This window comes from Pollicipes pollicipes, unplaced genomic scaffold (genome assembly GCF_011947565.3).
Source record: "Pollicipes pollicipes isolate AB1234 unplaced genomic scaffold, Ppol_2.1 Scaffold_4295;HRSCAF=5057_pilon_pilon_pilon, whole genome shotgun sequence".
Taxonomy (NCBI): domain Eukaryota; kingdom Metazoa; phylum Arthropoda; class Thecostraca; order Pollicipedomorpha; family Pollicipedidae; genus Pollicipes; species Pollicipes pollicipes.
This window is the reverse complement of record NW_023596461.1, coordinates 36198421-36270509: the sequence shown is the minus strand read 5'-3', so window position 1 is coordinate 36270509 and position 72089 is coordinate 36198421. Positions and strand designations below refer to the sequence as shown.

General features: G+C 48.3%; 1 protein-coding gene across 1 annotated transcript; it reads left to right on the top strand.

The window, feature by feature from the left end:
- The first annotated feature begins 47987 nt into the window (after positions 1-47987).
- On the top strand, positions 47988-64411 carry LOC119096978 (B lymphocyte-induced maturation protein 1 homolog). Its single transcript, XM_037219982.1, has 3 exons — positions 47988-48095; positions 54861-54919; positions 60423-64411. The coding sequence occupies exon 3, from the start codon at positions 60491-60493 to the stop codon at positions 61556-61558; it is 1068 nt and encodes a 355-aa protein (XP_037075877.1). The 5' UTR covers positions 47988-48095; positions 54861-54919; positions 60423-60490; the 3' UTR covers positions 61559-64411.
- The last annotated feature ends 7678 nt before the right edge of the window (positions 64412-72089 follow it).

The window sequence follows — 72089 nt, the reverse complement described above, 5'->3', positions numbered from 1 at the left end:
CGAAACCGACAATTAAGAACCTGATTGGAGGGCATAAGGACCTGAAGGGCTAGCTGTAGCTTACACAAAAGATCATGACCCGTGGGACTGCGACCTGAAATACTAAACAGGAGGTCTTTTATGTCGTTTGAGGACCCCTGAGACATTACAACACCAAACAGTTGGCCACGTGGCGGTCTGAACCCTGGGATCCTATTTCCCAAGCAAGGACAATGCCGGGGCCCATGATTTGCATTGGTCTGGGTGCCTGAAACAATGCCTGGGCCCCAATGTCGGTCATGGGTTCAGGGTGCCTAGCCATGCTTAGCCTAGCCTAGCCATGTGTCGGCAAGCGTCCCGTAGCACGTCACGGACTTTGTTTGAGGACAACGAAAAAGAGGTCAATGGCCCCTCGGGATCAAAGATCAAGGGCCCGATTGGAAGGCCGAAGAGGCCACGGGGCCAGAAGGACTCCCCGCAAGTTGCAATGAGAACGCACCCCGTCCATTGGGTCGTGACCTTCAAGGCCATTCAGGGGGCCACTGCATCGATTGGGGATCCGTGGGACAGCGCGGGCCTCTGACACTAGCTTTTGAGCGCTCAGCCTCAGTCTGTGTCAGTTCAGTTTTGGAGTGAATAGTGTGGTCGGATGAGTTCACATTGAAGGGAAATGGCTTGGGTACGCCTCTGGTGCGTGTGCTGGGTATTCAACAACCAACAAATATGGCGGTGGGAAAGGCCGCACACTGTTAGGTTCCCTAACAGCTAGGCATCCCGCGCTGTGGGTTTTCACTCTTGGAGCTTTTGTTATCCTCAGGCCTGGATTTATCACCGGAACGCGAGCATGACCATCTGACTTTCGGCGGATGAAGTCGCATGCCCAGCACCGAACTAACCAATCGAACTGGCCTCGGGGATCGCTCGCCCACTGCGCTAGGTGTGCCAGCTCCTGCGGAATACTCAGGACCTGCAGCACGTCCAGACCGGGGGTGTCTTCAGCCGGCAGCAACTCATTCACTCAACTTAGCAACTCAGCCAGCATTGACTGGCCAAAGATCGATCGATCGAGGGATTTGATGTCGCCATTATTGTCCCACTACGCTCCACTCTGCCGGAAGACTTATGCATTCGCCCAGCATGTCATGAACATACCCTGCCTTCAAACAGCACGTTTTCAAGGTGGATACGTGGTTTCTAAGTCCCAGCTCGATGCTAGCATCATCCATGCGACACCCCAGGTGCTGAAGCCTGCGGTGGAGACCATGGATCCGCTGGAGTGCATGTGATCCTGCTTCTGCATTGGCGAGATAACATTGCACGGTCGACAGCCTCATAACCTAACCATACTCTACTATACTATACCAACTCTTATAACTATAACTAGCCTGCCGTCAAACGAAAAACATCATTGTTAATTGATCCATTGCATTTTTTTTTAATAACCAAAGGGCCATGAACTTGGACTGTGATGCGCTCTTAGGCTGCATTTCTTTAATGACCGAGCAGGTCTGATCCAGTATTTGCTAGGCAAAAGTGGTTTGCTCCACCAGGAAAAGGCGGAGCAGGCCAGTAGGGCCCCTTGCATTGCAAAACCAGCGACCGTCGGGACCTAGCTCTGGTGAATGACTAGGCCCCAGTGTGTATCGACTTGACTGTCCCCGTTGGATGAACCCACGCGAATGAACCTGGCCAGGTCCGGGTCGGGAGCCCCGGCCGAGCAGCTTATGGCACCTTGAAAGCTTCTTGAGCCGCTATACCCGATTGCTCCTTAAAGATATGTCAGCTAGGAAGGTGGGAGGAGATATGCTCACACACGCTACGGTACACCGTCATAGGCTATATTGATGCGACCATTTTGTCCAATCGGGTGGTCTGCCAAACCGACGCCCAACCCAAATGTCAACTGGGGCTCAGAAATTCCATGGATTCGCTTGGGGTAGGTACACCGCAGAATGGCGGTTAAGATGCCGAAGATAAACTGGTAACCTGAGGGTGCAGTTTTGAGTTCATCTAGTGCTTCCGAAGTCAAAGATAAGTCGTTACGCCAAACACTTCTTTGGTGTAAAACGCGGCGGATCATCCTCGAATAGCTTTCCTCCTGGGTTATATATCGCCGCTTTGTTTCTTGAAATGCCTTCAAAATCAGGCATGACTGTCAAGGTTTTCATTCATTCATATCTACTTTGACCTCACAAATTATTTCATTCACCAACCATGTTGTAATACATGCAATCTCTCATGTCCGTTATCACGCAAGGGGCTGTCTTGTTGATTTTTTCCTGTACCGCTTCGTTGACCGTTAAGCTTTCTCGTCAGTTCTTTAGTAACACACTCTGGATAGTTCGATACCCAGCCGGTTTTCCAGTTAAAGTGTTGGCACACGACTAACCATGCATTTCTATTTAACGAAGACTGATTTAAAGAAATGGTAGCGTGCCGTGTCGTCCTAAACGAAGGAGACGTAGCACTCACAACACTCAGGGATATGATCAACACCTTTACAGTGACACTGACACTGGGAAAGTTAAAAACTGCCTGTCCATCGACAGACGCATTTCATGTTTAGAATAAGCGCGGAGTCTCAGCACCGTAGGCAGCACTGGTCCTTGCCAGTCCCGGCGAAAAAGAGTTGAGAGAGAGAGAGAGAGAGAGAGAGAGAGAGAGAGAGAGAGAGAGAGAGAGAGAGAGAGGAGAGAGAGAGATATTATATATATATATATATTATATAATATATATATATCTCTCTCTCTCTCTCTCTCTCTCTCTCTTTCTCTCTCTCTCTCTCTCTCTCTCTCTCTCTCTCTCTCTCTCTCTCTCCTCTCTCTCTCTCTCTCTCTCTCTCTCTCTCTCTCTCTCTCTCTCTCTCTCTCTCCCTCTCTCTCTCTCTCTCTCTCTCTCTCTCTCTCTCTCTCTCTCTCTCTCTCTCTCTCTCTCTCTCTCTCTCTCTCTATCTCTCTATATATCTATATACCTTTTGACGACAGGCAGATGGCGCTCGCAGAGCTTGCACGGGATATGACTGGTGGCTGACTTTTCTATACATCTGGCTCTTTATTTCATGTCGGCGCCTTGAACACTTAAAATCAGAGCATAAAACACGAGCATGCAAACACCAAGAAACTTTTCATTGGACAACACTCACTGCCGTTTTGGTTTGGTAACAGCAGATAATTTTTTAGCCGCGCAGAAAACATCATTAGCATCGCACACTGAAAATCACAATCAACACAGTAAGTCACAACACTGCCTACCGAGCATCCAATACCCGCGCCACTCATCAGTGTCTTGTGCCTTGTATAAGTGATTTATTCGTGATGCTGTTCCAAAGAGATAATTCAGCAGTTTCATTAATTTATTTGCTTAGAAATCGTTTGTGGCCATGAGTGAGTAATGCATCCAGAATGTTGAGTTTCTTGTAATGTGTGTAGATGATTGAATTCCTGCTTAAGTGTAAGCGTTTGGCGCGTGAGAACAATATTGTAGTCGGGCTGTACGTGATTCCTTGGTGCTCCCTCCGTGAGGCGCTCCGTGAGACGTCGGAACGAAAATGCTGTAGCTACACCATTGTAGGATACGGGACCTTGCAGCAACACTTGGCAGTGGTCAGCATACGGGTGGAGATGACCACGCAGCGGAAATCGGTGCTCTCCAACGCTTTATGAAATCAATGGTTATGCGTGTAAAATATGACCCTTGCCGTATGTTTTACGAGTGCAATTTTTAGATCGGTAGTCGGGACGGAATACGGGAAGGCGCAATGGGAAGGCGCAATGGCGTAATCTCTCTTGCTCGTAATGTTGCAAGAGCTGAATCTGTCCAGAGAATCAACTGGTCAGCCAACTGAATTGCATTGGTAAGACGTTCTGGTCAGTAGCTGAGGGGCATTCCGTCTCATCCTGGGGCCCCAGTGACTTTTAATCTGGTGATAACCCCCAGGACCGTATGGAGACTCTTAGAAGGATGCATCACAACCGATCCCCTCCTCAAGCTGGCTGGCCCTCTGACTGGAACATCCAGCAATAGATCGGCGCAGAGGCCCTCGCTGATCCGACAGACTCTTTACTGGCACAGGAAGTCCAATAGTTGGTATCGAGACACTAATTCGCCTTATCGGCTACTGGTTCAAACGGCGCAGAGGATCCCTCGTCCGGCACTGGTGTCCATAACTGACGCAGGCCTCTCCACTGACTCATTGTACATGTGAACCTTTTTCATTTCTCATGAATCCTTTCTTTTTCAGGAGAGGCCAGTCCAGTACAGTAGGCCATATGGGGTCCCATCATCGTCCCTATTCAGCAAATGTGCCCCTGGCCGACCTGAGACTCATTGCCGACACATAGTCTCCCGCAAGAGACTGTGGTTACTGACCAACAATGTAGATCATTCAATATTCCAGATGCCCCAACGAATGTAGGATGCCTGTTGATTGACATTGGGAGATCTTGGCCTTGTCTCTGCTTCGTAAATAGGCCCTAGGCCTTAGAATGGCACGGAACGGACTGTTCGATATTGCTGTTCTCAGTCAGCTGCCTCAAATGGAGACAGCCGCCGAGGCCTCCGATCAGTGCTAGAGCTACGCTAACATTTTAGGGTCTGGCCTTCGGGCTGTGACCCCTCCATACGACCTCTAGGCTGCGGGCTTTTGATCTTCGGCCCCAAGGAACTAAAAAAGGGTCCTCAGGTCCCATGGGACCCTCGGAGCCTATGAGGTAGGGCGGGGGGCAGTCGTGCTTGATTCGGTCCTCCGTAAAAATAAAGGCTTTTGGACCATTTTAAATGCCCCTGGAATTTTAAATCGCTTTAAATTAAGTGTTTGGGCTGATAATGGCATTTAAAGGGAATGTTCGACATTTGATGATATTGGGGTATGTACCAGGCGTGATGGAAAAAGCTTACTTGACTAAAAGCAAGGCTATCTAACGAGGTAGAACCGTCCGGTCCGAAAAAGTGGCGACGTAGAGCCTGCTTGAGAAAAGAGGTAATTTGGAAGCAAAGCCTGCGTGACGTCAAGTATACCATATTTGATGACGTCAGTGGCACGGAGGCCTCCCAGTTAGCCAGCTGACTGTTACACAACCCATTAGTTTGAATAGTGAGCATGTTTTAATGGCGTGCGGCTGGCAGTTCCCCGTTGGACTGAGAAGAAATTATCCGTCATTTCGCTATTCGCACACATTTCTGGAATGAGCAGTGAATCCTGGAACAGTTAAGCCTCATCAGAATGTACGCTTTTTGCATTTATGATGATATAACACGGGGTTATATGCCATGCGGCGTTTGTGGCGTATTGCATTCCATGACCAGGCTTGTCGTTAGATAGCCTTAGCCTTGTCTGTGCCGTTTGTGCCTGGTGGCAGGTTGAACAGCTCATCTTGCATAATTTACTTTGCCTGTAGGTATGACTGTATGAACATTTGCAATACTGATTTGTAATAGCTCTCGCTCTTATCACGGTGATATGAGTGCAGTAAGGTAAGTACAGTAAAACCCTATGATACTGGCTTTATGATGCTACTGTCAAGTGTTTCTTCACATCAGGGCTTGTACACATACGCATAATAAAATGTTCACAGACTGAGCATTTTAAATGCTACCAATTGTTCAAGACAAACTGCTCAGGAGATCTCTCGTACGACGCGTAGTTATGGCAACTGGCGACAACCCACTGATATAAAGCGCCAAGCAACTGCGACACGCGATGCGCTACAAACGCCGCATGACGTTTAACCCCTAGTTATGTACACCCCACGGAAGAACTATACAATTCTGATGAGGTCAAACTATTCCGAGATTCAATCTCCCTTCCAGAATTGTGTTGGCATGAAAAAACTGTGGACCGCCCATCCAGAGTCCAACCACGAAGCGCCAGCCCCGCGCCCCCAAAACATACCATTCTAACTAGTGGGTTGTGTAGCAGTCAGCTGGCTAACTGAGAGGCTTCCGTGCCACTGACGTCATCAAATATGGTATACTTGACGTCACGCAGGCTTTGCTGCCAAACTACCTGTATTCTCACGCAAGCTCGATGTTGCCAATTTTTGATAGTGTTAAACGATACGGATGACGCCCCCCTGACTAAAAGTAAGCTTTCAAGGTTCAAAAGCGACGCGAAGTGGCAAAATTTCCGAGTTTATAAAAATGCGCCCCATTACGTCATTGTTTGATAGCGTCGTGGAGTGGTTTTGTGATGGAACGCGTGTAAATCGACTCAGGAGTGCATCTACACAGAACAGCTCCTCTGCTTAAATCCACTACGAAGTGGATTTACACAGGATGCCACCCCTGTGTAAATCGACTCAGATCTGAGTTGATTACACATAAGCGCACTGTTGTGTAAATCCACTTGTGGGTAGATTTACACAAGTGTGGCTTCAGGAGTAAATCGACTCGGATCTGAATGGATTTACACAGGAGCGCCGTTCTGTGTATATACACTCCGGAGTGGATTTAAGCAGAGAAGGTGTTCTGTGTAGATGCACTCATGACGTGATATACACAGAAGCGCCATTCTGTGTAATTCCACTCGCGAGTGGATTTAAGCAGAGGTGTTCTGTGTAGATCCACTCATGACGTGATATACACAGAAGCGCCATTCTGTGTAATTCCACTCGTGAGTGGATTTAAGCAGAGAAGGTGTTCTGTGTAGATTCACCCATGGCGTGATATACGCAGAAGCGCCATTCTGCGTGACTCCACTCGCGAGTGGATTTAAGCAGAGGTGTTATGTGTAGATTCACTCATGACGTGATATACGCAGAAGCGCCATTCTGCGTAACTCCACTCGCGAGTGGATTTAAGCAGAGAAGGTGTTCTGTGTAGATGCACTCATGATGGATACACACACCTGTGAATTACATCGCGATGTGATCTGCGCAGGCGACAGAGCGTATTCAACGCAGCGAACTGGCGAACTGATCTATGACTTACCGAATAAGGGAAAGGTGTGATTTCAGCAATCAAACACGCGCACAAAAGCTGAAAATATGCATTTGCCCATGCATAGCTCATTTTTGCATCAATGAAGCTACACATCTGCGTACTTTATTGAGAACATACCGTCCAGAGAAGCGAATATATACATGTATATATATATATATATATATATATATATATATATATATATATATATGTGTACATATACAATATAGTATGCATGCGTTTACGCGTGTACATGTGTATGTACCAGGAAAAGTAGATGCTGAACTTGTCATATTGCTTACAAGGCACGCCATGCAGCATCGCATGCTTGCCACACGGTGCTTTGCAGTGTGCGGCTTGTATCCAGTCTTGGTAACGGGTGAGGGGTGCGGAGGACTCCTAAAGGGGCTCCTTGATGGTGAAACGCCCCCCCCCCCCCCTCTCATACACACAAATTCGTCAACTTTGGCCGATGCATTTCCACCGGCATGATTTTGTGCGTGTTTTATGCATTTCTAACTTTTTGCACTGAGGCAAGAAGCCATGAAAGGTACTGGAAAGCAATTTGCTGTCTGTATTTTGTTGCAGGCAATAATTAACAGAAGGGAGGTGATGTTAGATGACATACAAAATAACGCATCGGTGTTATTCCTTTTAAATTGTTAAGCTGGTTCTATCCAAAGGGATAGACCTTAGAGCTTTGCCAAGCTTTTGTTCTGAGCTCTGCAGAGATATTCATGACCCCGTGCACGTTGAGTGTAGATGGAAATGGGGTCAGCAATGTTTTCACCTTGGCTAACCCATGTTCGCGTAGGGATGTTAAACGTTCTGTCAGAATTTATTAGTGATGCAACTTATGTAACAGTGTTTAGGATACGCACTTTAAGTCTTAGAAGCCTAATCCAATGCTGTGATTACATCTCCTCATGCAGTAATGCGTCTTCGCCCAAAGTTTCTATGTGGCAAGTGTATCCTCGATTTCAGAGGTCTAGTTAGGTCACTTCCGGTGAACCTAGGGTCTTGTAATTAACATCTGTAATAGTACCGAGCATTCAAGGGGCAATGGCAAGAAATGCCTGACCCTAGCCATTATATTTTCGAATGGGACTACTTGAAGTCATCTTTGGAAAAACAGACTTAATTTATGTAGCGCTCCCCTGGGCGGGAAAATCACAATGATTGAACGTTGAATAGCGCGGTAGGTAAACTGGAGAAATGTATGGAAGACTTCGTTAAGTCACTCAAAAAACAAAAACAAATTGGAACCGAAATCGGCAAACCCAAACTTGGGCCGTACGTACGTTCATGCCTATGCAACCTACATTCTGAATGCAATTCGGTACCTTAACTGAACTTAGTACTGTGAAGTAACCCAACTGAAGCTACTCAACTGATTCACACGCGGTACCAATATGGGTGTGTTTGACATCCAGATCAGTCTTTCGTCTGTAAATTCGAAGTCACTCAACTTGGTGCTAGCTTAAAACCAAGAACTTCACTTCTGCGTAACGTTTTGGGAAACGCTTTTTAGGTTTAGGTTACTTGCAGACGTCTGTGCCGAAAGAACCTCACGGTTAAAGACAGTCATTGGCGGTACCTAATGAGGGTACCGCCAATAATAAAATGCGATAAATATTCTCTTCGCTCTTCTCTCTTCTACCTTTGGCTCTTCACAAATATGTCTTCCGTGAAATCGCTAGCATTTTCGTAGGCACATCAGCTTTGCCTGCTTTGTAAAAGACACACGATAAAGTTGTGTGCATGCAGCTGTCGTCCAACCTCGGTACCCATGATCATCGGTCACTCAACCGAAAACGCCCTGGACGATGCCGCTGAGTGAGATGTACTCGGATTGGGGTTAAGCACGTTGTGGCCGTCACCTTCGTAAACTTCAGCCGTGCCTTTAATGTATTAACCATGGCGTAGATCCGATAAAGCTGCAGTGATATTGTATTGATCCGAATTGGTTTGGGAGTTACCTTGCTGGTCGAAGGTGGATGGTGAGAAGCGGGATCTTTCTCTTCTGTGGATTTACGGTGTAACTCAGCGATCCTTGGTTGACCCTATCCTCTTCAGCATTTTTACGAATGAATCTCTATCTTACCTCCTTCACGAATATCTAGTATCCTGTGCCGACCACACCCAACTGCTGGACTCTACACATCCAGACCAACCATCCGTTTTGAAATCACGACAGGAGGAAACCATTCAAGTAGTTAATTCCTTCTCCACATCTAACTCTCTTAAAATGAAGCCGACCATAAGAGCTATTCTTCCCGGCACTCCACAATCCTGAAACGAAACCTTATATTTTCACCTGGGCAGTGCGTGACACCAATTGAGCCCTTCGTCGCCCATGAAGGTGCTGGGGGTCTTATTGCAGGTACCTTTTCTTGGGAGATGCTCACATCCTCCGTTAAAATGCGCAGCCCCATCCTTTTCCGCTTGCATAAAATCCGCCACAACCAACCGTATTGGCTGTTTGTGACGGAATCACAATGAACAAATTCCACCACAAACCACAATCAACAGATTCGTCACCCGAGGTTCGTAAATCTATCATCCAGTCCCATGTTCTCATCTTCTGTACTGCCTCTCGGTCTGGGGTGTGACTGCGGCGCATCACCTAAATAGAGTGCAAGGGGTGATTAACCGTGGGGCCAGGATCGTCACCGATGCTCGTCAGCAAGATACAATGGCGGCGACCGTTCAAGCGCTTGGCTGGCGCGGTGACCTAGTCATTCCCCGTGGCAGCATCGCTGTGTTCAGGGCCCTTAATGACTCGTGGGTTCTTTTGGAGATTCGGTCCCTGTTCACCACACGCACAGCTTTACGCCAGCGTGTCACCCGCGCGGCAGCGATGGGCGCCCTGGGTCTGCCAGCCCTCACCCATCGACAGCACGCAGGTCTTTTCGTATTTACGCGGCCTCATCCCGTTGCCGCCGACCACCACCATCTCTTGCGCCTACAACGCGTTTTGCGTCAGTCTGAGCGATGTAGACTGCCCTGTTGTGTAATCATTGCTTGTTTACCGCTTCGCGATATATTCTGACGGCTTAAATTGTGACACATAATTTACTGTTGGCCAAGTTGTTAAAACGAAGGGACGATTGATATCGTGCGAATCTGGTCGCGCCGTTTTTTTATTTATAAAATATTGCACCGATACTACTGTTGCAATCGCACCGAGTCAAACAACCCAGCTGTCTGAATAATTTGTGATTGAAATGAGCGTGAACATGACCCAGCCACGCATTCGCAATGAGAGGTGTCATTAGAGCTGCCAGTGGTCTTGCGCATACCGAAGAAACTCACAAGACATTTGATGGATTTCCTCAGGCGTATTTGTGGATACGTGACATTTTCACAACGAGCTATAATCACTTCAGCAGAGTTGGTCAGCTTTAAATGTATTGAAGTATTGAGGTCAATGACCTCTCTGGGATAACCACAGCCTTGGAAGGTAAACGAAATGCAGTTCTGAGCACGCAGCCGTACGAGCTTATCACAGATGCATGCAATGAGAAGTAGCAACCATGTCACAACAGCGCAGGTATTTTACCGCATTGGAGCGGCCAGACATGCCGCGTTATGTCAGGAAAACTTTCTCACGTGCCAACAAATCCCGTACACTAACAAAGGCACACCCTGAGTGCTGAGATGCATGGAAACCCACCACTACGCACAATCATCAACGTTCTTCTAGACTAGATTCAAAGCGTGCGAGCACAACCAGTGTCAAAAAACATCAATAACAACCATGGCTGAGAATTGTTGAACGCACTAAGCAATTATATAACAGCGGCCCGACACATTGAATAAGTAGCCAAAGCAATACTCTCATGTTGGTATTTTTAAAAACACATTCTCCTTAGCGGTCACTGGTTAAACTAGCACAAAACAAAATTGTACATACATTTGTATGCGTCTTCCTCGCATGGGGCAAGCATATAATTACCCAGTCAGTTCTCGCATATGTGGAACTGTCGACGAAGAACGCATCAGACATTTGACGAGGCTACTTAGTTCACTTCAGCTACTTAGTTCAGGTACACGACAGATCTAAGCTCACTCAACGTGCATCTCGACTAGTGAGAAGATAGTGCAAGGACATCAAGGGACGCAGCAGGTTGGACGTAAGCAACCATTGCTTGGTGAGCGGTGCTATTTAACAAAGCTTATCCAGTTTGGAAACAATCAACACAGATAGTCGGAAACGCTTTCAGCCTTTCAGAGTCTCTGGATGGGCTTGAAATACTCATATATGTACATGAAGATGTATCTTGGCAAACTAGCTATTCACATCATGACATGCAAAGGAATATAGATATCGAGCCTGTTCTCTACGATAGAAGAAGCCTACGAGCTCTACAGGTATCCGGGAAGTCAAGGCGTTTCCGATGAACGAAGTTATGTCAAATTCATGGAACACCGTGACCACGCGGTGCATGATGATGGCGGGTTTAAAGCCGAGCACGTGGACGGTGTAATCCAGCGCTCCCACCATCCACCGTTGCTGTTCAGTACTCTGAAGAAAAAAAGGAACACGTTAAGAAAAACTTGCATCAAGACATGGTACGCACTGAGCAGAAACATTATGACCTAGTTTTACGCCGTACCATGTGTTATTGATCGATACAAGTTAGTCATGACCGGAAACGCACCGCGTATGAGCCGGTCATATTTCCCGACTCATTACTGTTCGAGACGTGGTTTTACTAACAATTGTCAATGAAAGGTCGCATCAATTCACAACAAGCAAACTTGCCTTATTTCTTTGCTGATCCCACGACTGTGGTGACGCTGCCTTTAGGACGCAGGCAGGCGACGATTTTCTGGCTGCAGCAGAAAGCTTGCCTTCGACACCGGGTGGGAATGCTCCAGTGAGATGTCCCTAATCTCTAAACGCAATGACTTTTCCAGAAACACTAGGATGCTTACGGGACAGCCGACTTTTTTGGTTCTCGTGTTTCGGACACGACGATCACCAGCTTTGCTTTCGTACTGGCGCCCACCATGAGTGCATGAAAATTTAACGAGACGGTACTTTTTCTGCTGCAAAAGCGCCTCCTTGTCAGCACGGTCAGCGACCAACTTTGAAATGAAGTGCCCAGGATTTGTCTGAAGAAATTTACCAAGAGTGGCAGAGCTCGACTTGAAAAACTTCACATTCGTCTCGGCCTCCAATTCACGGATATGGGCATCTAGCTCATCAAAGGAATGAAAACAGTCACCTTTCCTCAACACAGGCATCTTCTATCTTTTGTTGAGATGCTATATGTCTGAAACATAGCGAAGTATGTTAGCTAAGTGCACTGCCCAGTAATGTCCACAGACATTATGCACAAAGCACAACCAGCTAGTTTGCCAGCTGGCATACCAAGAACCACAAGGAGGCAGGAATATTAGGTCAGACCAGCAGGGATTCCAGGTCAGATCATGAGGAGTCACAGGTCAGATCATGAGGAGTCACAGGTCAGATCATCAGGATTCACAGGTCAGATCATCAGGAGTCACAGGTCAGATCATCAGGGGTGCCAGGTCAGATCATCAGGGGTACCAGATCTGATCATCAGGGGTAAGAGGTCAGATCATCAGGGGTACCAGGTCAAATCATCATGGTACCAGGTCAAACCATCAGGGTACCAGGTCAGATCATCAGGGGTAGATCTGGTACCCACCTCCTGGTGGCCTGACCTGGTAATTTTAACTCCAGTAGTCTGATCTGGTGACCCCACACACTGATGGTCTGATCATCAGTAGCACCAGGTCAGACCATCAGGCACAAGGCACCATGCCAAACAAGCAGGGGGCATGGGTACCAGGTCAGACCAGCTGGCAGCAGCAGTGCCAGGTCAGACCATCAATAGTGGGGGTACCCTATCAGGTGGCAGGAATACCAGGCCCGACCACTAAGCACAGGGGTACCAGATAAGACCATCAGGGGCAGAGGTATCAAGTCCTTCTACCATGTGGCACAAGTACCATGTCAGATCACCATGAGACAGCAGTATTATGCTACCAGGAGCACTGGTACCAATTCACACCATCAAGTTGTGGTACCGGGTAAGGCCACCAGGAGGAAGTAGTACCAGGTCAGACCATGGGAGGCAGGAGTGCCAGGTCTGGCCACCACAGGCCAGAGTACCAGGAGGTAGGAGTACCTCGCCAGACTCTTAAGGGCAGTAATATCAGGTCGGGAAGCCCTGACCTTGAACTGCTGCTATCTGATGCATCAAAGGGGCCTCTTGAATAGAGAGTGCCTCTTAATCCAGTACAGGGCTTCCTGGCTTGTAACACAGCCTGCCAAGCCAGCAAAGGGCTCACCATAACACAACATTGGGCCTTCTGATCTAGAACATCAGGGGCAAAGGCGCCAGATTGCAGGAGTACTACATTAGACTATCAGGGGCAGAGACAAGAGCCAAACCATTAGTGCTATATGAAAAAGTTATCAAGGCTGTATACCACATAAAATGTTTAAAGCCTAGTTTGGCTCAACAACTGATGTATAATGCAGGGATCACTCAGCACACATTCAGCTTTTTTACCACTGCGGAGGATGATCAAGCCATTAAGTAATAATATTAGACAAACAAGGGCAATGAGGAGAGTCAATCCAATTTGCAACCTTGATAGGTTATGAAAACAAACTGAAAAAGCCAGCATGTTTGCTAGCATATGGAAGCTGCATAGAAACTGGTCGCAGTCCGGGAAGACCTCTGTGATGGCCAACTTCTCAGTGTGATCCTTGTCAGTCAGCCACACCCACAGCTTTCTTACATATGTGTGTATATATATATATATATATATATATATATATAGTGTTTAGATCATATGTATGTATATATATATATATATATATATATATATATATATATATATATATATACATATACATACATATGATCTAAACACTGCTTTTAAATAAGTTTACATACATGCAAAGAGCATGTGAACAGTTGTGAACAACAACAATCATGTTTATTGTTTGCATTCTAACCTTAGTGGGTCCTAAAATGCATGTTGATGAAGCTAAGATCTCCAGTAACACCCTTCCTTGCCTCACCAGATCCAAATTTGCTTTACAAACACAGCTGCTGTTTTCCCAAAGTTTTTAAAATTGATAAATACCTGTTTTTGGCCACTCATTTTGTTACAATTGCGTACCACGCTCACAAGATATCTCCTTGTCAATGCTAGACTTTGAAAAAACTTAATCATTCCCAGCTGTTACTTTACATCTTTCAATACATTTTGTTAGAAGCATATATGTACTGGTCAAATCTTTTCTTAAATTAATACCACCCAATGTAAAATACTTTCCAGCATTTCAACAAAATCCACAATTTTGATGAAAACACCTACCCAGTCTTGCTTTCAGCCAGGATGGGCCAAATCCTTTTCAAACCAGAAGACAGACATTCAAAGAATCAGCCGAAGATCACCATTATCTTGTACATAAGCACTGTAACATTCAATCAGCTGACAAAACCTGCTCCAATTGTGACAAAATGTATAGGTACAAAGTATGTGCTACTTTTAATGAATTACCTAAATATGAAGTAGAAACAAGTGAGGGAAAATCAGTCCAGCCTAGTGATGCTGACAGAGGGAATGGCACCATGGATTTTTGGTTTGGGGGGAGGATATCCAAGGGACCTCCTAAGCAAAATGGGGCTGCCTCACAGGGGGCCTCATGGGCAATGTTGTCTTGAAAGTTGAAGGGAAAGGAAAATTGCAGGCATATGTTCTTTTACCAAACTGTTATAAGCGTCATATCCAGGTAAATAGATGTTGACAATAAAACAAACAGGACCTTATAATTTTGCAACAAAGGGCATTGGTACCATACAACATGGCCTCCTGGCAGTGAAAGGGCTTTGTCACCAAGAACAGAATAATTTCAATCCACAAAAGGGGTCTTCAAAGTTTAAGGAAATCCTGATTTGGAACTGCTGCCATCTACCCGTCTGCCGGCAATGGGAGGGGGGGAGGGGGCGGGGACAGATACATGCTCCCTTTGTGATGACAGCAATACCTGGCAGCATCTGGCAGCCAAGCCTAAAAACTACCTCGAAACACACGAAAGCTGTTCCCACCCACCATTCAAACTAATGGGTTGTATCGCGGCCAGTTGGCTAACTGAGGGGCTTCCGTGCTAATGACGTCATCAAATATGGGGTACATGACGTCATGCAGGCTTTGTGTCTAGACTCCCTTTTTCAACACGTCCTCGCTCCTAGTTAGCACGGCTCGTTTCTAATAGGGGAACCGTGTTTGGTGCCGATGCGTGCTAAAACTGGCGGAGTTTAGCACGCGTAGATACTAAACAACGCAGTCGGTAACCCGGGGCTCAACTGCGGAAATGAGGCTATTTTAGAGGTGAACCTCGTGAATCGTTTTTCGTTCTATGAGAGTGGAAAACGTTCACCATTTTGACATCCCAGTTCTCATTTGATGGCGCGTTGCTCTAAGGACGCAATCGGCCCATTGTTGGTCAGCGGGGAGCGTGGTCAAGCGGTAAGGAAACATGCCCGGAGAAACACTTGCACGGTATATGGTCTTGCGGGTAGCGCGGATGGTGGAATATGGTTCTCGGGCTGTCGTGGTTTGTCTTAGGCATGAGGTTGGCTCAAATTTCTTGAGTCACCTGAGGAATGGCTCACAGAATTTAGGATTTGATTCAGCTCATGACTCATTCCTGTTCTATTTTGCATTTGACTTAGTTCAGATGCAGTGCTTGCATTTAATCATTTGACTCATAACTGATGCAGGTTGTAGAAGTAAATAGTTTTCACCTGAGGTTTAGGAGATTCCAGGATCAACAGTATGGTGTTTGGTGCTTAGAAATAACAACAAACTCATAATGCAGCGAAAAGCTTTGTGATTAATGATGCACAGTGTTCATTTTAACTCCCGATATTGTATGTTGATTTGCCTAGAACAATATATATATATATATATATATATACACATATATAGATACACATATCCTCATCCTGCCAACCAACTTCAGCCATATGACTCATTGTTGGACATGATTGACATGTGATTCAGCTGATGAAATGTGTGACAAATATGATTCAGGTCATGACTCAAAGCAACACTTTTCCTAGCAAACAAATGCAGCTTATAACTCATCTCAAAACAGTTGACTCGTGAGCTCATTCACAATTCACCTAACATCAAACATGGGTCTGGTTAACATGTGCATATATGTGTGCAAAAATGTTGCATTTGAGTACGTGGTTACCTGGTCGTGATGATCACATCAGGCAAACATGCATTGCTTTTGCATGTTGATTGTGTTGAAAAATTGATGTGGACCTTGGCTGAATGCTTATATATATATATATATATATATATATATATATATATATATATATATATATATATATGTCCTCTGGTTTATGGCTGGTATTCAGCAAGCTTCTGGATGAATAACATTGGTTTTCCTGTTCATAAATTTCAGTAAGAATTCTGTCCTGATGTTGCAAAAAGTCTTATGACTTATGCTGCATGGGTTAGTTTTGACACTGACATGACATGTGAGTTTACCTAGGACACACTGTATTTCTTTGTGCTGCCAACTTATTTTCAGCCCTATGGCTCACTGATGTCATATGGTTAGAAATCATAAGCTTATTATTCAGGTCATGAAATGTATGACGAATGGGAGTCAGGCCACGAGGCAAAACAGCATTTCTCCTGGAGAGCAGACACAGCAAATAGCTTCCCCAAAATGATTGGATCATGAACAGATTCAGGATTCACCTTAAGTTGAACACAGGTCTGGCTAGCATGTGTATGTGTGTAAACAGTGCTTGAATTTAGTAGATAGTTACCTGGTTATGGTGATGACATCAGATTAACTGGTGTTATTTTGACATGTTAACTGTGTTGTTAAAAGGTTTGGTTATCTTATGCCCAACATTGAGAAAAGACTTGAGCTCATTTATAAGTTCATTACAGGTTAAAATCCTGGATGTGAACTTGTGTCTTTTAAGATGTATATGTTTATGTGTTTGCATATGTATGTATGTTTGTATGCATGTATATATCCCCTAGTTTCTGGCTGAGGTTTTGCAAATGCATGGCGTATTTCTTCATGACACCATTTCAGGTTCAGCCATCTTAAACACTGACACAACATTGTGTGACATGATAAGCTGATGATTAAGCTTATGCAATTTATAAAAAATGTGATAAGCTCATGACCCAAAGTGGCATTTTTCCTAATAAAATGACACAGCTCACTTAAACTTAACCCATTTTAAAATGATTGGCCCCTGAGCAGACTCATGGTCCAGCTTGAGCCAGAACACATGTCTGGTTAGCATACACATCTGTGTGAAAATTCTCCATTTTAGTAGATGGATGTCATGTCATCACCATGACATGGCATCAGGGGAGAGGGCATTTCATGCCTGAAATGTTGACTTGATTTGAGTTGAGTCACAATTTTGGGTCCAGGATGTGAACTTAACTTTAAAAGGTATATGTTAGCTGAATCTAATATATATATATATATATATATATATATACATATATATATACATATATATACATATATATATACATATATATATATATATATATATATATATATATATATATATATATATATATATATGCAGGTGGACAGGCAGGCATACAGTCAGATTGGCATTTTTATTTATTGAGGCAAGGAGATAATTGGGCAGGTTTATGTATTTGAGGAAATAGCTATAGGCTCTGGGTTATATCATTGCATCTTGTTATATGATTTGCCAGATATAGATAACACGGTAGTATTAGCCTTATCCCTCGGAAAAACCAGCAGAATGAAGATATAGTTGGTTGATATTTGGGTTGGACGATTTCGTGACGTTATCAAACTGGGGACTATCAGGGACTGTGAAGCCCTTCTGCTATTGCTTCCAAAAGGCATGTTGCCAAAATATCAACATAGCTGTTTCTTCATTTCCCTGGTTTGTCTGAGGAATAAGGCTAATGCTACTGCCTTATCTGTTGAGTAATGTTCCACGCTGATGCACTGAACACCTTGCGTAGATTTGCCGGATATCTTTCAGTATCTTCAATATTTGTATTGGTGTTCATCCCCATCGGCAGGGCAGATGTTTATGGATTTTTGTGGTTTCTAACACATCTTAGTTTTTTCGTTGTTAAATGGAGGGGGCAGTGTGTGAGGACGGGCAGTGTGTGAGGACAATTTCACTCAATCCTTTCCGGTCATTTTTCAAGATGGGTCTTTTTCGGGGTCCGTTTCGAGGAAGTGATCGAGAAGATTTCGTGACATTATCAGAGCAAGTTTTTGGGCAGCCGTTAGTGATAAGTATGTGACGTAGCCGGTCTAACTCCTCATGGCGATCAAAAATAGCCTCAACCAAAATAAAGCTTGGTTGAAGCACACTGATGTAGTTAACCGTTTCCAGTGTATTACCGAGAACTGTGAAACTCGCAAAGTAAGCTACATTGGCTTCGATCAACAAGTCTCAGCCTACGTTTAGCTACGCACTTGCGGGAGGGGTCAGCGAAAACACGTGCGCGGACACACCGCAACATCCCACTCACCAGAAATATGTCATTCGCGAGCACTACCATGCTGGCGCACACCATAGGCCATATGGGCCTCGTGACACTTGAAACATCATGCATCAGAGACATGGCATCTGTCAACATAGAAAACAAACAACTTATACATCTACCACTTAACGACATGCAACTGATGCGACTTCTCCCCCCACCCCTCCCTAATGCAACCCTACCGGGGAAGTAGCATGTTAATGTGGTTGATGAAAGTGTGTTTGGAATTAGAGCATGCAGGATGTAAATGCTATTTTGCAAAGGTCTCGACGATGCATTTTATGGCAATACGATGAGACAAACTTCTGTATATGTACCGTGATTGTAACCGTATGTTTGAAATGTAGTATTTTTGCGGGGAAACGATCATGGAACTGATCGAAAAGTCGAACGAATAGATTAACGTTGGCAACATTCTCCATCGGCACTCCGAAAACGATGAGTGCACAATATAAAGCCTTGAAGAAAGGACCAAGGACATCAACGCTGAATATGTTGCGATGGACAACCACCAAGGTGAAAAGGAAAACCTGCTTCCTAAGTCCTTGATTGTGTGGCGTGCATATGTGTGTATATACATATATATATATATATATATATATATATATATATATATATATATATTGGTATATTGGTATATGTAGGTAGCAAATAGTGTTCTAAAGAAGTGTTGGTAAAGACCTTGGCGCAGGTGCATTTCATAAGCTTTTTCTGCACTTGCTCTTGTTTTCTGATTCCGGTTGTCTGTCCATCATTGAAGCTAAAAAGTATTTCACCGATTTTTGGCATCTATTGGTTGGGTTAATGCTTCGGAATTACATATTCCATTTACAAAGGTACACACATATAACATACAAGCGACGAATATGTGATTACATGTCACAGTAAGATATAACCGGTAATGATTACCGATTAGGTATAACCAGGATTACTTTGATCATGAAATAGCACAGTGTCTAAATAAGGTGGTTGGCATTTTTAGGAGCATGGGAATTGAGGCGGCAAACAATGCTGAATAGTACGATATACAATCCACTGATGGTATTGCTCGTCCTTAAATAAGGCGAAAGGGGCTGAGGGGTTTGTTTGCTTGTTCAGTTCCGGCGACAGTGTTTTAATTGTGACAGCCTCCAGAACATAGAGCTTCCTCTTATTTGATGAAGCTTACTCCTCAGAAAACTAGAGCAAGTGCAGAAAAAGCTCATGAAACACACCTACGGCATGGTCTTAGAGATCACTTCCATACGATATATATATATATATATATATATATATATATATATATAGACTCAGAGTATTTTTTCAGCGACAAATTGGTCGATCAACCACAGATTAGAAATAATATCTAAAGTTATAGCTCATGAGGTAAATCTATATCAATGAGGCGTTTTTTAAGATAGAAAGTTTTCAATAACACAATTTTGAAAACATCGCAAAAACACCTTGATTCTGAATCTTGGCACTTATGCTCGTGCTCAGCAGTTGTGTTATATGATGCAATGAGGTTGTAACGAAGGTATCGGTGCCTATAAATTATCGCCCCTTAATTAGGCCGGGTCCATAATGTTGCAGAAGCTGCACAAAGAAACCCTTTGCACAGTCACATACGTATGGGTTGGAAAAATATAGCTCTCGGCGTTGAGGTGGATTTTAATTCAGCGACTTCTGAGATATTGATGTCAGGATTAGCTCGCATATTCTAGCATCCACCTTTTTTCGTTCAGTCTGTGGACATGTTTCAAGGTGAGTGTGGTGTCAGAGTATGCTATAGAGTGTGAGTATTACTGTCAGAGTACAAGTAGCAGCATCAGAATATGAGTGTCACTATCAGAGTGTGAGTATTTCTATCAGGCGTGGTGAAACACCATCATGTGTAGTATATCGGACACGATTCTGCACCCATGCTCCCTGTACAGTGACGATGCGAGCCAAGGAATGAGCTGCAAGCGTCAGATTGAAGAATGTATTTTACGATGGTAACGCCTTATGTTCTTGAGGTTGTATCCATTGCTGTGATCATTCGTTCCCATACCCTGTCATCTTCGTTCGTCCATTGAGAAATTGGTTTGCGGCTGTGTGTTCGGTGGTGCTTGTATTTAGTTGTCTACGGTTCGGCTACGGCTGCGACTCTACGATTCTCTCAGGTGTCGAGAGCATGTGGCGTCGCTTGCTTTTTTCCTGTGAGGAAGGGCGGACACTGCGAGTAATCGAATCGAATCCCGTAGCCCTGAACTTATTAGACGCGTTCGGCTTATCCACTCTACTGTCGGCACTCCTATGTATTCAGTTGTGATAAAGTCCACCTACGTTTTATTTTCACAGGTGCTGGACAGAACTGCTGAGCAACACAGACGCTGGAAGGATTTGGTGGTCCTCACTGTTCGAGCTGCAAGAAGCAGAGTTCCCGGGAAAGAAGACCAGCCCACAGAGAACTATATTTCACCAGCCCGGCCAGCAATTCACTGTTATCCATATCATACGTTTCTCGCCAGCCCAGCTCCCTCCAGAGACGCCCATCCGTTCCCCGTCAGCCCAACACCGTCACAGCGCCCATTGGCTTCCCCGTCAGCCGAGCTCCCTACAGGAACATCCATCTGCTTTCTGCGAATCCAGCTTCCGCCACGAACACTCACTTGGCCGTCGCCAACCCAGCTTCCCCATACGAAAACCACCCGCTCCCCGTCAGCCGTGTTCCCCCATAAGATACCCTAGGTCGGTGTTCTGCCCACCTCCATCGTACCGCACGCGCCGGATCCTCGCCAGCCCAGCTCCATTGTTCCGAAACCACCTGTTCCCGTGAAGCCGAGGTCCCTCGACCACACCCACCGCCGCGTTGAGGACTGGTGCCGGTTGGCCTGTGTGCGTCCCAACGATGCATCAAACATGCGTTTTCTCGGCCAATTTCCTGTATCATACATTTGCGGCTGATTCGGGTTATACCAAGAGGCGGATACAAGTATTACAACGTGGGGCTGAGTGGAAAAACTGCAATTTACTTCGCAGCTCTACTTGGTATGAAAATCGAGTGCATTGTGTATCCTCAAGATCCTGCTTTCGCCATGAATTTGAGGTGCCTTGCAGCGGTGCTTTTCTGGTCGTCGGATATGTAAGATGGAAATGCCAAAAATGGCGTCGGCTGAAAAAGTCTATGAAGTTTAAGAAAAAGGGAAGCTTGTCCCACTATTGGGTCTTTGCAAGGACGCCACCGAAGTTGTCTGATCACTTGTAGAGGCTGTTCGGACCCTCAGTTTTAGATGGAGACCTGGCCCGTCAAAATTAGTATCCATATGGTCTGGTTTGTCTGGAAAGTAGTTAAACTGAACGTGTAAATGTGAGTTTTGCTACAGCGGTCATCGTTGCAGGTTTTTCTTTCTTTTTACGCTCCGTCACTTAAGTCACCGTACAATGAGGCGCATTCCACAAACCCAGTTCGCTCAAAAGTACGTAAGGGATACTTCCTCAGAACTGTTTGCTATTTTAGCAGCGCTTCAGTACGTTGCTTGTCCTGAAAGGGATGTAGTCATTTTGACCGACTCACGTAGTGCACTTTTATCATTAGACCCGACGGCGTTGCTACGTGACCACTCATTTTTGACGCGCTCAATTTGGGAGGAACTGGAATGGCTGGACAACACTTCCCGCCGTATCACATTTATGTGGATCCCCAGCCACATAGGAATAATGGGAAATGAAACAGCCGACGCCGCAGCTTTCGCTGCGGCGTGCGAGAAAAACCCAATACCAATTTATGTACCCGCTCGAGATCTGAAGACAGTCATTTCCAAATACGTCCGCAATACGTGGCAGCACATGTTCGACCAACATGTTCACGCTTTCAGGGAAATCAAGCCCCAACTGGGTGATTGGGAATCCTCCCATCGCCGAAGCCGCTTCCAGGAAGTCGCCCTTTGTAGGCTTCGGTTGGGTCATACACATGCAACACACTCGTTTTACTTGACGCGTAGGGATGTGCCACGGTGTGATAGATGCGGGGACCGGTTGTCTGTTGAACGTGTGCTCGTCTCATGCCGGCGCCTTGAGACGGAGAGGCGATGATTTTTTCCTCCTGCTCCCCTTCATCGGTTACTCGGTCGAGACCCATGTGGTGATCTTGGAGATATACTCGCATTTTTAGCACACATTGACTTGACGTTATTTTCACTCACCCCTCAGTGTAAGTGCGCCAGTGATACTACCTGTTATTAGCTGACAACATACTTATCGCGTCGTCGCAGAGGTAGATAACCGTCATCGAGTGGGCGCAAAATGGCCCTGATGCCGACGCGTCCTTAAAAACCAAATCACCACCACCACCACCGGGGTACTTTTGGGTTTAGGTGAACATCGGCACTGATGTACAGTGCAGGACGTGATTCGACGACAGGCATGATCAGCGCGACATCATGGCTGATAGCGAAATGCGCTCATGTTTACTCTCTGAAGCATATGTTAGAGAGTGCTCCATGTTTCTTTGGGGTTTCGAACTAAAATAGCCATCTTAAAGATCAGTATGTATAGTTAACAGCCCCGTCCATCTTAAGGCCTAAACCCCTCTAGTTTCTGAACTGCATGCCCGCAAATAGAAGGAGCCATTTTCGGGGAGAGTATTTCAAGATCACCTTGGCATTCGTGACGTCATAATGAAGTCCTTCGAACCCTGCCACTCCATAAGCCGTGCGATGATCCAGGCCAATAAAGATTTGGTAGTAGAGTCGTTTATATGAGGCGTTCGTGAGCACGATTTTCAGATATAGCGGCCGTCGATTAACTCTCAGTGTTGTGCAAGGTGCGATGATGTATCATGATGTACCAACATTGACGTATCGAAGAGTATTTTTAAGTTGTTACGTGCGTTTGCGAGGAATATTGTTCACATAGACAAGGCAGTGGTAATAGGCTTATTCCTCGGAGAAAAACGAGAATAGAGATAAAGATGCATTGATACTTCGGCAACGTGCTTGTATCGAAACGAACAGCGAAGTGAATGTACTTCGGCTGTCTGTCTGTCACGTACTGCACGACGCTTAAAATCTGCGTTTGCTGGCAGTCACCCCTCGGTCCGCACTTCTTAGTCACGCAGCCAGTCGCATGTTTCGTAGCCGGCCGGGGCATCGTGGCCCGCGAGACGGGCACTTGCCGCTGAGTGCTACGTTGGGGAGTCTACTCACTGTCAAAGGATGATTTGAAATACAACATCACCCGACCGATGCGTTTGTCGTGACTAGATGTGAGGGGAACTGAAATGAAAAAGAATGTACGTTGAAAAGACCAAAATAGCCCTTGTCGCCCGGAACATCAATGCTTAGTGTTAATCTGTGGGTCTGTTTTGCGGATCCGGTAGAACCGTGATGATGACGCGCTGCATGACATGCGGAGTGAGAGCTGTGTAGACCAGAAGTGAGGCTTCCATCGCACTGATAGGCAATGGGGTCCGTCGAGAGACGTGGTTTGATGAGGTGCGCTTGGCACGGACGCCTCGGACGAGCCACTTAAAGAAAGGAAGGTGTGATCGGCAGAGTGGCCGACAGAACCGATATGTTTGAAAACCAACAAAATGTATACTGTTGGCGTGCTTTCATGGCAAGCGATACATCCGTCTTTGTCTCGCACATCCATTTCAGTAAGGGGTCAGACAGGCGTTACGGAGTTACCAGGGGAGAAGGGAAGATGTTGCCAAGGATCACAGTGCGTAACAGTGGGGAAGGGAAAGCTGAAAACGGCCGTAAATGCGCAACGTAAGATGTGAACGGCCCGGGAACACCTAAAAACCATCTGGCCCGGAGAACACACCGTGGCCGACCTGGGTGAATGGGCAAGAGCGTGGTGCTGGACGCTAGTGCCGCCGTCTGTGGGGCGGCTGTCAGACCGACTGGGGACGGGACGTTGACGGCGTACTGGCGGCCATAAATCAATCCAAGCGAACCGGCTGGCCGACGTGTGTCGACGGGTGTGTTTCGGGCAGATGCGAACTGAAGTTAACATGTGTCGAACAAAATAGGATGAGTTTGCAAATTTTTTAGGTATACATAATTAAACCCCCGCCCGGCATATTGGGTGCTCCGGTCTTTCTAATGGGTGCCCTTTCTTGGGTTTGCGGGGGTTCGTGTGTTTGCAATGGGGCCAAGGGTGGATCATTTCGGACCCCCCGTCGACCAATAGGGCATGATGTTGACTATATTGAGCCTCTTACAGGTCAGATGTTTTCTCCTACGTGCCTAACTCTCTCCCTGGTGGGAGGGGGGGGGGGGGCGGGTCATACAGCCCCCCTCAGGTCTTTGAGGATGCCTCTCCGGCATATTGCGCGATCGCGTCCAAGTTTTCAGTAACCTGTGGGGCGTCCAGTTGATTGTTTTAACACCAAAATCGTGTTCCCAGCTTTCTGGTTTCGGAGCAGTGACGGTTTTGGGGGAAAACCCCCGTGATATACGGCCGACGCGTGCGACGGGCAGCAACCAACGATGCCGTGGAACGCGCGCGGCGGACCGACATTATCACATTGACGTAGCGGTATGCCACACCTGTACGCTCAAAGCGCAAAAACTCACCGTTGTGCTCAAAATGGAACAATAAACATGCCTGTTACAGATTTGTGGCGCCGCAAAGAAATTCGTTGGGTGTAATTCTCTGGAAAGTACGACCTTGGACCTGCCATAATGAGCTCAATTGTTGAACTAACAGCTTAAAAGCTAGTACCAATGGCGAGATGCCATTGAGACCAAGCCATTGGTGTTTTCTGCCAATTCTGATTGCAAACGCGAGGGAGTTCGCATACCTCGCCCATCAGTCCGCGTTAGAAAAACAGTGAATCAGGGCGGGGATAACGGGCCATTCTTTTCATTTGATGAAAATCCCTACAAGACTCGAGAACCACGTGAACACGCGCATGGTCCGCCGATGACGTCGGCACCGATCCTCTCGTATTAGACCTACTTACGGAGGGCATATTATCAGCAAAGTCGCTCCAGTACCCGGGCCGTATTGCTAGCAGAACATATTTCACACATGCAGTTCAAGACCCTGAACAAACCGGCTGCCCGAAGAAGCGTTAGTCGTGTAAAACCTCCCATGTCAGGAATGCATGGAAGCAACCGCAGCACCAGCAGCCTTCTATTGCAGAAGAGCAGAACAATGCGCGCCAATAGTGTCACTAGCAATAATACGCTTTCACGTTAACCAACGCTGGATGCCGCAGTTATAGCGGAGCGGCAGATGATCTTCTGTTAAGGAACCATCCTAGCCGATTGTTATTACTGGTGGTCACCCATGGTAAGGTTTGAGGCTCAGCCCTGGTGGAATTTAGTCCGGCGACATTTCAAAGCATATGACTCCCCTCACCAGATCAGATGGGGTGGGAGATAACCTTGTTTACGACTGCCCTCCGCAATCCTTCTCTGCGCCAGGCGGGGCAGTTGCACAGGCCGCCGCGCCCGGAACGGTCGCGTCGGCTCCCATGCGTTGGCCAAACGCTATGAACAGCATGGCTGCCGGCATGCATCAGGAATCTTTTTGAGGTTAAGTTTTGTTTGTTTCCCCGTCAGCTTCTGTCGAATCGATGCACTAAGACCTAGCATTAGACTCCTTTCTAAATTGGAGGCCGATTCGCAACAAATTTTGAGGAAACGTGGTCATTGGCTTCTTTAAAGGTCGATTAATTTTGCTGCCGTAAATATTTATTGTAATGTTTAGCAATTGTGTGAGAAGATAAACACGTCTTATGTCCTCATAGTGCAGTTGAGCACCAAACGTTTGAGAACATAAACGCATTATGCGTTCATATTCGCACCACTACATGTCGACATATTTCCATTACATCTCGGCTTGTATTACGTCCTTTCATAGAGAGCACATCAAGCAAAGGGTAAAAGTTTAATAACACTTTTCAATTTTTTAAGGAAAGTTATGGAGCCATGTAAATCACGCTACCAGATTCGTGTGTTGGGTTATGTCTTACGTCATACTTGCGTTGTGTCTTACGTTATCAACCTTTCTCTTATCGTAATTATAGACTATTTCCAGCATCCTGCATTGGCCCTAAGCTTTGGAACGACATTATGGTTCCATATTTTCCAAGAATAGCTGATATCCCTGTATCGAAAACCATCGTTAAGAACATCATCCGCAAGCATTTCGTGAACACATATTAACGTAACAAACATATTTGAAGACATTGCCATCCTTGTGCTGTACATATCCAACGCACTTCATATTTGACCTCCTTCATGTTTCATAATCAATTTCTGATATAAAGTCATGCACATATACCCAAATTCATGGCGCTGGCTCCGGGAGTTCTCCCAGCAACAAGCTCTGCTTAGCTGGATGGACTCCCTGGAAATCCAGCCCAAAACCCAGCACAAAAATGACCAGGTAATTGCCCCCTCCGACTTGTGACTGTATAACCCTTACTAACACGGGGAATTGGGTGGTTGCAGATTATGGGGCGGTTGTAGCGGGCTGTTTTTAGCGGATTTTGGCTAATTTAAGCCTTTTCATCTATGATTTTTCCCTACCTTTCACATAACACAATTCCCTCGGTTCTGCTCCACCTCCTCGCCTGTTTTTTTAAGTTTGTTTCATCTTCCTAGCTGGGAGTGCCGCGACTTGATTTTATGTTTCCTGGTGTTAACGTACGGTTTACTGCGTCGCTGGGATTGAGGGAGGGGCACTCCTGGTTACCTGTTCTTGGGTAACGGCGTAGAAAAAAAATACCCAACGACTGCTATATTACCGAGACGCACTGATAAAAATCACTATCAGTCGCAGTCCCATTGACTAAACATTGGCTTTGATTTTGGAAACCTAATTTTCTGTGATCGCTCGCTGAATTTTGGAGCTAATACAAAATTTTGACCGTGGCTGCAAAGGTCAGTGCAAGTTGTTTATTCCCTATGAGCTATCTGTGAGTGCCGACAGCGCATTGGTACACGCATCTGATGAACTGTGCTTCTGAGGAAGCCAGAGGTACGGGGTTCGAGTCCCCGCAGTGCCCGCCCTTCCTGTCGGGGTAAGAGGCATGTGAGGCCATATAGCCTCAGCAGCTAAGTGAGTCATAAAGCAACAGTGACGACAACGACCTGTAACCTATCTTAATGTACACACAATTGTGATGGTTTTGTTTCCAATTTAAGTCATAACTGAAACATTTTTGATAAACTTGTACACAACTCTAACTTAACTATCCAACTTTTATGAACGGCCAACTTTGTCAGCCTATGGATCAAAACGTTGAGAAAGAAATGGCAATTGGCAAACCGTGCTGAGCAGCGCGTCCAAATATGCGTCATGTGCGTGTCGACGAGTGGCAAGCAAAGCAGATATTAAAGCTGCTTGCTTTTTTGGAATAGTTCCTTACAATGTTGCTCGCTGGTTAACTCGATTTTGAAGCAAGATAACCACTTGCGGTTCATCGTACCTGATAGGTGCGAGCAATATCTACGCTCTGTAAGAAACACAACAAACAGTTAAATCGGATCACATAGTAATGTCAAACTGAAGTTAAGTAGATGGTCCTGTCAAATTTCATTTTCCTGAATTACGCGACCAAAAAATGTCATACGTTGGAGTCCCATAGACTCACTTAGATGTAAACACTTCAGATGAAATGTTTGGAATATGTGTTTCTACAATCAGCTGATTGTTTTTAAAAACGTGTAAAGCTTCCAATAGAATAGAAAAGGAAACGAAAAAGATATTTCCTCTCGTAAGGTAACAATTTTGTCCAATTTTTGCTGCGTTTATTTTCGCGCATGATTGTCTATGATTGGCCCGTTTACGGTACCCTGCTAATTCGACCCAACCTAGCTTGAAACGCCGACGTACCACTTAATTTTCACAACCGACTTCTTGCGGCCCGTCAAAATTTGTGGCAAATTATTTACTGCAAGTGGAAATCAACGCATTTTTAAAGCTGCATGGTGCATTTTGATATCAAATGATAAGCTGTTATTAAGCTCATAACTCGGCTCCCTTACAACATGGCATGACGCACATTGTTTCGATCAAAGGGACAAAGCAAAGCGCTATCTTTTGCGGGAAACATGACTAGAAGGTTAGATGAATCGCTTTATCATATTCAAATAACATAAAACACGTTAAAGATACGGCCAAGAGCTCTGACTAATGTCAGGATGCGAAATCTATCACAACAAAGAATGTGAGTATTTTCGTGGTTTACATCTTGTCACACAATGTCATGTCCGTAACATGGTGAGTAAATTTCCAGAAATATAACTCTGATCGCCTAACTCGATCTCCAGCCAATATTGGAATAATATTTGTTGCTTGACCAATAGGCCAATTTCCAAATCATTTTTCGGAGACAGATTGCGCAAGAAACAAAATTGTGCATGAGCGACGGCGATCGTAAAATATTTTTGTTTAGAATAACCGCTAGCGATAACCATATTGTACGTGAATGTCGTGTTTTGTGGGGATGGTCGGTGTCTGATTTTGGGAACTAACACAAAGGTGGCGGTTTTATCGCTGTCGGTGGTGAATTTATTCTCGCTCGGAAAGTCGATGTGGTAGATTCATCCTCAATTCCAAATGCCCTTTCACGTTACTTCCGGTTAAGCTATGGTCATGAAATTTACCAAGGTACCAGTTCTAGCTGTTATGATTGCAAAGTTTAGGGGATGGAAATCAGTAAGACGATTTGATGATTTATCTCCGTTCATGCGTATATGGGTTACCGTTGGAACATAGTGATGAACCTTAATTTAAGTTAGTGCGGGAAGAATGCTGGTCATCGGATCCTCCCGTGGTTAAACATTAATAATGCGAGACGTCAAAAAGAGTCTGAAAATTTTAAGCTTGTGAAATAATTCAATTTTGGATCGAGCTACAGCCAAAAGCTGATTTTTGTGTAGCGCTATTGGAAAACGTTTCATTCGTGTTTGACATACGTATCAAAGCCTGGAGGCTTATAACCAGCGCTCAGATATGCACATTATTGGTTGCAATGTACTCGGCCCAGTGTGACGAGGGCGGCGTTTCATGTTGATGTCATAATATTGAAGGCGGGTGACCGATCCTTGATAATTACAAACGCCAGACATGCACTGTGATCTAATTTCGTGAAGCTGGGGCACCGCAGCGTAATAAAGTTAGCTTGTTTTGAACATAAGGAATCTTGTAGGTCCACATACAGACGCAGACAGGGAGGGGTGAAAGCAGGCATAAGGGGCACGTAGCCCCTTCTGTCCCTCGGGATCCAGAGGTTCCCTCGGGATTGACAATGAACGGCCCGATTACAGGGCTCGAAGGGCTGAAGGGCTGGCCGGAGATCTCCAGTCCGAAGGACCGGAGCCCTTTGATGTCAACCAAAGGGTCTCTGACGGTGAAAGGGGCCCATCTGAGAAAAGACCTTCACTTCGGTCGAGACCACCAACAATCGGTTCTTTGTCGGACTAAGGCTCCAAGCATGGACAAGGTCTGGGCCCACAAATGTCATTCAGAGGACCTCGCAAGTCGCATTGGTCGGGGTTTTCTTGTCCGACACAATGTCCTCTGATCACAGTGTATACATAAAAGGAAAATTTGTGCTGCTCGAGCCGGCCAGAGGCCCATTTGGTACCCATCACAACCCGCCACAAGCCTTCTCCGTTGGTTCGGACCCTCTGAAAACGACAGAAGACTGATAGCAGTGAAAGGGTGCATAATGAGTCAACAAGACAGTTTAAGGGCTCCAATTCTCACAGAAGGCCTCAGTAACAACTGCGAGCCCTCTACTCCGCTTCGACCAGTGGCTCGTTGAGTGCAACTGGGTCCCCTGAGCAAATTATTTGACCCTCTGCGCCCGTATGTGATCTTTTTAGATCAGTGAAAACCACTGCGTCGATCCGGCTGCAGCTGCTCCGGTGAGAAGACAGCCTGCGTCGGGGAGGGGACCAGCATACAATACGTTCCCTGAGGGCCTCGGGATGGATCAAGGGGCCCCGATTCCCACTTCGCGAGATGGCAGATGGTGAATACCTTGCGCTGGGATGGAAAGGTTCTTTAGCCACTGACCGGAAAAGGTAGTACCCCTCCCATGGTGTGCTACCATCTACTAGTGTAGTGCAGTGTGCTATGCATCAGTATATCTACCACCCTAATGTACTACCCACGTCCACCTCCGTTCCGCGTAAACGAGGGTCTCTTAAGTTAGTAAAATCCGTTGATGTCCTCTAGGAGCGCGAACGCCGGCGGAACCGGATTATAAGATGAAGGAAATTTGGTGCATTCCGGCAAACATTTGAGGATTTTCATCAGGAGCCTTTATTGCGCTGTGCCCACCCTTTTCAACTTACCCAGACTCTCCTCTATACCACCTTATTCTCTAACGCTTCTCTTGTTCTCCTAAACTCTTCCTGAAACATTCCTTCTTCTTTATAGTTCCACACAGCCCTAAAATTCGCTGTGCTCTCTAACATTTCCCGAAAACTCCACATCTGTTTCCATTGTGCAGTGTTTGACGTCACCTTCTTTTAGAAACAACGTAGATACACGTCGAAGCACAATGCACCATGCGTCACGGCATTTATTAGTAACTAAATGGTTCGCATAGAATATCGCATAGCCCATGCCTGCAACAAAGTACTCTTAAACGACCACACACAAGTTGCATCTCTGAGCTGACTGTACACGGTCCACCACATTTTTCTGAGCAGGAAATATGCCAACAAACTTGACCTGGCGGAGGAGAACGCTATGCCATGCTCAAGTTCCCAGCATAGCACCTGAGACAAATAGGCGGTTACATAGCACATCTGATGCTCTGCGACGGTTTTTGATGCACAGCATCGGAGCCAGTGCCGTCACAAAGACTCGGCTACAGAGCATCAACGCTGGATACCCAGTGGTGCGCCCCAGTTTAAGATCAGTTAGTTTTTCGAAGGAGGCGGCACCTGCTACATCCCGTCCCACTGTGCGTCCCACTGTGCGTCATCTCGTCCCACTGTGTCTCATCCCACTGTGGACAGTCTGGTTCAGACTTTGGAGTTTGCAGACCGTAATAATTCTAAGATTTGTCAATAAGTGATATGGCAGGGTTTACGCAGCCCTTAACAGTGAGTCCACCAAGGTGACGATGATGAGCCGAAGACGGCGAAACTACGTCGGAGCTGGTGACATGGCGCTGTTACTGACGACACCGCGCCGGATCTGTACGCACGACAGCAGAGCCGGCGACGACGGAGCCCGTGAAGTGAGGAGCCCGTGCACCTGAAAAAACATTCAAATGCATTTGTAATTGTAAGAGTGGGAACAGGGAGCCCTAACAGAACGGCATGCTCGGCAGACAAAGCCATGGTAAACTTGAGTTCACTTTTAGCTGAACCTGGGAAATTCCTCCCACTGTCTACACCACAAATCATTTCACACCTCCAAATGTTTCTAAACGGATGGCTTAGCCCGTCCATTACATATGTTGGAAAAGGTCTTGATAACCCACATTTTTTCTCACTTTGCGAACCCTGACAATATTAGGGTAAAACAATGTTGCAGTTTGTACCGTCGTGACAAACACAAGGTTCTCGACCACGGTGTCTTGTCCCCCAGCCAGACCGTTCACACCACACGAAACTCCCTACCTTAGGTTACCATTAGCGTCACATGAGGCGAAATTCTTGTTGGTATAAAGCGCCTTGGTACACCCGTTTGGAGATCAAAAGGGCGGAAAACAGAAGTGAAAAATACCTCAAACATACTCGTCCGAATCCATGACACGTGACCAGAGAAGTGGAAGAATTGCATTAGATGAACTGACCTGACCTGGTGTGATCTTAGCCTGAACTGCCATGACCTTAACCTTAAATGACATGAACTTAGCCTGAACTGACATGACCTTAGCCTGAACTGACATGACTCTTCAAAATTCTAGTTGTATGGTATGATCCTAACGGACAAGGATACGTTCGTTTGTTTCACTTAGTTACGCATGTCTACGGTCAATATTGCTGGTATACTTGCTCTATATTGGTTTGAAAATACTGGTTTCAGTTTATTTGAAGTCACTGTAGATTGCAATGATTTCTAAGGCAATCTGCACTGCATGTAACATCGTCAAATAACCACTGTTTGAATTTTTTGATTAGACGATCTGATTCCTAGATATCATAGACACAACGTACTGTTGGCGCCGGAAAGTTAGGGGCTCCGTGTTTCGGACATCAGTTTCGAACGAATGACCTGGTATGACTGCACTTTTTCCCAGTGTGCGTTTCAAACCATGTGACATTGTTTCTTAGTTTAGACGCAAATTAATGGAGCGTTCCTTTCGCTCATCATGCTAGTAACGACGCTGAAAAATCGATTGTAAGCAAAGGCCACCGTGATGCATGCTCTGACGTCAGATACATAGCAAGGACGTTCTCCTGGCGCGAAAGCTAAATATCGGAAGTGACGGGACCGGATGGGACAAACGAAGCAGCAGAGCACACGGTAGTGCATGACAGATGGCACGGTAGGACAGAAGACTTGGGCGGGGGGGGGGGCAAAAATCCAAGGATTGAGTACGGAGTGCAGAAAGCGGAGGACAGAGGACAAGACAGCCAGAATGAAAAACAGAAAACAGCTAAACACAAAACCCGCCCGTCCTGGCCACCGCACACTTATATGTTCTGTTCAAGACAAAACAGGACAGGACAGGACAGAACAGAACAGAACAGAACAGAACAGGACAGGGCAGGACAGGACAGAACAGAACAGACCCGGCCACGACAGGCTCCGCCTTATGCGAGTTTTTTCACCTTCGCCCAATGATGGGGCCTAGGGGCCTTCCCGAAAGATGTTGGAAGCCAGCAGACTATGGCCACGGCAGACACGCCATCGGAAAGCTCTAGTCAAGCGGCATTAAATGAGTGTGATTGAATATGGGTGAACGAAATATTAGACAGATCAATCAGGACATATGCATCTAATTAGAACGCCTAGCTGCCTCCTCTTATGCAAAAATCGAAAATTGCTAAGACAATGCAGAGGGTGGCGTCATATGGGTTCTGAAAGCTTTACTAGTGGAGTAAAAATAGCAAACATCGCCAGGTGTGACTTGGGACGTTGTTTTCGTCACTTGGCTTTTACAGCGCACTCAGATGCTGAGGCTATGGTGGCGTCGCCTGCCTCCCATCCTGGCAGGAAGAGTGGGCACCGCGAAGAATCCAACCCCGTACCTCTGGTTTCCTAGACGCGCAGCCCTACACTATCAGTACCCATGCGATATGGCATGCCGGACCAAAGCGGGAAGGCTGTTGTTGCATTGACCCACCCAGCGATATAAGGAAACTTTCATAGCTTTAACACCATTCAATGTCACATAAGAACACCTTCCAAAAGCAAATCTGTTCACAAAAATCTTAGTTCGACCTAGCTTGACGTTGGATGAACAAACGTGACAACAGAAACCTGAACGATGTCAACGCACAACAGTGATATTGATATGCGATTGAAAAGTCAAAGGTCATCGCCATTGTCACTATCTCAACATCAGCACCAGGACATAAACACTGCCATCTGGTTCGTTGGCTATTCATCCCCTACAAAAAGCACCGTTTACATGGGTGGCCAAAGGTGCTACCCATTTAGACTGGAAGGATAATCTGACCGAGGACCTCTCATTTGCGTTAACATAGGCAAAACCGACCCTACGTCTGCTTGAAAGCCGGTAGTCCAAACTTGGAGATTTCAAAGCGAGGTGCAGCTGTGTGGATAAAGTGTGTTTTTGGGACAGATGGTCGCGGTGGTGCAGCCACTGTGCAGATGATAGCTGAAGAGTGTCAGGGATTGTGCGGAGATCGTGGCCGGATGAATATGTGAAAAGATGGACCTCGCCAGATTATCCACCAAGCGGCATCAACTGTTAAATATTTCGGTTAGTAGATGTTTTGTGTCTATCAGTCTCACACGCTCGGAGCATGCAGTTGCCTGCAAACTTTGATTTTGGCTACGGGCATTTTCCGGCCTCTGCTCTAACCCAAGGTCACCATCTTCTGGAGAGGATAGACCATCGGTGAAGCCTATCTGCAAACAAACTTTTTGTAGGCTGGGGCACTTATGGTGACCTCTGACTTGACACAAGGAAATTGCCTTCTGGACAGAATGGCTATCGACCATGGCGCATCGATTGGTACAGGCTTCGTACCGATCGGTCGCATACGCTCGGAGCATGGAGCGTCTACAGACAACATTGGAGATATCGGATGTTTTTTGATGACGTTTGACCTGGCCAACTGTCGCCATGTTTTGAAAAGGGGAGGATTCCAACAATGGTGCATCAATAACTGAAAGTTTTGTGCTGATCTGTTCCATACGCTTGGAGATAGGGATGTTTTCTGGTAAACTTTTTCACTTTTGACATTTTTTCCATTTTTGATTTGACTAAGTTCAGACTATATTTATATTGAAGCACTTAACTCATGACTCATGCAGCCTGCAAATTGAAATATCAAGCACCTGGCTCATTGGTATATGCATATGCATGTTTTATTTATGTATGTATTTATAATATATATATATATATATATATATATATATATATATATATATATATATATATATATATATATATATTCTTTGGTTTTCTGCCTGAGATTTGGCAGACTTCAGGATGAACAACATGGGCTTTTCTGTTTAGAAATGGTGACAATAATTATGTGCCGATGCTGCAAAAAGTTTTATAACTTATGCTGCACTGTGTTGATTTTGACCCTGAAGTGACATGTGAATTTGCCGAGGGCGCACCATATTTCCTTGCGCTGGCAATTTGAATTCACCCAAATGGCTCACTAATACAACTTTGTGGGACATAATTAGCTCATGACTCAGCTCATGAAATGTTTGACAAATGTGATTCAAGTATGACCCAAATAAATATTTTTACCAGTGAGCAGTTGCAGCCTATAACTCACCCCAATATTATTGACTCATGTGCAGATTTACAATTCAGTTTGAGTCTGTCTGCCTGACTCTGCCTACTTGACTCTACCTGACTGATTGCCCGGTTCTGGTTTTCTGTCTCTGCCTGACTCCCTCACTCTGCCTGTCTGACTGCCCTACTGCCTGGCCATGCTTGACTCTGCCTGTCTGCCTGACTCTGACTTACTGTTTGACTCTGACTGGCTGCTTGACTCTTCCTGCCTGCCTGAATTTGCCTGTCTGTCTGAATCCGTCTGCCTTCCTGACTCTGCGTTATTACCTGGCTCTGCGTGACTGCCTGACTCTGCCTGTCCGAGTGCCTGACTACCTGGTCCTACCTGCCTGAGTGCCCGGGTACCTGGCCCTGCCTGCCTGAGTAGGAACGGATGTAGTATATTGGCCATATATATATATATATATATATATATATATATATATATATATATATATATATATATGACCCAACTGAAATCTAGTTGAAATGTCCAACATGGTACACCACATATTTTTCAACAACACAATCAATATGCCAAAATAATGCCAGTTTGCCTGACGTGACCACCATAATCGGGTAACCATTTGCTAAAATGCAAGATTTCGCACATATGTAAACATGCTAGCCAGAACTGTGCATATTGGGATGAGTTATAGGCTGCATCTGCTCATTAGGAAAAATGCTAGCTTGGGTCATGACTTGAATCACATTTGTCAAACATTTCATCAGCTGAGTCATGAGCTAATTATTTCGCACAAAGTTGTATCAGTGAGTCATATGGTTAAAGTAAAATTGGTAGCGCAAGGAAATATGGTGCGACAAATCTAGGCAAATCCACACCTTATTTCAGTGCCAAAATTAACACGGTGCTGCCTAAGTTATAAAACTTTTTGCAGCATTACCACAGAATTACAATCACAATTTCTAAACAGAAACGCCCATGCTGTTCATCCTGAAGTTTGCCAAATCTCAGCCAAAAACAGAGGATAGATATATGTATATGTATATGCATACATATGTATATGTAAATATATATATATATATATATATATATATATATATATATAACACATACATATGGATATAAATGAGCCAGAGCTTGATATTTGATTTTGCAATCTGCATGAGTCATGCGTCAAGTGCTCCAAAGTGAATATGGTCTGAACTGAGTCAAATGAAAAATGGAACAGCTGAGTCACGACCTGAGTCAGATTCCACAATCTGTGAGCCAGTCCGGAGCTGTCTCAAGACATCCGAGTCAAACCCTAGTCTGATGCTAACCACATCTCGAGCCTAGTGTCACATTCCTTGCACTACCCGGATTAAATATCTTTTCCAATGTCCTGTAGTCCAGGAGATGTCATTATGATACTCAGCCGGCAGGTAGCACTCTTCTGTAAATTACGCGCGCAAGTTTCTCCAGACACGCTTCCCAACCACTTCCACCAACCCCCTCCCCCCCCCCCCCCCCACTGACCACCAACCGACCGGCCTTGCGGGCGCTAGGAGCAACTCGCATTCGAATGGGAATTAAGATCCCAAAATGGTGAAGGTTTTCTACTCCCATCGAAGGAAAGGAAATTCGCGACGTCCACCTTTACACAGCCTCGTTTCCCCTGGTCAGCCTTGGGTTACCGGGCTGCTCTGTTTAGTATCTATACGTTCTAAACTGCGCCACTTTTAGTACGAATCGGTGCTAAGCAACGGTCCCCTCTTAGCAAGAATACGTACTAAATATTCTGGAAGATGTGTTGTCTTTTCTCACGCAGCTCGATGTTGCCACTTTTCGAGTGTTAAACGATGCGGATGACGCTCCCCTGATGTTTTGTATTGGTTCTGGCCGTAACAAAAGCTTTGGTGGACTGTTTGTCGTGCGCAACGTAGCGTTCGTCAGCTTTTATGGCAGATTATTTATATCAAAGCACGATATGCGGTGCTGCTGCTGCTGCTGCGCTGCTATGCTGTTGGTGATCTTGCCAATACTTTATTGTTGGCCCACCGTTGCCTGCAGTGCTCTTGTCCTGGCATTGGTATCATGTGATGTGCACAGTAGTTACTTTCTTTATTGTTTGTAACTGGAAATGCAGTGTCATGCGGAACTTAATAAATTTGTGACATTGCCATGAATTGATTGCCAAAGCATTGCCGCTGGTATGTAAAGATGGTAAGGTTGGGCTACCATTTTTTTTTTGCTTAGGATTATCTATGCAATTAATAGTAAATCCTAATGCAACCATTGTGGTGCAATGACATTCTCGCTGTTGATCGCCCTTTGGCATTATTAAATCAGTTGTTACCAGTCATTCATAAGTTATAAGCTGCTGTCCCATCGGCTTGACATGGAGTAGTCAACCAATACGGTACATTGTGTAATGGCACGGGTCAACAGCTTCATTGTGGCACTACCTCAGTGCTGTACTGTGGCTTGACATAATGAACAACAATATGGTTTTTGTAGTGCAATCCATGCTGCTTATAAAATAGATTTCATCATAGGTCAAGTGTGCTCTGGTATTTACTTTCCATCTGACACATGACTGACCAAAAACACATGATACAATATGCAAATCATGTTCAGCAAAGGAGACAACCAATAAGTGGCATCACTTGCTGAGCCTGTTTCGGGAATCCGCAAGACGTAGGTGAGAAAGATGCAAACACATCTTCCACTTCCACAGTCATGCAAGATGCTGCAGCAATCGGGCTGCTTTGCTAAAAAAATAACAGGAAAATTTGACATGCTTTGAAATGACACTGCAAGCATGCTGACCTTGCACAAGGCAGCAGATATGACAAGTGCATGCAGTTATGGTTGGATGGGCAAAATCGAAGTAAGTGATGAAGCTGCCATTGCACACAAGGCTCATAATAGGCGTATTATTAAGTGCTATCCAAGACACCAACAGCAGTACTTTCCACCTTTTTCAGCACCCAGCAACCCACGCAAGGTGCAGCGACTATGACATTAATGACTCACGAGCAATGCTTGCCTACATGCAAAATTTGTGAGGACGGTACATTGTTCATCAGCAATATTACGGCTCTATAATTTCAGAATTCCTTAGCTAAAGACAATTTTTCAAAGCCGTATAATGTGAGCCTATACTGAGGATATAACTCGGAAATAAGGATATAACTCGGAAAAAAATCGGGGATAAAATTCGGAAATTACATAAAATCCCACCCCAAAGACAGCGATTTTCGGAATCAGCGTGTGAGAAAGACCCGCACACCAAATTTGGAGGCAGTCGAGACACCCCGCAATATCCCATTGGGATGTTACGCGTCCTATAACTCGGAAGTTACGCAAAATCCCACCCCAAAGATGGTAATTTTCGGAATCAGCGTGTGGAGAAGGCCCTGTACGCCAAATTTGGAGGCAACCGAGACCTCCGTAACTTTCAACTGGGGTGTTCCGCGTCGTACAACTCGAAAGTTACGCAAAGTCCTACCCTCAAAAAAGAATTTTCGGAATCAGCGTGTTGAGAAGGCCCTGAGAACTAAATCTGGAGGCAATCGAAACGCCGTGCAACGTCAGTCTGGCGATGTTACGCGCGTTGTAACTCGGAAGTTACGCAAAATCCCACCCCCAGGACAGTGATTTTTGGAATCAACGTGTCGAGAAGATATTTCACGACCCTTCCGGCGGACAGGCGACGTATTGAACACGCTTCTCTATAACCTCGGCTCGACTTCGGCATCACAGCATCTCAGTTTGGCATCGGGCACATCCCCTTTTTGTGTGGGTCTTTCTTTGGTTTTGGCTGTGCTGCTATTGGCTTATCATCCCTGCGTGGGGCAGGCCTTGCAGTCTGCTCATGCTCACATAGGTAAGTTTTGGGTGTAGTTGGCTGGATTTGGTCTGGTTTTGAACAGCTTTTGTGTGTCATGTGTCAAGTGTCAAAACAACCAGCCAAATCAATCAACATTTTTCTGAGAGTGTCATTCACTGTCATTCAGAGCTTGAAGCATATGGCCATGAGGTTATATTTTCCATATTTGATACGGGCAGTGTTTGTGTCTTGTGATGCGTTCAATGGCTACAATCTGACTTTGTATTTCAGGTAATCAAATAGAAGAATCCTCTCAGGGTCAACCAGGGCCCATCTCCCATCATCCCCTGCCTCCTGCAAAATGCCATCTACAGGAAATAAGGAGATTATACCTGCTCCCTGCAACCATAATACCATGCATCCTGAATGCGTCATCCTGTTTGTATGTGGTCTGACCTGGACTGTGCACTATAATGCTATCCTGAGACCTAAATGCATTCTTTTTTAGTTCATGGTGAATCAAAATGAGCTACATGCCTACAGAAAGGTGTTATTGGTATACCACATAAACATATACTGATACTTAGCTATATTTGATGGCAATAATGCAGCAAGCATTGACAGATCCCATCAGTGTGCAATGAGTCTGGAAGGTGCAATCTAAATAATAATAGCATACCCAGCATCGTTTATATCTCATGTTACACCACACGGTCATGGGGATACAATCATGCCACAAGATAATGACCAGTGTTAATTATGTGGAGCCAGTTACAGTGCAAAACAACCTTAAATGCCGCTCTGACGAGGCGCACTGATCTACCTCTAACTTGCCATGCGTTGCTGATAACTCACTGGCCTCAAGCGACGCTAAAACCACAAAGATAAACAGATCAGGATCGTAACACGAGCGCCAGATTAGCCCCCGATGACTTCATCCTCGCTGGCAGTGGGATGTCGATTGCCACCCTAGACGCGGTATTCGCTCACGCCTATTAGCAAGAGCGGATGACGTGTATAGGCATATAAAACCATGCAACATAATTTTGTCATAAATTCCAGAAGCTTTCAGTCAAAATGATTGCGTTTTTATATGCGCATTTGCCTTTCACGTCACACCATGCGCATTGCTGATTTCTGGCATAACTTTTTCAGATGAGTAGGGGCCCGTTTTAAAACTAGTCTTTGCGCCTTAGCTAACTGAACTTGAATTAACTTCTGCTAGACATGCTATATTCTTGCCAAAATGACACATAACATGGAGCAAACACCTTTTGGATAACGTTTTTTTGTCCTAAATTTGCTATAAATTAGAGGATGTATCTATTTTCCATTCGTCACTTTCACGTTGAAGTGCCACCAAAACCTCCACCCTAGGTTCTTCATCTATTTGACCGTAATTCGTAACAAACTAGCAATCAAAAGAAGCGCAATATTGTTTTCTAACAGTTATTGAAATATTAAGCTGTTCTTTGCTGTTTCTTGGACACCAAGTTCACTTTAGTGTGGGGATGTCGAGAGGATGTGAATTGAAGATGTTGGTTCCGTGGCAGCACTGGAGACGAGCGGGACAAACGCCGGCGCCGTTAAACCGATATCCTGTTCGTGTGGAGTGGTGGATGGGTGGGGTCTGCGATGTTTAATGTATGCATGCGGTACACTGGCATAGCGATCGCCAAAATATGCCCCATCTATGTTGCTCTTTGTTGACTTTTCTTAAGTCTTGTGCTGGGAAATGGACGCTATTTAGGTGAATAATTCACTTAAAGAACGCTTTCAGGCCGCTGGTATATGATCAGATCGGGCCCCCCAATCCCAAAGACCATGGTGCACCATGCACACTTGTGAATTAAGATGGGATGAGTACTTAATAAAAGGGTGCCGGTAGTGTAGTTGTTAACGCGTATGCGTTCACCACTGCGCGTCTGGAAAATCGGAGGTACGGGGTTCGATTCCCCGCGGTGCCCGCCCTTCCTGCCAGAGTGAGAGGCAGGAGACGCCATATAGCCTCAGCAGCTGACTGCGTCGTAAAGCCCCAATCGCACGAGTACTTAATAAAGGTCTGGCTATGAGCCATGTATACGAAGACCGTTTTTCTGCTGGGTTCAATCTGGCAGACGTTGTGTAGCTTGTTATGCAGAAGCAGGGGCTCCCCCAGCCTGATGGTGTTTAGGTGTAGGGGTGCCTTAACCATTGTTGCTGCTTATTTGATAGAATAATGATTGGTTAAAAAATAGCCATTGGCCATCTTGTGCTCCAGCCATGTCCCTTAAACATTTAAAAGACCACGGGCTATAGAGAAACCCATTTGTGACTATATTTTTGTTGTGCATTTTGTCATTTCTCCCTTTGCAACCCTCCCCAAACATATCTCCAAACTTTGCATGTCCAATGTGCAGCAGCGTTTTTGTATAGGCATCATATGCTTCGATGCTTCGCGGACACACCGCAACATCCCACTCACCAGAAATATGTCATTCACGAGCACTACCATGCTTGCGCACACCATAGACCATATGGGCCTCGTGACACTTGAAACATCATGCATCAGAGACATGGTACCTATCAACATACAAGACAAACATCTCATACAACCACCACTTAACGACATGCGACTGATGCGTCATTATTCCCCCCCCTCCCCAGTGCAAATCTATCGGAGTAGCAATCTTTTAAGCTGGTTGGTAGAAGTGTGTTTTATATTAGAGCATGGCGTATGCAAATGTTATTTTTCAAATGGATCGGCGATGCATTTTATGGCAATATGATAAAAGCAATTTTTGTGTATCTACCGTGACTGTAACTGCATATTTAAAGTACAATAACTTTGCTGGAAAACGATAACTGAGCTGATCAAAGCGTAGACAAAACGTTAATCTTGGCAACATTGTTCATCAGCACTCTGAAAACGATGAGTGCGCAATATGGAGCCTCGAACAAACGACCAAGGTCATCAACGCTGAATACGTTGCGATGTGCAACCAGCAAGATGCAAGAGAAAACCTACTCTTCATATATAATATATATTTGTATCAGTGATGCATTTTTTAATGATGAGAAAGGTTCCAAAAAAACACTTTTGAGACCTAACAACAGGTACATTAATCCATAACCTTGGCACTTTTGTTCATGCTCAGAAAAAAATGTTATATGGTGCAAGGATGTCATAACGAAGGCATGGTCTATACATTATCTTCTCTCGATTAGGCCGGATCCAAATGTTGCAGAAGTTTGCTGCAAAAAGAAACCTCCTTGTACAATCATATGCCTGCCAGTTTAAAAAAAAAACTCGAGGATGGGGTTGATTTAAATTCTGGATTTTTAACATCCTGATGTCGTGATCAGCTTTCATCTTCCAGCATTCATCTTTTTTTCTTCGGTCCGTGGAGATGCTTCAGTGTTGAGTGTGGTGTCGGAGTATGCTATCAGAGTATGAGTATCACTATGAGACATGGTAGAACACCATCATGTGTAGTATATCGGACACGATTTTGCATTCTATATATATATATATATATATATATATATATATATATATATATATATATATACATATATATATATATACACTATGAGATATAATATATAGATTCGGTGCAGTTCATAGCCCCGCCCATCTTAAGACCTAAACCCCTCAAGTTTCGGGACTACGTGCCCGCGAACATAAGGAGACTATTTCGGAGACAGTCTCTCAGGGTTCCCTTTGCAATCATGACGCCGTAATAACGCCACTCATATTGTGCCACTTCATAACCCGTGCGGTGATCTAGGCCAATAAAAATATAATGGTAGGGTCGTTCATATCAGGCGTTCGTGAGCATGACCTCCAGATATAACTGCTGTCGATTGGCTCTCGATCAACGTTGTATAAGGTGCGATGATGCATCATCATGATGATGCACCAACAGTGACGTATCGAAGAGCATATTTAAGCTGTTACGTGAATTTGCGGGGAATGTTATTGATGTAGATAAGACAGCAATAGTAGGCTCATTCCTCAGAGAAAAACAGGGAGAATGGAGAAAGAGATGTGTTGATATTTCGGCAACATGCCTGAATCGAAACGAACAGCGAAATTGATTCACTTCTGCTATCTGCCTGTCCCATACCGCACAACGCTTAAAATCTGCGTTTGCTGCTATTCACTCCTCGGTCCTCAATTCTCAGTCGGTCGCCATGCCGTCGGGGCCGGAGCCGGTCGCCGCTCGCCATGTTTCGTGGCCGGAGCCGGTCGCCGGTCGCCATGCCGTCGGGGCCGGAGCCGGTCGCCGCTCGCCATGTTTCGTGGTCGGCCGGGGCAGTGTGGCCCGCGAGACGAACACTTGCTGCTGATTGCTACAGCGGGGAGGTTGTTCGAGCCTTCCCACTTTGTCAGATGATGATTTGAAATACGGAATCGCCCGACCGATGCGTTTGTCGTGAATGGATTTGAGGAGAACTGAAATGAGAGAACGTGCGTTGAAAAAAACCCAACAAAATAGCCCTCCTGGCCAGGTACACGAATGTCGTGTTAAACTGTAGATCTGTTTTGCGGATCAGGTAGAACCGGGATGGTGACGGGCTGCATCCTAAAAACCACCCAACACCGGCAACGCATCGTGGCCGACGTGGATGAATAAGAGTGTGGTGTTGGTCGCCAGTGCTGTCGTCAGTGGGACAGCTGTCAGACCGACTGGGGACGGGACGCAGGACGGCGTACTGGTGGTCATAAACCAATCAAAGCAAACCGGTAGGCCGGCGTATTGGCGACAACAGTAACCCTGCCACCGGCTAAGGTCGGGAGTGGGGAGAGTGGGCTAACTGCGGTGCAGTGCACGAGCTGGGGAGCTGTTGGGAATTTATGGGTTTGGAGGATGGAGGGTGTCTGATGGTCGCATTGAAACGCTTGCCGTTGATTGTTACCAGAAGGTGGGCACGCATCACCTCACAAATGCAAACAATGTGTCATGCGTTGGGTACGTTTCGGTTGGATGCGAACTAAGGTTAACGCGCATCGAATAAGATAGATCGAGTTTGTAAATATTTCAGGTATACATAAGTGAATCCCCACCCGGCATACTGGGTGCTCCGGTCTTTCTAATTGGTGCCTTCTCTTGCGCTGGCGGGGCATTCTGTGTTTGTAGTGGGGTCAAGGGTGGATCATTTCGGGACTCTTGTCGACCAATGAGGCGTGATGTTGACAATCTTGGGCCTCTTACGGGTCAGATCAGATGTTTTCTCCAACGTGCCTTAACCCTCGGCCTGGTAGGAGGGGGGGGGGGGGGGGAAGATACAACTCCCCTCAGGAGGATGCCTCCCGGCATGCTGCGTGATCGCGCCCACATTTTCAGTAACTTGTGAGGCGTCCATTTGTCTGTTTTGACACAAAAATCGTGTTCCTAGCTTTTCTGGTTCCGGAGCAGCGACGGTTGTTGGGAAAACTGCACGGCGATATACGACCGACGCGTGCGACGGGCAGCAACCAACGATGCCTTGGAGCGCCCGCGACGGACCGACATTGTTACATTAACGCAGCGATATATCATAGCTGTGTGCTCAAAAAGCGTACAAATACATCATTGGACACAGAATGGAACATTAAACCCACCTGTTAAAGTTTTGTGGCGCTGCAAGGAGCTACATTGCATGCATAATGCTGCAAAACTGGAAAGGTGAGATTTTCGGGAAAGTTCGACCTTTGACATGCCATAATGGGCTCAAATATTAAACCAACAGCCAATCCATAAAACAAACAGTACCAATCGCGAGATGTCGTTGAGACCAAACCATTGGTGTTTTCCACCAATTCTGATTGGAAACGCGAGAGGGGTCGTGATCCTCCGCCCATCAGTCTGAGTTAGGAAAACGGCCAGTGAGGACGAGGATCAAGGGCCATTCTTTTGATTTGATGGAGATGCATACAAGAATCGCAAAAAACGTTAACACGTGCATTGTCCGCCGGTGGCGCTGGCAGCGATTATTTTGTGCTATGTCCACTTGCCGAGGGCATATTTCAAGCATAGTCTCTCCAGGACCCGGGTGCCGTGTTTCTAGCAGAACACATTCTACACATGCCCGTTCAGGACCCTGAACAAACTGGTTATCCGGAGAGTGACAGTCCTGTAAAAACTCCCATTTTTGAAATGCGTGAAAGCAACCGCAGTACCAGCCGCCTTCTTTTGCAGAAGGGCAGAGTAATGCGCGCTAATATTGTCACCAGCAATAATACACTTTTACGTTAACCATCGCTGGATGCCACAGTTACAGCGGAGCGATACATGATCTTCTGTTAACGAATCATCCTAGCCGATTGTAATTCTTCGCGGTGACCCATGCTAAGGCTTGAGGCTCAGCGCTGTTCAAATTCATTGCGGCGGCATTTAAAGGCATTTGACTCCCCTTGCCAGATCAGATGGGATGGGTGATAATCTTTTAGTTTACAACAGTTCTCCGCAACCCTTCACTGCGCCAGGCGGGGGCGCTGCACAGGCCGCCGCGCCCGGAACGGTCGCGTCGGTCCCCGTGCGTTGGCCAAACGCTATGAGCAGCATGACTGCCAGACGCATGCAACAGGAATCCTTTTGGGATTTAAGCTTTGTTTGTTACTCGGTTAGCTTACGTCGAATCGAAGCACTAAGATCTAACATTTGACTCTTCTCTACATTGGGGACCGATTTGCAACAGATTTTGCGCAAACGCGGTCATTGGTTTGCTAAAGGTTGATGAATTTTGCTAACTTAAATATCCAATGTCATGTTTATCAAACGCGCGGGAAGATGAATACATTTTATGTATTCAAAATCCATTTGAGCATCAAGCGTTTGAGAGGATAAACACATCATGCGTTCGTATTCGTACCATTACATCTCAGAATATTTCCCTTACATCTCAGCTTGTAGCCCTTGATCAACTTGGTTCGATATTTGTTTATTCTTCTTTGATTGGAAAAGAATTAAGAATAATAATCCCGGAGATTAAAAATTAAATAATGGCATCACCTCATCAAGTAAAAGTAAAAAGCTTAATAACATTTTACTGTCTTTTAAGGAAACGTTGCAACAAATCAGCGGTGCAACACTTTCGGCCGCTGGTAGATCACAAAATGCCGGCACCTACCGCCGCCGTCCAGCGCCCAGCGGCCGCCGCTGTCGTCCAGTGGTATGCCGTCGCCATTACAACTGCCCAGTGTTGCCAGTGCTGCCACTGCCGCTGCTGTATGCTACTGTTGAGTCGCTGCCGCCGTTGCTTCTGTACAGTGCTGCACCAACGCTCACCACGGCTCAAGCGAGGCTGCTTCTTAAGTTTGCGAGAGCACGATGGCCATCCCTCCGTTAAGGCAGGGGAGAAGCTCTTTTCTCTATTAGAGTAGATATATGTTATTTGTCACTGAAAACGTATGCACGAAAATCAGAAAAGTTTTCTGATCGCGATGTGGGACTCTATGATCCTACTCAATCCAGTGGCCGCTTTTGGGGACTGAAAGGATTGGCGTGATGGTAATGACCGCCCACAACGCAACTAAAAGGTGCAAACGTGTGTGTTTCCGAAAAAGTGGCAGGTTTTGTCGTCAAAATGTGGAGTGCACCCATCTCGCTATCATTTCTGTCTTTAATTCATAAGAACCTAAATTTACTTCATAAAACGGAAACAACCACAACAAAAACTAAATGACCGGAGCTCGATCGGTGTTTTGGGGTGAGTGGAGGTCAAGCGGTGAAGGGAGTATTTACTTTCGCCTGTGCTTGGCGGCTGAATCGGCCATTAGGTGGCCCCCCCAAAACTTTTCAAGAAATTGACACCCCTGTAACTAATACTTAGCCATGGCCAACGGGTGGACGAAAATGATGACGCTTCTGAAAGACATGCCTTTGGGCAGCTTAATCGGTTATTGATAGCAATTATATAACGTAGTTTGGAGCATTTGCGCTCGCAAATCTTAGCAGCAAAACTTCGACGCCAGGCGTTACAGTCTTTGCAAGCAGCGCAGGGCCAGCCCACTGGCTAATATTGAGCTGTGGCCAACGGGTGGATAAACATGATGACGGTTTAGTACCTTTTTAGCTGAAATAAGTACCTTTGTACGCTTCAGGACACCAATTCTTGCCTTTGAAAGATAGTCTTGGTGTACATTTCATCGGCTCGATTTTGAGATTGATGATGAAATCGGATTGGGCTTAACAGCACCGTGAAGTGGTGCTAGAATCTGGTGGTGGATCTGCCGCTTCAGCTACGTCCCGCTGCGTAAAGGCAGAATCTCTGTTTTTCGTGCTGCTGTAGCTGCTATCCGGACAGATTAACCACGGCGCCCGCCTTCTAGTGTGACTTGCAGTGGCCAACGCCGTTCGGTTTTGGGTAAACTGCAATTCATCCATCGTAATCCAATTCATCCATCGTAATCCAGTTCATCCATCGTAATCCTCGCTCCTGAGATTGCGCTCACTCGCATTTCCGCAAATCTTCGAGCGCAAAAGTTGTTTGGACCATAGGCCCATCACTTGCATCCCACGCTTCCATCCGGCTCATACCGCTTAATTAGCACGTGCTGAAATGACACAGGGCCAATGTTAAGCTTAATCGGGTTCAGCTTCCGGGAACAACTCCTGGATGTCGTGGTCTGGCACCAGTAGCAAATCCGAAAGACGGGATTGCTGGCACTCGTGAGATTAGGTCTCGGGTCAAAAACCTCATCTGGCTATCGCCGAGCCCCCCCCCCCCCCTCTCGATCCTCGAGCTCGATACGCCTGTGCATCGCCTAGCTGACTTCGCTGCCGCGTGGATCTGGCCTCTGTGTCAGAGACTGTACGGGCGCCGCGGTGCCGGGCGCCGTACCTGGCCGATTTAGGTTAATGTCGGGCCGGCCGGGCTGGCGTCTGTGCGCAGTCGAGGCCGGTGCGTTGGGGTGACTGTGTGCTGGTGGTGGCGGTCCGAGCTCCGACACAGACGCCGCCGATCGGATCAGCTCTGCTGACCAGGTAAGCCAGCCGCGCAGCACCAGATGATCGTGCACGAGCAAGGGGCATCCTCATCGCTGCTGAACTCAGTCGCCGTCCTCAGACGAGTGGCGGGTGGGGATGTGTCCTGGCTTGGGATATGGAGCATCCTGTACGGTTTTGTGTGTGTTTTTTTGCAATAGGGCATGCTCCGGCCCGCTGCCTTACCTTATATCATGTGACATGTCTCACGTCAAGTAACTACGGATTGGTAAAAGGCAGGTGATGCACAAATCTGTACGTGTCCCTTATTCATGGTCAAATATGCACCGTTCCAACAGCCATCATCTGAAATTTGACGTCATGCCACAATTTCCTGGGATCGTTCACTATGTGGGGCTTGTCACCTCAAATCTTAACTTTTGTTAAGAGAGAAGCTAAACGTATAGTTTTGATCCTCTTAATGCCACAACTGCGCGTGCAGCTACCATATCACCTCACCGCTTTTAATTCACTGCACTTCGTTGTTTTTCTTCTTTGGCTTTGTTAGCCGAATTACCCGGAGGCCTGCCTTTGATGGGATAAAATGACAGAAAAACAGCGTATTTCTTGCTCTCACGGAACCTGTGTCCTATTTTAAGACAAATTTGCTCAGTGTAACCCCCATCCGCCCCTTTTCCTCCATCAATGCGCCACTTATACCTTAATGGCGTCCAAAAAGCGGCATCAATGGGACTCCCTCGCCATTGGCACCAGACAGTACCCTAGTCGAGTCGTCGCGTCAGCCGCTGGAGCTGCCGACTGCGCTGCTCCTGGCCGCGCTCAGCGTCGACCACCTGCCGGCCACGGCGTCCGTTGCCATGTCGGCCGGAGCCGTGTGCCAGAAACGGGCGCCGCCGGCGGCCGCGTGGCCCACTGGAGTTGGGCCGCTGCCGCTGCCGCCGTCCGGCCGCCCGGCCGGCCGCAGCATGCGCAAAGTCATGGCCATCGCCGGCGGCCGCGCGCTGGCCCGGATATGGTCGGCGCTGCCGCTGCCGCCGCCGCCATCCACTCGTCCGGGTGGTGCTGGTGGCCTGCTTGGCGGCACGGCCCAGGCCGGCTCTGTCGCCACGCAGGCTCAACAGAAGCGCTGACGGCAGCTGCTGACGGTAGCGCCAGAAAACCGCTTCAAAGGTGACTGGAATCGTTCTCAAGCAGGAAGTTCTAGGACTGCTCGTTGTTGCAAGATGCCAAAAGTGGTGTGACACATTTTTAGGTCACTTTTTACACTGTTGGCGGAAGAAATGTCGCCTAATATTGGATAAGTCATTTATCTTTACGTACCATACCACCAAGTCCTTTTTGCGCGTTTCACGCAAAGCATTTAACGAAAGGATTTAATGTTTGTTGCAAGTTACAGTCTGGAATACGCGGTGAAGACCACTGTCGCAACACAATTCACACCCTCCGTGTCCAACCCATATGCCACGCAAACCGCTGCTGCCCATTCTATATAATACACCACCAATATATTCCGCGGATTGTGGCGCTCCACATCAGCGCGCCACCACAAGCGTGAGAAGCACGTCCGACGTGACGCAGCATACGGTCGGCCCCGTCGTGTCCCCGGCCGCGCGCCGAGAAGCGCCTCGCCGGCGGCGGCGCCGCCTGCTGGTCGCGCTCTAACGGTGCGCCGTCCTCCGACGCCTGCTGAGTCGCGGTCGGCGGGACTGACGCGGCGGCGCGCCGAGTCTGCTGACCCACTGCGGGCGGTGTCCCGGGCCCGCGCCGCGCTGACCCCCTTGGCGCGAGGGCCGTACAGGCAGACAGCGCGAGCCGCGGCCTTGTCGATGGCCGGGAGGGGACTTGGTGGATAGTTCGCGGCTGTTAATGTGGCATGAGTTACGTTCTGTGTTGTGCTTGAGGCTATGCACCATAAATGCCGCCCGGATATGACAGAAGCGGCTTATTGTGGCCGGCGATTGGTAACTGCCACTGATGAGGCACCGTGTGTTTCCTTGCCAAATATCTGCGTAATCCTATAGCACGAAGCACTAGCACCTTCCAACGTCAACGGTCAATAGTTATTTAGTGGCCCCCGATTCTGGTCTGACCTGAGATCCATGACAGCTTTGCACAGTATTTCCTCTAGATCTTCAGGGATTGGAAACACTGCTATGAAATAGATAAAGTCAAGTTCCGTGACTTGGTACAAAAGTTTTGTTACCCTACATCGATCAGTGCAAAACATTTCATAGTTTGTCACCACGTTTCATCTCAGAGAGGCCAATCTGAGGATCTGTTCGTTAGTTCCATACACCATTTCGCACACTCCGTATCTGGCTGCGACTAGGGAACCGCGTCATTGTCGGCTGGTCCTGATCTACGCACCTCTTATCCGGGCCATCTTCCCTGCTGACGGGATCGGCCGATCGGTCAGCCGACGCACAACCCACCCGACCGCCGGGTCAGGGGTCGGCCGGCCGAAGCAGACGAGCGCTGATGGGGCTCCGGCTGCGGTTGGGCCCGCGTCGGCCGCTACGGCCTCCGGTCTCGGCCGGTGCTGCCCTACGGTCGTGTTACCGTTAGAGGGCGGCTTCCGGTGTCACGCATCGGGTGGGACGCGGCCTCGCGGCGCCGGCGCCTGGCGAGACAGGCGCAGCGTGCAGGCTCTGGAGCCTGGCGCAGGCGCGGCCAACGCTGATGACAGGCAGAGTCCGAGGTTAGAGTGCCCAAAAACCTACAACACCATCTAATGCCGCGCGTGGCCACGTGCGCTTTTTCTCAACTATTGACACGTCTTGGCTTCGTGTCGGAGCTTTGCATCGTGTGCAGTTGAGTACATTCTGGCTAGCTGCTGCTATCCTGCATGCACGTTAGCAAATTGCTTGGAAAACAGTGTTAAGTTTTCCTTGTCTTTGCGGCGACCATGCAGCCGATTTAACAAGCTCGTTGCGCGCATGGCCTTCGCTTCCAGAGTAGTGGCATGCAAAAGCACTAGTTCATATCACACAGAGATCTGTGGGTAACAGCATGCCCTGCAAACGCTTTGAACTCCCAAAATTTTTAGTTTGTGCTTTTCACAAAACAGCGCAGAACTTGCAAGAAACATTGCTATACACAGAAACATTTACAAAACATATCCATGCAGCAGTCCTGAATCCCAGTAGAAAACATACATTCACGACGAATTTAGAAAAAAAAACATTCGGCTTATTGCATGTAACATAATATCTGGCGTTATCCTCGCTGCCGTGCTCCGTGATGTGTCGATCTGTCCTGGATCCATATCGGCAGTGTCCAGCGCGAGGTCCAAACCTCCCTGGGTTCACACCGGCGGTGTCTAGGCCGGCGCTGCCGCGGTCTGCAGCGTTCAGATCGGACGGAGTGCGTCGCAGTCCTCGAGAGCTGGTGTTCCGATCCCACTGCGGTGCAGTCCCCGAGGGCTGGTGTTATACTTCAGCTGCGGTGCAGTCCCCGAGGGCTGGTGTTATACTTCAGCTGCGGTACAGTCCCCGAGGGCTGGTGTTATACTTCAGCTGCGGTGAGCTGCGGTGCAGTCCCCGAGGACTGGTGTTATGCTTCAGCTGCGGTGCAGTCCCCTAGGACTGGTGCTATACTTCAGCTGCGGTGCAATCCCCGATGACTGGTGTTATACTTCAGCTGCGGTGCAGTCCCCGAGGACTTGTGTTATGCTTCGGCTGCGGTGCAGTCCCCGAGGACTGGTGTCACGCTTCAGCTGCGGTGCAGTCCCCGGGGTCCGTGTCACGCTTTAGCTGCGGTGCAAATTCTGGCCCGTGTCTGGCTGGCCTCCTGACATGTACGTCATGGATTCATGTCGTCGTTTCATGGATTTGCGGAATCCTGTACAGTTTTCTTGGTCGCCCAAAAATATTCGATATTTCCATTTCCGACGCGACGCATATTATATCTTGAATGAAATATATCTAAACAGCCCTGAATCGGCGTAGGTTCTTAAGACGGATGTGAAATTCGTGCCAGTAATATCATGGCGTAATAAACCGTTGCGGAATGTAATTTCCGGTAGCAGCCCGCCAACCCAACGCGCAATGAGTGGCTACATTATCAGTCCGTCGTCGTGCTACCGGCTCAAGCGCACCACACTCCGTCCCACACTGCCACCGAGCAGTCCCCCTCGTCCACACGAGCGTGACAGGCGAGGCCGAACATGAGCCCACGGGTAGCCACTTCACTGAGCCAGCTCGACTGACCTATCAGGCCCGTCGAGCCGATATGGCTGCCCCATCGGGCTAAACGTGTCCCGCGCCGCCGTCTCGTCGGACCGGACGCCGTCGGCGGCCATGGCAACCGCCTCCGAGCACATCTCATGGCAGGCAGGCCCGAAGGAACTTGCCAGACTGGAACAGCCAGAAACCGGACAACTGTCGGCTTAGCGTGCTCTGTTCTTGACGAGGCCTCGACCGCGGCGTTTACGGCCGGGGCCTGCTGGCCCACTAAGCAAATAGGGGGTGTTAATGGAGTCGACAACGCGAATCTTCCAGCTATGTGGGGTTCCAACATTTCCACGCAATCTTTGCTCAGAAGTGAAGTCATTAGACAATTATCGGCAGCTGTCCATGTCGATAACAGTAATTATGGTCGGAACTAGCGTCACAACAAGCATGCGAGTTGTCTTGTGTTGATGCCACCAACGTTAGTTATGTCCCCCCTCAATGCGTCTAATTTTATGAAACGATGTGCCATTCCCTCGAAACGACCGGAGCTCTTTGGAACGTCACCACTATGAATGGCGGATGCTCTGGGTGCTTCCTTCTTCGCTTGCACCGCTGTGGTCGAGCGGCCCTGACTGGCTTTGGCCGTCGGCCTCGGAGCAGCACGAGCAGACACGGTGCCACCACCACGCGCGGCCGGACGTGCCGGTTCCGGCGAACCTCAATAGGGGGCTGGTGTATTGCACCGCCTTCTGTCCCCTATCCGACCTTATCCATACACGCTCTCTCCTCGCTCACTTATCTCACCCAAAGCGACCGGCAGCCCACCTGTGCAAGCTCTCTGCCCCCAGCCGCGCGTCCTCCTCGAGAGCGAGCCTGGTGCCGCCACTGCGCGCAGCCCACACGGCCCGGCGTATGTGGGTCAGCCGAGAGCGAGACTCTGTTGTGATGACGGCGTGGCGCGGGAAAGCCCGGCGCCGGACCACCCCTCGCCGTCCGGGACCTTGCCCGTGCGGTGCCGCGCTTTTTGTGTCAGCCACCCACCGGCGGCTGTGAGATTGGATGGCGGTCGGGAGGCGCAGCGACGCTGGTTAGTGCCGTCATATCTGGCCTGGGGTCAGTCCGGAGTGACTGATGGGGTCATGGTTGGCGGGAGTGTCACCCAGTGATGCACAGATGGATCGGCGGTGAGGGCAGTAGCTTATGAAAGGGGTTTTCTCATGCCGTTAGGTTCCGTTCAGTCCGGTTTGGTTAGCCTCAAAGACAAGATCAGCGTATCATATCCGCGTGCCTTCTCTTAATTTCAGTCAAAAACTGATATGCCGGTCGCAATTATTATAATTATTTCTTCTGCAACGTTCACAATGGCGTCGCAGCCGGATATTTGAAGCACAGTTCGCCGTTGCCATTGCCGTAAAACCCCACGCTGCTTATGGTACACGGCGTAATTCCGACCAATCCGATTTCTGGGTGGCATTGGGACGCAGGCGGCCTAGGATAGGGGCAGCGCCTGCCCCTGGTCGACGGTGGTCGTCGCCTTCCATGCCAGGAGGTTGTCCGCACGGTTTACGCGAGGGCCCAGGACATGTACCCAGTCCAAGGAGCCCGACTGTGGCCCATCCGAAAACGCAGCCCCCTCGCCTCAGCCACGCTTCTACGAGATTGCAGCCTTAAGTCGACGCTGTCTCGTGTGCCGCGGCTCTGTCCGACCGGCTATACACCACGCATGACCTGCCCCGCCTCCGCTGACCCCATATCGTGGAGACTCGGAGTGGCGCGGGTCACGTGCATGTCAATGAAGCGGCGGCACTCCAGCGGGCCGTCTCAGTGGCGTACGCGGCGCCTGCTGACGGGCCGGGCGTGCATGTGCGGCGATCCTCCCGGAGCCTCGAACAAGTGCTGGTTGTTCGCCACCCGGTTGTGCTGTGATTGGGCGGCCGACTCACTGGTTTGGCCACACGCTGTGCATATGCACCGCTGCGGGATCCACTGACTCAATGGCGTGCGGCCCCGCGTGCGGGCTCTGTGTTCTGATGCTGGCATGCATCAGTCGACCATCGGGCACGGCTCCGAGCGTTTTGCTCTGGTAAGCTGTCGGCATCTTTTACAGTTCGAGAGAGCGCTGCTGAGATTTGCGACTGTGGTGCCAGCTATGTGAGGGATTTCCCAGAAACATCTTATCCCTTACTGCAATGGAGACGTGAGACCACCGCAAAAGATGTGAGGAAATTTTAAGCTTGGTTGGTTCTGCTGCCGCCGGGCGAGACAGTATACCATCAGCTCTAAGAGGACGAGAAAGGCTACATTAATTTGGCATCGAGCCCTCAGATTGAGGATACACATTTTTTAATGAGATTTAAAATTAAACTTTGGATTGGTCGATGACAGAAGACCATCTTTGACTAAAAAATAATGTTTCATGAAAAGGGAGACCATGTTTATGTGAATTATAGAGATAAGTGGGATGAAATAAGACAAAATTATAAAAAAAACTTTTCGAGCTGAACTAAAGCGTAAGTAGTCCAAGCTCCTGTATCAAGTACAAATTCTCTCAGAATGCCCCTCCCTCAGTTTTTGTGAAACGAGGTCACGTATTCCGTACTCTGTCAATATCATATGACCTCTATGCTTGCAGGATGATGCTTCGGTCGATGGCCAACCACCTAGGCTAGTGCCGGCAAGCAACAAGTACAGGTAAGCAAACCGTGGCGTTGTTGGGAGCCTGTCCGCTTTCCAATCTCCTGTCACCAGTGCTCATTTCCTGTCGACTTCCTGTGGTGTCTGGATCTAGTGCTGGGCGGCAGTCGGCATCACAGATCTGGCACGGGGTAGGAGCCGGCATCACGGATCTGGTACCTGGTGGCGGCCGGCGTCACGGGTCTGGCACCTGGTGGCGGCCGGCGTCACGGATCTGGCACCTGGTGGGGGCCGGCATCACAGATCTGGCACCTGGTGGCGGCCGGTGTCACGGATCTGGCACGGGGTAGGAGCCGGCATCACAGATCTGGTACCTGGTGGCGGCCGGCGTCACGGGTCTGGCACTTGGTGGCGGCCGGCGTCACGGATCTGGCACCTGGTGGGGGCCGGCATCACAGATCTGGCACCTGGTGGCGGCCGGTGTCACGGATCTGGCACGGGGTAGGAGCCGGCATCACAGATCTGGTACCTGGTGGCGGCCGGCGTCACGGGTCTGGCACCTGGTGGCGGCCGGCGTCACGGATCTGGCACCTGGTGGGGGCCGGCATCACAGATCTGGCACCTGGTGGCGGCCGGTGTCACGGATCTGGCACCTGGTGGGGGCCGGCATCACGGATCTGGCACCTGGTGGCGGCCGGCGTCGCGGATCTTACACCTGGTGGCGGCCGGCGTCACGGATCTGGCACCTGTTGGGGGCCGGCATCACGGATCTGGCACCTGGTGGGGGCCGGCATCACGGATCTGGCACCTGGTAGCGGCCGGCGTCACGGATCTGGCACCTGGTAGCGGCCGGCGTCACGGATCTGGCACCTGGTGAGGGCCGGCGTCACGGATCTGGCACCTGGTGGGGGCCGGCGTCACGGATCTGGCACCTGGTGGCGGCCGGCATCATCCATCTGGCACCTGGTGGGGGCAGGCGTCACCCATCTGGCATAGACTGTGCTTGGCAAGTCGTACATTTGCTATCAACCTTAAATATAAACATAGATGTGCTTTATGGTATTTGTAAATTAGGAAAGATTATCATGGCGTACGCAACGTGTTCGGATACCGGAACAGCCATATATTTCATGACCTTCCGGATCCTACATTACGCTGAAACTTATTAAGATTCAATCATCTTGCTACAGCGCAGTCCGCGGGCTTTTTAACCACGACGCTCTGATTAAAGCCGCAACCCTTGGTCGCGCCATAATTTTCCTATTGTCGGCCTGACCATAATCTGTCGTCCATCCATGACCAGATCTTCCAGTGGCAAGTCCTACCAGGTAAATTTGCAGCAAAAGAGGAAAACGAGTCATTTCCTGGTCACACCTGTGGCGCTGGCCACTGCCGGCAGTTGCTCTGAGCCATGACACAGAGGTCAGACCGCAGCGACAATGACCGCCGTGCAGGGTGCAGGAAGCGGTCTAACGGAAGTGGGGCACCTGCCAACGGTCTCCGTTTGGAGCGCCGGCCTGGCATGGGGACCGAGCGTCGAGCCCTGCGCGTGATAGACGTGCGTGCGTGCCGTCTGCTGCTTTAACTGTTTGCATGTTTCGCCCGTTTTACTGTCATTTTGCTGGCATAGCTTCGAGTTCAAAGGTTATCGCAAGGACCTATGGACAAACGGTGCTTCATGAGTTAGTGCACGCGATTTCTTTGATCTGTCCTCTCCTGCTCCGCTTCACACATACCGGAGGCAGTTAAGATTCTGGGCCAGCGTGGCACCACGATTACGCAATAACTGACTTAATCACGGGCTGTGATGGGTCTAAAATCTGACTGCGACGGGGAGGCCGGCAATGGTGCTTCTGCTGCTCTGCGTCTGGTGCCAAAAGGCGTCTGCGTCGTTTTCCGCTGAGTCGGAAAGTCCGCAAACACCTCGTCAGTCCTTCCAACGCTGTGTTCTAAATGAATCAAGAGCCTTTTACTATTCCGACACGTTTGCCCTAGCTGTCTCATTTCGGTCATGCACTTCCGAACCAACCCCACGTCATGCTTCCGCATTGCAACCTTGTCGGGATGCCTTCGAGGCACCGCGTGGCGTTTCGCGCCTCGATCTGTTCATGAAACGCTCGTTTCCAACACAGACGCGTCGGCCGCCGGCGGGCAACCGCCCAGCCCGGCGGGGCAGTGCCACTGGAGACAATCGTGGCGCGCCTAAACGCATGGCGACACGGCGGCGCCGGCAGCGGCGGTCGGCGTCCGCCGGCGAGTTTCACTCGGAGAGTTTCCCCGCGCTGACCCTGATAGCTCCCCAGCCGTGGCCGGTGTCGGGCGCGCGCCAACTTTTTACAAGGCGCCTCCACCGGACGGATCGCAGTCTGGAACGGCGTTTCGCTTTCGGATGTCGCGAATTATTGTTTTGGGGGGTTTTGATGCGTGAAGTGATTCACGCCCCATTTAAGCTCACATGACGTTCTCAAAAAAGTGGAGCGTGGCGGGTGCTTGGCGGCTTCGGTAACGACCCTTGTCATTCGGCCCTTATGCATCCAGTTCCGTACTTGAACTTGAGGGATGGTGGCCGACAAGTAAAACTGAAGCGCACAACATTGCTACTTCAGATCGTTTATCTGTTTTGTTTTTAGAAAGCTTGTGGTCGTGACGAGGGTCAAGAGAGGCATTCGCTTACGCGTGCATTTCAACGCGGTTTTTTGTGTGCTTTAAACTGGCTGTGATATACTGATCTAATCGGACTCACCGCAGGCGGTTGGTCCTTTGTTAGAGCTACGTGGGGTGATCGTTGTCAAAATATGTCGGGCCTCGCTTATCTGTTATCTGTCAATAATGTTGTCACAACTCACCCTCCTCCGTCCTCGTCCATCTTCCTTCTACCCGTCTGACCCCTCCTCCCTCACGCTGACCAGAACGAGTCCATCCGCTTCTGTTATTCTTGGCCCTTCGCCCTTTTGGACCTGTGGTCGCTCTTTCTGTCGTAGTTAACTGTCGAGCCGTCCGTTTCAGAAGCGGTCTTCAGCTTCATGACTTGAAACATGGCCGCGTCCTCGCCACCCGAATGGTGTGGCCTTTAAACGCCGCGTCGCACCCCCTCCCCTGCCCTTCGCCGCTCAGGGTTGAACGGGCGCGCGTGCTAGTGGGCATCGCCCGCAGCCGCGCTTTCCTTGAGGCCAACGTCCGGCGCTTGAACTCAGTATTCTCGGTGTGTCGAACTTCCGGGAACGGACCCTGTAGACAACGGCATCGTGCGAATATTTTTTTTTCTGAATGTAAGACTTTCGTTGAGGGGCGTTTTTCTAAAGTAAAGATAAAGAAATCATAAGCTTTGTGCTACTGATGCGACGGCACAGCTGGGTACCTAAACGGCTGACGTCCAAGAACTGATGTCATTTGGCTCGTGTACGCCCCTTTCTTGGAACCAGTGCGCCAACCGAAAAGCATTGCAATAAACACAGCAGCGGTCTGTGCTATGAAATCGAAGACTGCAGCTCGCTACACGAAAGAGATTCAGCCAGCTCCAGCTCCCGGAAACATCCATCATCACGTGTGGCTGATATGACAGCCATGTTCTTGATTCCTCCTGCGATCCTGCAATCGATCAGGCTAGGTCATGAATAACCCGTGTATTTAGCTTCTACCTCTGGTGCGTTGTAATTTCCAGCGCCTCTCCAGCCAGCGTCTGGCATCACTTTCCATTGGCAGCCGGTCGCCTTTTCACCCAGCGGCCCGACCGGTTGGGGCCCATCTGGGCTGCAGGCAAGCCTCAGCCGGATGCTGGGAGCTGGGAGCTGGGAGCCGGAACTGCGCGCCCGGCAGCGTCTTCTACGTTTCCGGGAGACGGTGCTTCGAGCCAGCTCTCGCCGATCTGCAAAGCATGCAGTTTTCTAGGCAGTGGGGCCTCAGAGACATAAATTGGCGGGATGACAGAATGAGCTTGACCATGGCGTGCCGGCCGGCTGACGACCGTCGTGTGCTAACGGTGTCTGCGTTCCCTCAAGCCCAAAAATGGCTCACCGCGTTTGGCACCTGGCTTTGGTCTGTGCTTTTTACACGACGTATCCAGCAAATTATTCGGACAGTTCTGGGTGAAAGCTCACGTGAAATGCTTCTACATCAAAGAGCATTGCTCCATTTAATGATGCTGATGGACCAAACAGGAATCATCCCGCACATTCAAAATTTGGCTGATGATTGTATGACGTCCTGGCTCATAAATCTGGCTGATGATTGCATGACGTCCCGGGTCATAAATCTTACTCGTCTTTGATTCCGTATTTTATCTGACACGCGTGCACCTCGAGCCCCTTTGCTTTCTTCGGTGACGTTCTTGCAGTCGGGGCACTCCACGTGTGAACAAATTTTGCACACAGAAGATATAGCGTGTCCTTGGCTGCCCATCGTGATTTCCTCGAAGTGGCGTGAGCTGCTGGCGCGGCGCCTCCTCGCTGCACGGGGTCCTTGATCTTGGACGTGGAATTTCGCTGGAAACCAGGAACAGTTCAATGCCCGGCCGGACACAATGCCGTCTGGCCTTGATGATGCGTCATACCAGTTGACTCGATGCAGGAAACACATGCGTCTAGCCGGCTTTAGCTGGCTCGCTGCAAAAGCTGTGGGCCATGCACGCACGAGTTGCACCTTTCATGGCTGCCCGGTTTCCGTGCTCTTGGTAGCTGGAGAGCGCATGCTGTTTCCAATAGTCACGCTAATCTGTGACTTATGTTTATGCATATGCATATGTCTGCTCTCTGCAAGATGCTAGAGACCACGTGCGTCTTGCCAGCAAAATAGGATCTCATTGTTTGTCAACACACGGTGATCGTATATTCCGCATCTTTGGTGGCGCCATGATGTATGAATTTGCCGGGTGATATATACGCATACTTTAATACAGTTTCACCAGCTCATGACCCCGATAATCTGTCAGTTTTACGGGCACGTTGTTTTTCAAAATAAGGCATGCGACACTGCCAACCAGTTTCCTCTGTTATCGCCTGTTGTGTTCAACGACTGGGAAGCTCTTTTGTGTGCAGGGACAATCAGTTTGTGGCCCAACACACTTTAAATCCAATTTTTGGTCACATCCGCTGAGAAGAGCCTGCTAAGCAGCTTTGTGTTAATGAAAGTACCAGGTTATGTTCAGGTTAAACAGCATAGATTCGGGTACCTAATTAACAACAACAACAATATCCAGAGCATAGTATGCGAGCGTGTGTATGCTCTTGCACATATTGCAGAGTGTTTGTCTTTAAAATGTCGATTTAAATGTTTCTGGCTTGGTAGAATTCCCGCGATACATGCTCTTTTCGTTTGCATTACTTCCGCATTTAAGATCATCTTAAGAGGAGCTCAAATACAACGGCTGGCATAGACAAGAAACTGGAACAACATCTGCATCCCCAAGGCCGTGCCTTTGGACAGCTCATGATTCGCACTTCCTTTAGACCACAAAAAGGACGCCAATAACTGGCCCTCGTCTGATGAACGCTTGGGCCGACGGCGTCCACCGCGCGCCCTCCCCGCTAACTGGCGCCCTTGACATGACGCCCACCTATTGCAGCCGCTGAGTATGCTGATCGCTGGTGACCAGGTCGGCTGGAAGTGGTCCACTGAGCCGGCCGCCTCGCCATGAAGCTGTATCAGCAGACGTCGCCCGACTGCGTGCAGGCTTGGACGCGGGAGGACTTCGGCTTCAGCGGCGACGCCAAGGCCGGCCTCGCCACCAGCCTCGAGCACATCTTCCCGCCGCAGTCGCCGGCACCCTCGTCGTCCACCGCCTCGTGTGCGGCCTCCTCCAGCTTCACAGAGCTGAAGCCGGTGCCACCGCTCAAGGCGCTAACCCAATGTGACTATGTGGGGAGTTCGGGTGAAGCGGCCGGCTCGCCGGGCTACTACCCGGCACCCGAACCGGGTCCCGGCACGCCTGAGGTGGTGTCCACCACCACCAGCGGCATGGGCGAGCTAGGCGAGTCGGTAATGATGAAGCCTGCCGAGCCGGGCACGCTCGAGACGTTCCCGGCCGCTGACATGGCCGACGACGACTTCGCCGCCATCATCGGCAACGCCATGGTCGACCCGCAGCTGGTCGTGCCCGAGAACATGGACCTCGGCAACTTCACCAGCTCGGACATGCACGACTTAGAGGCGTGGATCGATGGCCAGTCGCAGGCGCAGCTGCAGCGGTACGGCGCCGCCAGCCAGGCGCACACCGCCGCCGTCCACCCGGGCCTGCCGTACAGCGCCGCCAGCCCCATGCTGCAGAACCTGCTGTCAGGCCACAGCTACGCGCCACCGCGCACCGCGCACCCGCCTGGCTACGGTAGTCTGCTGCAAGGCGGCCAGCTACACCAGCGCCTGCAGCGGCCGTTGGCCACCTACAGCCCGCCCAGCTATGCGGCCAGCGGCGGCGAGACTCTCGCGCAGCAGGCCGAGTCGGGCACCAGCGCCAAGAAACGGCGCGCGCTTGCGCGCTCCTTCATCAAAATGTCGATCGCATCGGAGGGCACCAAGGACCGGCCTATGCACCGCTGCACCATCTGCAACCGCGGCTTCCTCAACAAGAGCAACATCAAGGTGCACCTGCGCACGCACACCGGCGAGAAGCCGTTCAAGTGCGAGACGTGCAGTAAGGCGTTTAGGCAAAAGGCGCACCTCATCAAACACTATCACATCCATAAGCGCATCAGCAGGGACTGACGTGGTGGCCATGCGGTGGGCGCGTTCGGACCCGGTGGTGCGCGTGAGTGGTGCGCGCGCACATCGATCTTTCAAGGCTGGCCACGGCCGCCGCGCCGCGCCCGGAGAAAGCCGCAGCGACCTACTGACGGGTCAGCAGCGGCGTGACTTCCCGTGTCGCCACGCCGCCGCCCGGCATGCCGGGAGATGTCCCACCGACCCCCTCCCCCGCCTCACAGTCACCCACGGCCCCGCTTCCGGGGCACGTTTGGACCAACTTCCGGTTTGCGTGGCCGCCGCCGAACCGGCTCAGCCCAGCCCGACCCGGTGCGGCCGGCTGGCCGACCGGCGACAGCGGTCTGGTTCGCATGTGGGTCAGTTGGATCCGGAGGGCTCGTATCTAGGCCGATGCCCTGCACGGCCACAACACGGCTGATGCGCATGCGCAGAACGCGGCGACGAGCGGGTCAGACGCCGGGCGGAAGACAGGAGGTGGGATTCGTAGGGTGATGGGGAACAGGGGTTAGTCACGGACCGTGACATGCGCTAAAGACACATGTCTCACAGGAGGATGTTTAAGTCGTGGCCTGAGCGGCTGTCAGCAGGAGGGACCCCTGCCTCTTGCGAGGTGCTTTCTGGCACGTACTTCAACTGCGATCGCGGCTGAAGCCTTGAAGAAAAGCAGTATGCTGTGTCTGGACAAAGCCACTGCAGCTTAAGTTTGTATCTTGGCTTGGAAAAGTTTATTCTAATCGGTTGCACGCTCTGCACAAAGCCCCGCACAACCATCATCCTACTGCAACGCGCCGTTTCAGCTGTATCATTTTCGTCTGCCGGCTGGCGCGGAGTGGCTCTGGAATCAGATGGGGTCGGTGAGGCGCGCGCAAGCATTCCGGCCAGTGCTGGCATCCTTCATGACTCGCGGTGGAAAGCCGTTGTCCCAGATAACCGTAACACTTCTGGCCGGCGGGTACGCTGCGCGCGCGCGCGCGCGGGCAGGGCGGCGGCAGCGGCGCCGAGTGGGCCCGCAGCTGCCCACGCCGGCGACGGTCTGGAGTCACCCCTGTCGACCCACGGTCGACCCCGCGGCGGCCGGGGTAAGGCGGCCCGGCACCGGGAGGACTCGAACGGCACTGCGACGCGGACCGCACTTGTTCTAATCCAGGTCAGCCAACAAAGGCAGGCGAGTGACACAGAAACGCGCTGCGTCTCGGCGCAACGGTCAGTTGCGCCCCGTAAGTGTTCTGTCGTTGAGCTACCGTCAACAGAGCGCACAAAAAATGACGCCACACATCCACCGCGACTTCGGGACAACGCAGGATTGGCGAGTTATTGCGACTGGAGCTGGTGGCTGGGCCAAAGCATGCAGTCGTGCATTTGCGGGGGTTTCCCTCCTGCTGAGGTCGCTGATGGTCAGCGGGGGCGATGCCGGGTGAGAGGGACCAAGGGGCCGAGCCGTTGTGATAGGGGCCAGGTAACGCCCCGCCCACCCAAGGAAGCGCCCTTGGGCGCGCTGAATGACATAACAACTCCGTCCTGATCGGTACAAACGAGGACGGGTGGGCGATGCAATCACTGACAGTGCCCGCCCCCCGTCTGTTGTTAACTTGTTAAATTACCGTCGTCTATTTATACTGTTGTTGCTGACTCCACTGTAGAATCTCTTCGAGTGTGTATGCAGTGTTTGATCGGTGATGTGTGACCTCCCACCGGTGGGCCGGGTCACTTTGCATATGCATGTGTGTTTGTCGGTGCTGTGCGCCGATCTCTTGTTGATTTTGTTGTTGCAATGCCAGGAGTGATTTTACTCTTGGGTCCAGATAGCGTAGATGCTTCTTCCAAGCAGTGCGATGTGTTCTTGTGACGGCTCAGCTCTAAACATTGCACGAGGTCTCAGATATTTGTGCTCTGAGTGGTTTTGCGGTCGCCTCAATTTAGTCACAATGTGTTCATAATACATGCGAAAGAGTAGCTTTTGTAATACAGAGTAGTTTCCGGGCGGAAATATTGACCTGTTTCGATGGCGCTGCGTGTTTCATTCTTCTGGCGTCCTATCTATCATTCTCCCTTGCTGTTTTTCCAGCTATAGCTGTATGGTTGTGGAGACGCAGGAAATGTGCGAATAAAAATCAATTTTAGACAAAAACCTTGGTTTGATTCGGCATGCAACACCTTTATCTCTGAACTCTCTCCTTGTGTTGTGCTTTTCATATCTTTCTTAAAACTATTTTGCTTGGTTCTTCACCGCCCCAAAACTGTTCGCTGTTCTATTGCTCGTGAGTTGATCATGAAAGCAAGACCTCCCGAGCTTTGACACAATTTCCAGGCACCATCATCTGTGACTTTGGGCCGGTGTGTGGGAATGGACTTTATTTCGATCACAGTTTACTTCGCTCTTAGTCTTGCTCATGTGCTTTTTCCTGGAACGGAATGGCAGAGCAATTAGGTACTACCTGTTTTATTGTCTTCCTTTGCTTGATTCCGAAAATCCTTGCAATATACGCGCAGAAGGTTTTGCAGGTGAGCAAAAGAATGTGATCGGCGACGCAAGGTGAGAAGGTGAGTTCTCATCCATCACCATGTTCTGAAGAAAGGCGTGGCACATTCACCGGTGTGTGTCAGCTGTAAGTTGACATCAAGCCAAGAAAATAGAATCAATGCAGTGTGTCATTGCTGTCTTGTTCAATGTTCCTGACACTTAATCATTGCGCGGCCCACATGTGTCGTCCGTGTCATAGGACAAGACAATGTTGATGTTCCTGTAAGCAATGGATCAGCTCACTGTGATGTTGCGGGTAGTGATATTGCGCGTGTGCTGTTCTCGCGCACAAAACTGTAAGGATGTACCAATTATAATAAAACTAGAGGTAGCAGTCTCGTGTCATGTCATTTCGTCAAAAAGTGCATCATGCGAGTCAGAGGATGGCTTATGTCAAAGGGAAGTGAGATGCCAAAGTCAATGCGCGCATCACTTTTGATGGCACATAGCGAGCAAGGAAATTACATGGTAAGCACGAAGTTCGGTAGCAAGTGGCTTGCGTGTCAGCCCGCATATATATATACATACATATATATATATATATATATATATATATATATATATATATATATACGTATTTTCCTGCATAAACGCAGGATCATGATCATGTGTTATGTATACTTGAAGTAAGACAATGAAAATAAAAACAAAGAAGATTAGAATACAAAACGATATGGATGGGCTGAATCTCCGAGGCAATATATTTACCCCAAGGTCAATATTCTACATATTCAAGCACGCGTCATCTTTCAGTCAGTACACGATGCACCAATCACTGCAGAGGCCAGCAGATAGCAGCCCTGACTAAGCCTAGGTCACTGGTGCCGTCACCAGTTGCCCTGACCTTACAAGTCCGACACGCCACTGCCCATTAATCTTTTCCGGTATCGAATCCCAGTTTCTGGGACGCCGCTCCAAGGCTCTGGTCTGGATCAGCCATGAACAGCACCATCATTGGTTTCCCTCGGACGCAGACCCCTGGCACCGCAGCTGGTGTGTCTCCTACTTCGGTCTGATGGTCATACAAAGTTCTCCGATATATGGTTTGAACCTGTTAAACTGGTGATATATTGACGCCACCATGTCAAATATATCGCATCTTGCCAATGGAGCTTTAGGACGCACTCATCTGCGAAGGCTTTATGTCGTCACTTGCCTCCCACTCTGGCAGGAAGGGCGGGCAACGCAAGAAATCGAATTTGGTTTTCCAGACGCGCATCTTAACCACTTCACTACCGCCACCCCAGCTCAGATACCGTGAACCTGAAACTTAAATTGCAGATCATACAGAAGTAAAAGCGTTCTTTTCCGTGGTAAAAAAGACAGGAAAATGGAGAAATATATATGTTGATATTTCGGGAGCATGCCTTTTTCGAAACGAATAGCAGCAATAGATTCAAAATTGCCTGCCGATGATCCTACTGTGTTTTTTTCAGTTTTTGTTCCTTAATCAGTGGGCCACAGTTTCTACAGGTCACCAACAATTAGGAAATTACACAAGGAGCAGTTGCCAGCCATTTCAACGATCCAGTGCATATCTAAGAATTGGAAAAAGAAAAAAATCATGTAAATGCCAACGAGTTTAGGTAGGCAGGTATTACGCATTACGCTTCATCCAAATGTGTAAGCGGTTTCAAGTACACAAGCATCACATATTGCGCATTACTTATCCATGCAAGCGATTTCAATTAAACTGGCATCGCGCATCACGCGTCAGGCATTGCTCATACACGTAAACAATTAAGCTACCACGCATCACACATCAAGGCACTTATCAAGTTCGCATAATCGGCCGTGGTAAGCCCTGAGCGTTACGTTCTTGTCCTCAGCTCTTCATAGGAATAATTGACTTATTTTCTTGCCTAGATGGCCTTGTGCTCTGTAGATGACTTTGAGCTCAAAAAGAAACACAGGGTCCATATCTTCCTGGGTTTCAGCCTGAGCGTGTTTAGTCATAAAAAGGTCACAGAAAGGGCATTCTGTTTTATTTTTAGTTTCTCGCAAGTGTTCATTATATACAAAACAAATAGCGCATTCACTTCCCGGTATGGACCATGTCTCCAATTTTTTTCACACAGTCGACACGTAATTTCATGAGCAACGTTCAAAGGGTCTGCACGCAAAGAGCACGGTTTACGAAATTCAGTTTAAACTGTATGTAAAACATGGGATGTCTATTTCGGGGAGTTCATACGCCCTGAGCGTTTGAGATACAATGAGCACCTGCACGCTAAAATAAAACAGAGAATACACCTTTCGGTGGCCTTATTTTTTTTTGGCTAACTATCCTCAGGCTGAAATTGAGGGAAGTATGACCATTATGCCCGTTTTAGAGCTCAGTCACCTACAATGCACAGGATTATACGGACAGGAAATTAAGTAAATCTTTTCTTATAAAAGGTCGGCGACCAGACATACAGGCCAGGGCTCATACAGGGCTCATCGTGGCCGATTATGTGAACGTGATGTGTGATGCGTGTTAGCTTAACCGTCTGCGTGTGTGTGTACCCGTATATAATTGCCCGTAGTACGTGCAACCGTCTACGGGCAATTCCTGACGCGTGATGCGCGATGCCAGTTTAATTCAAATCGCTTGCATCGATAAGTGATGTGCTATGTGTGATGTCTGTTTATTTAAAATCACTTGCATATTTGAATAAAGCGTAATGCATGGTGTCTGTTTATTTGAATTCGTTGACATGTACACGTATTTTTCGCGTATTCTAATTCTTAGATGTGCACTATTATCATAGCAATGGCTGGTAGTTGCTCCTTGTTTTATCTCCTGAATGTTGGTGACCTTAAACACGCGTCCGGGTGGCCGGTTGGACACCATTCCCCCCATGGGCGTAGGAACAGGGGGCCAGGGAGGCCATGGCCCCCCGCTTTCCAAGGAGGGAGGCCAGCAATGTTAACCGCCCCCCCCCCCCACACACTTTTCAGATTAAGGTTGCATTTGGCCTATTTTTGCACAGCATTAAACATGCATGCCGATTTGCCCAGTTCATCAGCCATCTCCCTTCAGATGCGTCATCTTTTTCGTTTGACCATTGGCCATCGCTCAGTGTTACAGCCACAAGGCCGACGCCGCACGGCCTGGAAACTGCAACGCCGGGCGTCGAGGCTGTTATTGCTATGACTTGCGAGCACGCAGGTTCAACACCATATTACGTACCTTTCTTATCAGTGATCAGCTCTGACAGTATATTGAGCATTATAAGACGAACGTGGGTAGCCATGTTGATACAAATTATGAACCCCATTTCATCTGCAATCTACAGTCACGGAGAACTTAATATCTCTGAGGAGCGTAGAAAAACATGGAACTGCAGTCTATGTGAAAACTACCGGACTGCCTGCGGTGATCAGGGATGTTGTTGCGTCAACAAGGGCCACTGTGCTGATTCAGGGCTAGCTGTGCGGATCCGAAGGCCTCCCGTGTCAGGAATGGGAACAATGTGGTATGATATATCCTTCTAATGACCTCCGGATGGAGCAAGAGATCCCGCCCCGTGCCACTAGAATGATAGCCAGAAGACACTTCGTGATGGGACGGAATGGCCCTTCAGCCCTTGACCGGAAACGGTAATGTACCCCTGGAGTTCCACTCAAGAAGCCCCTTGCCTGGAAGGGAATAAAGGGTCTCATTATTGTTGAGTAGAGTGGGGCTGTTATTATTGTGCAGGAACCGCGCTATACATCTTCCATGGCCTTCTTAGAGGTCAGGGTAGGTCATTGACCTAAAATTGACCCAGGTCAACATTTTGTTTTAGGAACATACCGCCTAGCGAAATTTTTGTCACTCGGTGAAATACAAAACTCAAAGCAATCTTGTATAATTTTGTCACCTTGACCTTCAAAAGGTCCAACAAGGTCACTGACCTTAGATGAACGTGAGAACTTTTGCTTAGAAACGTTAACTAGATTCTGGGGCTTTTTCAAGACCCCGCGGAGCCCGCGCTTCCTGCCAGGGTGAGAGGCAGGCGACGCCATATAGCCTCAGCAGCTGAGTGCCTCGTAAAGCCCCAATAACACACACACAGACACTTTGGAGACCAGCCTGGAACTTGACCTTGTTTGACCATTTTTGACCCAAAGGTCATAGCGTAGGAGCCTGAAACCTTGACCTAAGTGAGTTCTCGTACAGGTCAATACGCCCTGCAGCTTTCGTGTTTCTAGCTTTCTTAGTTCCCGAGATCTCAGGGGAGGGGGAGGGGCGTTCAGATTGACCCCCACTCGAGCGAAAGGTATCTAGCCGGCCACCCGGGCGCGTGTTAAAGCGAGAAACGTCCCTGCCGGCCAATTGTGAATGCCATTAGAACATTTTCATCCATCCAGACTTTACGCGCTCGACGACATGCAGGTTGGCACGAATGAAAATGGCGCGAACGATCAGCTGATCGGCTGAAGCAACCGATGACCGTAACCGCGCAAGCCCGAACTGCAGTGAAGCAGATTTCGCATGAGACCAAGGGAAATTTATCCGCGATACAGGTATATATAATATGGATGTGATAACAATAGTTTTTTATATGCACAGTTCGTTTAACTGTTTTGCTTAGTCTTTGGTAATGGAGGTAGGTACACCGTGTGCTCAGGGCAAGGGCAGCAGAGAGCACTTGACAGACATCAAGCACAGAGCACATGACGAGAGTGACATCACAATCGGTGTGTCTTTCACTATGGAACAATTCTGGATTGGACAGTTCAGGGAAGGGACACTCTGCGCAGAGAAACAAACACCAAAAGCCTTCGTTGTCATTGGGGCTTTACAACACACTTCGCTACTGAGACTATATGGCGTCGACTGCCCCTCACTGTGAAAGAAAGGGCTGGCACCTCAGGGAATCGAAGCCCGTGTCTCTGGTTTCCCGACTGCGCAGTGGTTAACGCAGAAGCGTTAACAACTAGACTATTGTCACCCTAACCTTCTAACCAGCAGCCTTCTTTTCGGGGCATCATAACATTTATTTCCCAGGGGCACATAATTCCAGGAGGCATCACAATGCCCGTGCCTCTCTATTAACGAGATTACGCATCGGTCCATTCAGCCAAGGGACACCTTTTTTCGGATCACCACAACATTTATGTCGTTAAGACACCAAATGGAAGTGGGCGATTAAAAGAGCGGTTGAAGACGATCCAAAGTTTTCCTTATAAGGGACGCCTTAATACCGGGACGCCACAATATCCCTGTCTTACATTCTGGCAAAATCCTGGTTCGGCACCTTCGGTATAAAAACGAATCAAGAACCTTCATGCCGAGCATCATATTTTTTAGCTTTATGGGGCAACCAATTTCAACTGGAACACCATAAACGGCCAAAACGTTTATTTTAAAGCGATGCAAAATTTCAGGGGCACATGAAATGGCCCCAATGCTTTATTTTCACGGGGAACCGAATCAAGAACGACGCATTCCCCCCCCCCCCCCACCGTACCTCTTAGGTCCCGAGAGTCCCAAGGGTTCCGAGGGTGTTTTTTGGTCCCTTGGGGCCGAAGATCAAAGGACCGATTAACGAGTCCGATGGGCAGGCTAAAGCTTACATGGAGGTTATTGATCGGAGGCCCGTGTGCCTGTGTCTCTATCTGAGGCAGCTGACTGGGACTAACAATATCGAACAGTCTGTTCCGTGCCATTCTGAGGCCTAGTGGTCATTTCCCAAGCAGGGACAAGGCCATGGTCTGTAAATGTCTACCCGACGGCATCCTACATTCCATCGGTAAGGCTCAAATAATGAAGGAACAACACTGCTGGTCAGTGGCCACAGCCCCTAGAAGTAGACCATGTGTCGGTAATGAGCCTCGGTTCGGCCAAGAGCACCTGAACCATCGTCCCTATTTGCTGGATAGGGACGATGATGGAACCAGGTGTGTGAAAGGGCCTGTTATGCTGGTCTGGCCCCTTCCGACAATGAAAAGATTCACCAGAAATAACAAAAAAGGGTCCACATATACAATGATAGAGTGCCTGTGCCAGTGCCTGGGCCAGTCATAGACAACAGTACCGGGCGAGGGATCCTCCACACAGTTTCAACTAGGGGCCGGTAAGGCAAATCAGTGTCTCGGCACCATTTGTTAGCCTTCCTGTGCCAGTGAAGAGTCTGTTTGCATCAGCGAGGGCCCCTGCGCCGATCCGTTGCTGGATGTCTCAGTTAGAGGGCCAGCCACATCGAGGAGAGGACCGGTTGTGATGTATCCTTCTGAGTGTCTCCGTGCGGTCCTGGGGGCCATCACTAAACTAAAAGCCGCTGGAGACCCCAGATGGGACGTAATGCCCTTTAGCTCCTGCCGCGAACGTCTAACCAATGCAATTTACTTGGCTGACCAGTTGATTCTCTGAACGGAATTAGCAGCTGCAGCATTACGAGCAAGAGAGATTACGCCATTGTGCCCTGCATTCGTGGTGATATATGAGGTAACCCGTCCCGATTACCAAGCCAAAAATTCGCTAGTGAAGCATCCAGCCGAGACACCTTTTACACACGTACCAAATGATTTCATAAAGCGTTGGAAAGATCCGATTTCCGCTGCGTGGTCATCTCCACCCTCTGTTGACCACTGCCAGGTGTTGCTGGAAGGTTCCGTATCCTACAGAGGTGTAGATACAGCATTTTTGTTCCGACGTCTCACAGAGCAGCTTAAAGGGGGGGGGGGGGGGAGTGGCACCAAGCAATCTTTTCCAGCCCGCCCACAATACTCTCCTCACGCGCCAAGCACGTACACAAAACACTGGAATTCTGTCATCTGCGCACGAAACAAGGAAGCTCAACATTCTGAATGCACATGAGTGCATCTCATTCATGACCACGCACGACTTCTAAGCAAGCAAATGAATCAAACTATTGAATCATCTCTTTGCACCAGCATCACACATAAATCCCTTAGACAAGGAACAAGGCATTGATAAACGGCGCGGGCATCGGATAATTGGCATGCATTATTGTGATTTGCTGTGTTTATTGTAATCTTCAGTGTGCGATGCTAATGATGTGTTCTGCACGGCTAAAGAATTGTCTGTTGTTACCAAACCAAAATGGCAGTGAATGCCGTCCAATTAAAAGGTTTTTACTGTTTGCACGCTTGTGTTCTATGTACTGATTTTAAGCGTTTAAAATGTCGACATGAAATAAAGAGCCAGATGTAAAGAAGAGCCCTCCACCAGTCATACACCGTGCAACTTCCGCGAGCTCCATCTGTCAGTCATCAGGGAGTATATACGTATACATATATATATACATATATATATATATATATATATATACCATTATCAAGCGATCTGTGCGAATCGAGCAAATGCACTAGCTAAAACTGACAAGACACCATATCGGAGTAATCAGAAGCAGTGAACGCCACGGTAATTGCGTCTCCACACATCTACAACGCCAATATACTAGAAGACAATAGAAGGCCTCTTACTTTGTGAACTCCCCAGAGTTCAGGGTTCCGTCCACCAAAAATCCTCGCATTCCGACCATTGAGTATTGGTCGGAATGCGAGCATTTATATATATATATATATATATATATATATATATATATTCCGACCAATATTATTATGTATGTAATTTGTATACGGGAACCTAGCTTGCTGCGCGCAGCCTTAGAAAACTAAGCGTGCTACGTTTGCAAACACATGGAGCTTGTTTATTTTTTCCAGATCATGGTGAATCCTGTGATTCTGAGACTAAGTTTTTTGAGAGCTTGACAACATGCGCTGAAATTGGCTGCCACATGCCATCAAAATCAAGCGCAAACTTTATTCCTAGCTTATATACGGCTAGCCGGCTAGTCGATGGGATCAACTGATGGCTGAGGACCAGTGCAGAGTTTTTGCTTCGTCTGTGGTAATGAAGTACAAATTATCTTTGTAGTCAAAATCAACAAAAAACGAAGTGCAAGATTACACTGGAAAAACGCTGTGTCACCACTAACCTGTGACTTCAGCAATGATGTATAATTTGTATTATATTTCTGTAACCGGTTGAAATCTATCCTGATTAAAGCTTCTTTG

Coding starts and splice junctions, on each gene's coding strand:
- LOC119096978 (XM_037219982.1), top strand. CDS start 60,491: ATGAAGCTGTATCAGCAGACGTCGCCCGACTGCGTGCAGGCTTGGACG.